Raw genomic sequence first — 72,089 nt, 5'->3', positions numbered from 1 at the left:
AAAGACGGTGCGACAACAACCAAAACACGGAGATGGTAATTGACATCACAGGCTTCGTTTAATTTCCTTCACTTTCACTTACTTTTTGTTTCTACATTCTGCTGCAACGGAGGGGATGATATCATAACGTAAACAGAATGCACTATTTCAAATTAGAAAAATCACGTACCCCTCTGTCTGAAAACGCATGGAAGTCTTCGACAAGCACCTTCTTCAAGAGGTCGACGTCTTTTACCAAAATGAATGGAGCAGCACCATTGTAGAACCTGCACAGCCACAATACATTTCTGCTTGTGCATGTTCACAATAACCAGAAAGCAACGGTTTGCTTTCTGGCCGTTGTGAAAATACACAAAAACCGTATGTAAGACGAAACAGAAATAAGTACGAATAAATAAATGCATATAAAAGCCAGTGCGAAGCAACAGACAAACCATGGTACAGCATATGATAAGAAGATGAGGAAGAAAATTGAAGAGGAAATTAATCTGTGTTAATTTATTGCATATAATTCACACAATCAAATCATGTAAGCTAAAATAACATACCATATTTAACCGTGCTTTCATTCACTATGATCCCTTAGGTATTTTTACTACAAAACTATCGAGTATGGCGTCAGCATCTACTTGGCTCCGATGCTGCGCAAGCGCGCTCGCTGCTTAAAGGATATTTGACGCTGTCGGGTGATGTGCAGTGCTAGAATTATTGAAACACTGATCTGCAGGCCGGATGAATAGTTAGAGCAGAATATTCCAGAAAAGGCTGTCCCACGAAATCACTACATCAGGATTTTGGGTCGCGAGGTTAGCATTTTTTGTATTTTCCCCGCGGCTGTTCTCGTAGTAAGCCATAAATATATGGGCAATGAACTTGACATATGTGTAAAACATTTCTATCTCATCCACGTGCGGGCTCACAGCTAGTGTCGGCCTATTATCGCGTCCGCAGTCGCGTTGCTGCCTCACATCTGTCTCTCCAACATGACGATATATATATATATTGCTTGGGCTTTGGCCGTTGAGGACCAGATGATGTACACACATGCGGTTTTCAACGACATCATGTAGTTTTATGTGTGCAAAAAAGTATGCACAAGAGGCCTTAAAAACGACGTGGGGGGGGGGGGGGCTTGAGCATTCGGTTTTACATTTTGTGTTTGCGTGTCGTTGCTTAGTCAGTGCAGCCACCTGAAAAATGGAGGATTGCATGGAACCGATACAGCAAACGAGCCTTAACTTCACGTGGGCGGTTCCGTCGGCTTCACAGGTGCCAGAAGTTGAACTTACCCAACAATATCACCATATTTTTCTGTCCAATCCGAAAAAGCAAGTGCTGCGCCCTGGAAAGTACAGAATAAAACCCTTTGTTAGCTTCGAATGTGTGAAGGAAGATGACTGGCTGCCTTACACGGTTCGTTCAGCGTGTGTAGAAATGTTGATAAATGTGACGCAATATTTGTGCCAGTAATAGTGGGCGAAATGTTGTCGAAAAGGCGGTTACCAAATAATGACAGCAGAAAATGTGAAAAATACATAAGCGAGCGGAACTGACATTGATGCTCAGACTGCCGCAATGAATTCCTGTCTTGAATAGAAGAGAGAATAATCTGACGTATATTGTTTAAGATGTGGTACTTGGCATATCTTCACATGTGAAGTTCGCCTAACTTCACATGTCAAGACGGCAACGTGAAGATGTTCATACCTTACATTTTCGCACATTTATGTATCACCTGATTATAGTGTGAATATGGTCTATTGTCGAGTAGCCTGCACGAAATCCTGCTTGGACTTTTGGTTGATTGAATTCTAATGTTGTCTTAATTCTTTTAGCTGCTATCTTCGTAACCAGTTTGTAGACAACAGACAGTAAGCTCATCTCCGTTCCACTAAAAGCATGATGATCCCTCCGTCATAGGAATCGGTATAACACGAAAGCTAACTAAACTACCGCACGGACATGTTCAAATCAGCCACTGGCGTGGGACCTGTGCCAGTGACTCAGTGACTTAAGCCAATAACGTCATTTGTCGAGAGAAGAGGAAGCGATTTTAGCTGACTTTGAGAATTTATTGTCAATCCCAGGCCGCGTGCTGCGCTTTCATGTTTGGTTCGGGTATTCTCGGGAGCCTCGACTACCGATCGGCTGCGTTTTCTAACCATGCTGAAAAAGTGTTGCAGGGCCCCTTTAACTCCTTTACACCTTGACAAGCCGTGCTCTACTTTGCCTAGCTTTGCATTACTTTGCACTCTCTCGCTAAGGCCTCGCCTTACCTTCACTGTACCTTGGATACTGACAATCGTCATCATTGCACAACCCACGATACTTTTCTCACTTGAAGAACGGCCAATGGCCCGTATTCAGGAGCCTCGTCACATATGTAGCAGCGGAGCTGACGACGTCCGACTTCAGATTGCATGGCCGGTGTGGTGATGCTACACCAAAAATGCTAGTTTTGCGCAGCGTTTGGCAAGTAGATTGCATCGGCGAGGTTGAAGTGTCTCAATGATCAAACACATTTCGTGTAGTTCTTTCCAGCGAGTAAAGTCCATCGTCACGTTAAGTCGCAAAATCATTTTCCTCCAGTATGTAAGGATTTGCAATGAAGGACGAGTACGAATTACAATACACGCGGGGATAAACCCGCGTGGTAAGCGCAAGTGCTGAGCAGGATAGTTTTAAGTCTTTCTTGGGATACTTAAACGAAGAAATTTTGGTCTGTCTTTCTGTTTGTCGGCACGCCACTCGATTCAGCCACTCGGCCAAAGTTGAACCACTTGCCCAAGGACCAGCCATCTTGAACGGCTGACTAGGTTCATACTTGTGTACATTGTCGATCAAAAAGCAAACATTACGCATATCTGAGGCGCAACATCACTAGGTAAGTATTATGTGGTGTGTTCCTTTAATAGAAAATGCATACATACGTAATTCTAAAGACTCTGGTTTCTTAAGCTGCGCTGAAAATGCGACTGCGCTGAAACTTGCCTTCCTCCGTTCCCTCTCCACGAGCTCATTGTTGTTTCGGTTTCGGTTCTGTATTGCACTGTACGAATGCCATGGGGCGCCGCTCTGGCATTCCTGTTTTACCCTGGCAACGTGTAAATACAAGAGTGTGTGGAGAGCACTCGTTGAGTGCGGACGTTTCTTCTGCTTCAGCGCTTCGCGCCAAACGGCGTGTTCGGGTTGGCTGTCGTCCCCGCCGGTCGCGTTGATCACCGCCGGTCTTCGCCTGCTGCTGCGCCGGGACTACCAGCCCGCAACACAGCACTAATGTTTCCCGACGTATTGCCAGATGGCGTCCATATCTCACGCAGCGCCTCTTCTATCGTCTTTACACGACATTTGCAGCGAAGCACGCAGATACGCCGCCAATCTTTTTTTGACCCGTCCTCGACGTGAACTCCCGTTTGCTTGCGACATGGCGCACATCAACAGGTTGGCGACTCGCTCCTGCCAATCATTAGCAATGACCATGCGAGCTCTGCATGGTCGCGGAAACGCTGTCTTCGCTGAAGCGAGCGCGAGCGTAGATTCTACTGCCCGGGCTTACTATGGCTAGAGTGTTCTAGAACCAAGGGGAGTGCTCGGAACGGCCGCACCACTAATGCATCGAAAGTGAAGCGCAAAGGGGGTAAAGCCGCTTGTGGTGCTGCGATCGGTAGACTGCTATATGGGGTCGCTCTATGTTCTCTTCCCTTCGCAGAACAATGCAGCCTGCGCAGAAGCCTCCTGAGCGCCATGACGGGGTATACAAAACTTCTGTGAGTTCTTCAAAGAATAGGTGTGCGTCTCAGTCTCGCATTCGCAAACAATCTCGGAAGCCATACAATTCTTGATGTTTCAGATGAATCCCATGTGGTAGCGCTAAAAACATTTACGTTTCCTGTGAAATTCCTTCTAATTTTTTTTACAATTCGCGTGACTTTTTGTGGCAGTACGTAGGAACAGAAGTGAGTTTAAAGAAACGACAAAAGTTATGCAAAAAAAACCATGTATAGCTGGAACTCAAACCCGGGTCTTTAGAGTAGGAAGCAGGCATTCCACCACTTCTGGGCAGCCACGCGCAGCGCTTTTAACTCCACATATTGCCGGTTACCGATCGCAGCGCCACAAGAGGTTTGGAAATGTTGGAGAAGTGGCGCTGAATTAGAAAGACGTGCTAGTGCCATAGCAATTATATGGATATTCCCGGCTCGTGTTTTCCGTCAGCGTCAGCGCCACAATCAGTTTGCTTGTGAAGCCCAAGTCAATTACATCGCCCCGCGCGTCGCATGTTTCATGTGCGGGGGGCGGGAAAACGCAAGGGTTGTTTCCCGGCACGAAGAACGCCAATTTAGTCAAATGTGTGTATGCGTGTAGAGGGGGGGGGGGAGATGAGTGGGTAACTGCGTGGCACTGGCAGAAACAGTCGTGCGCGCTTAACCTTTACAGGGATCAGCAGACGGGACACTCGTTTGTACCTGCTGTCCTCCCCTCTAGGCTTATGACGAAGTGATAGACAGCACGAAGGTTGCTTCCATCACTGCAGCGGCTGCGTACGCTTACGCCGGCGTTTTGTTGAGTTATGTCACGCTGAATTCTGAAAGAGTTTCCTGCTAGCCTCACTTTGCACAAGCATTTGTATTTTTGCTATTGCCTTGATTGCTTCGCCGGCGAGACGAATGTGTAACTTTTTGTTGCTTCTAGTAACTGTGGCGGATGAAACTGGCATCTTCTCTCGATCGTGAGCGCCGATGTTACGCAGGACTAGAAGCTACCCTGCTACCTGGCGCACCGATTGGGAAACCCTCTTCACGCACAGAGCTATTCAATTCACGAAAAACACGTCGACTCTCGTCGTACCGCGCTTGACTCAATGCCAAACAATGCAAGATACACAGTTACTGTCTGAATCTTCGCATAGCCTAGCACAGGGGTCTCAAACCCAACTCAGACATCGGGGCCGTAGTCCCGCAATTTAGTCTTGCAAGGTCCGGGATGGTGAAGAAGGTAGCAACGGGAGGGGGGGGGGGCAGTTTGTACAAATTGTCAGAACACTTTGCCGTTTGAAAGGTAAGCTTTCCCACATCTCATATACAGGTCATTTTTGTAGGAGATTTGGCGCCAGGATTCCAACCACACGACGATACCGACCTCCAATATGACCAAAAACCTGGTGGCCGATTCTGACAGAGCGTTGTTTCGCGATTATGCATCAACACATGGTGACGGCAGGGGATGCCTCACGACAACAATGCTTTACTCCTGTCATCCTGTGTAGCTCTCGAAGAAAGCTATTAAGAAAATTAAAAAACATATGCAACAAAAACAGTCAGATACGGGCCGTAGGCCGCCTTTTTGAGCCCCTGGCCTAGGTACTCATAGTACATGGTAGCTGTCGAAATTTTTCATCTCTCTCTATCGCTTGGTCTCTTGGTCCAGTTTTGAACCACTGTTTCCCCATACCGCTGCAAGCTATCAAATTAGAAATTCACATCTTTTCAACCTCCTTGCCATTCCCTGCTCCCTCTTTTGCATGCGTTAAGACGTCTCAAATTATTTGATTGCTCGAGTACATAGCTGAACTAATAACTGCTGAGTGATAGACTTTATATACTGTGCATGCTGGCGTTTGTAAAAGCCTGTGTAGTGCAGGCTGGGTCGCCGCCTTAATAACATCTCTTAAATATAATGTTCGATTTCTTATCTGGTCACGGCCGGACTGGAGATGCGCGCGGGCGTTTCTTCTTATGAAGGAACGCCCGTGCGCCTGTCCAGTCCAGCCATGTTGTGGTAAATGAGAAGTTAGCGAAGGCGTTCTTGCTAGCCGTTCCTTCACGACCAGTGAATTAAATCCTATTGAAACAAGCAACAGCGCAATTGTATGCTACGCAGATACCTTTGCTTTAATTTCGGAGATGTTACCACATATGAGGCTTGGATGGGGTCCAGGAATACCTAGACGTTTGAAGAGAGAGAACCTCCAGCGGCGCCAACTGAAAAAATGCAATTTTATATGATCAGTCAGTCATTATCCACACCGCATGGTCAAAGAGGAGGAGGAGGAGGGCGTTGTCGGTTGCTGGCGGATCTAGCCTAGCGAGATATGCAGCCGATCGCCCATCGGTTTCCTCCTGTCATTTTTTCAACGTAACGCGGTCAAAGAGGCTAGCGACGTACAAGAGTGCCAGGAAAGAAACACGCCCATAAAATAAAAAAAGAAAGAGCAGTGGTCTTGAGATATTCTTTCGCGGGTTTATTAGGACGGGAACATAAAGTGCGAGGGACGGGACGGTTAGAGCGTGAGAGAAAAGGCGCGAAAGGAACAGCCACTCTTATTGGCCATTACGGACTAGCACTAGAATAAGCCATATACGAAAAGTAAGGGCAATTTGATATATTTTACAATTGGAGAGCCACAGCAAGCCATCTATTGCCATCTATACAGAGCCATCTATTGAGTGCTTCAGAAGGCAGTGGACGTATTGCTGGGAACCAGCAGTTGTTAGCTGATATGTCCGCGGAATTCGCCACTTCCGCCAATTGCACTTTCGTCAATTGCAATGAGTCACTTCCGTTAGCTGCCGAAAGTTAAAGAGTTGTCTAGTTGATAGACGTAAAGCAATGATTGAAGGAGCAATTACGCAATGAGGTCATGACCAGTATTTTGCCACAAAAGTGCGCATTATGAAGAGCGGTGCGGTGGGCACAGCATCCAGGCTGACGAGTGTTCGACAAAGGTACCAAGAATTGCTTTTGTCCGACGATTAGATTATAATTATGTACTGATGGAGTTTAACGTCCCAAAACCACTATATGATTATGAGAGAAGCCGTAGGGGAGGACTCCGGAATTTCGACCACCTGGGCTTCTTTCATGTTCGCCTGTATCTTAGTACACGAGCATTTTCGCCTTCATCGAAAATGAGGCCGCCGCGGCAGGAATTCGATCCCGCGACCTGCGATTCTGCAGTACGATTCTGCGATTCTGCAGTACCACTAGACCACCGTGGCGGGTGTGACGACTAGCGTTCTGAACAATATGTTTGATTTTCTTCGACGCTCCAATGTTTTTTCAACGTCTATGATAGCAAAATTTTTCAGATATTGCAAATTGATTACGAGGCGGCTACTCAAAATGCTTACTAACCTAGACAGAGAGCGAAGAATCTGAAATGGACGACCGTTTTCGGATTGCTATACGTAAACTTATTTTCCTACGTAATTAAGGTCATGAGCCGCTTATATACTAAACTACTACAGAAACAAAAAAAAGAGCCAGTTATAGCAGTCTCCCTGTTCTTCTTCACTGAAACGAAAAAAAAAAAAGAAATAAGCGCTATGTGGTCAACTGCTTCAATTCCTAGGCGGCCACCCTCTAGGAACATGGATTAAAGGAGCTGGTGGTAAAGCGCTGTAAATGTTGCTGAGAACTTTAAAAAATCGCGAAAAAAAAACAAGGCAGGTCTGTCCGAATCTAAAACCACCAAAAAGTGGTTTTGCTAAGATAAATATTTTTGGACTAAAGCGATTACTTGGGCCGGTCGGTACGTGTTCATAGAAAACGAAGAAACAGCGCGAAGCGCAGGACAAAAGGACACAGACGGACCCTGCGCTGGTCCGTCTCTGTCCTTTTGTCCCGTGCTTTGCTTGTTTTTTCGTTTTCTATGAAAATATTTTTCTTGGCGACCAAATTGCCTTCACGTTCTAGATATGGCTCCTACATTCCGTCATCCTAGATGGCTGTAAGATCACCCATTTGCCAAAAAGCGTCACCGCCTGCAGTAACAACGCGTGCGATGTGATCGTTTCAATATGGTACCTTTCTGCGGGTAATACGTATTTTTGAGTGTGCGCTGCGCTGAATACAGTTATTCCCGTATGTACCATTCTTTTCGATATACCGGTGGTTGCTCAGCCCATAATTGGCAGTGGTTCCACCGTCCCGTCGTCAGTGGGCCCCAGTTTGCCACCCTAATGTAACATTTATTGCGCGGGCTGTCGTTATCACATTCGCGTCGCGCCAATGAGTCAGTGGACTGCAGACAACTGTATATTTGGACGAGTTGGTACTGCGTGAACATCATAATGGGCAAGTACAAAAAGGCGTTGCAAGTGAGCGCGGTCGTTTGTTCCTTCCTGGCTTGAGTCCTCGTTTTCTTTCGCTAGCCGGACAAAACGTTCAAGGAAAGGAAAAGTCTTTTTTTTTTAGCGGTGAAGTGATTGTTGTTTCTACAAAAGTGCCTGGATAGCTGGCACCTGGATCGCCTTATAGTTTATTCACGCACGGATAATATTCCCTCTTACCTGAAAGCTTCTTTATTTTTCCGATAGCCTATCTCGCAAAGTTATTGAGCGTAAATAGAAATGAGACGTTGAGATAAACAAAATTAGGGCAACCATTTAAAAGAAGCCACGTACGTGTTTTCTAAGCGACTTACGCTTGCGTCAAACGCACATGATAACTGTGGCATTAAACGGGGCATGAGCACAAATGATATAACGCGCACAGCAGATAGCTGTTTATCTGTTATGGTAAAAGTTTCACTAGGAAGCGAGCGGGAACGCGGTGTGGGCATCAGATATTTACATTAGATGCGGCAAGATCCTTAAATAACTTGCCCTAGAATAGAGTGAGTTGACGAGATACAGAGTAGACAACACAGTTGAAATATTGGAGATTGTTGGATGAGCTGATCCTGAGGCAGTCGATATGATTTTGAGCCATGATGACAATGACAGTGTACTCACAAGTAAAAGGACGACGCTAGCAGCAACAGCATGATGTACATGTTCTATATTGCCTCTGCCGTGGCGAGCCGACCGGTGACTGTACTAAAACTCTGAATGTCAGACGAGCATTACTGGGCTCATGGCAGCACAACTGGAGTGCGTTTCCTGCCATACGAAGCCACAGATGCTTATTTTAGGTCGCAGTTGAGATTCCTATCTTGCTGCATTAGCCTTGATGTGTTCATTTTGTGGGTCGCTATTCCCTTTTTTTGGAGTGAACATGTTAGTAGCAACGAATATCATCCGATAAGAACCGCTCGAAACGGGGTCACACATACTTTATGTAATTTTATTTATATTTCGCGAAAGCGGTGAAAATCCACATGTATATACATGTGGGTTTTCACATGGATTTTCACAAGTGAGTGTGCGATCGTACAGTAGAGTGCACAATTCGGAAGACCACAGGAGCCCGTGCCAAACTGCATCCCTGTGCCTTCTGATGGTTTCATCGACACGGTATGGTCCCTCTCGCTCTTTCACGCCGACGGCGATGTGATACCTGGCGATCCATCCCATGTTCCATTGTACTGCGTTTTAACCGAGCCAGCAAACTGGACGGTAGAAGAGGACGGGCATGCGCAGTACACACTTTCAGCGAAGTTAGTTTTGACACCGTCGTAAAGCGCAGCGATCGATTTTGGCATGTGCTCCCGTGTTCTGTAGAATTTTGCACTTCACTGTACGTATGCCTTAATCGAAGCCAATGAAATGTTACTTCTATTCGCTGGGACTTTGTCACAGGTGGCTCATTCGTAAGCGGTGGCTTCGTGAAATGAAGCTTACCCTATTGAAAATATTGATACTAAACAGCCGCCGCCGGGTGGCTGCACGAAAGAGGGGAAAGACGACGTCGCTTTTCTGGTTGTTGCTGGACTGCCGCTATCTTGTCAACCCTGCGCTGTGCATTGTAAATTGTTATAAAACAAGCTACCCGTAACAATATTGGTGGAGGTGGACGATTGCCGGACCTCCATGAAGACGCGCAGCGGTTGCAACACCGGCGACCCCTCACCGACTTCGCCTGCCGGAGCTTCGTCACCGCCGACCCCTTCAGCCCCAGCCACAACCTACGTCACGTTCTCGCCCCCCCCCCGGGATCCGGGCACTTTCTCTGAAGATGGTACTACCGACGTTGACGCCTGGCTGAACCGGTACGAGCGCGTCAGTGCTACGCACCGCTGAGATCGCACGCTCATGCTCGCTAACGTTCTTTTGTAGCGTTAGCTACACATGCCTAGCCGCAGCCGATTTCGTGTGGATCCTCATGAGCGATGGTGCGCATGCGCGAGGATCAGTGATGTCACACAGCTGGCTCACCTCTCTCCGCGCTCTCTGCCACCGAGATCTCACGCGCTCTCCGCCACTGCCGCGCGCGACTCGCCGCTGCTGGTCTGCGTGTTCGGGAGGAGTGGCGTCGTAGCCGTGGCAGACACACTGGCGCCGACGCGCGCGCAGCTATACGCCTTCGATGTGCATTCGGTGCAGTCATAGAGAAAGGGAAACTTGGTAAAAAGCGGACACTTCCATAGAGCCATGCAGCCGAATTAGAGTGGAGGGAGGGCTACCCCCTCTCCTGAAGTGCAGTGGGACACCAAGTGGTCGCTTATGATACTTCGCGAGTTTCGGTTTTGGTTCCGTGCGCGTAAAATTTTTTTAGGACATGTTGCAGCGAGTTTCCGGTCTTGGTTTAAAGCGCGCGAAAGTTTAAAAGTTCTGACGTGGTGCAGTGCGTGCTAGTGTCCCCCCCCCCCCGCTCGTATATTGCGCTCATTTGCACTGAGGCAATGTTTAGCGAGGATGTTTTTTGTTTTGTTTTGTTTTTCAGATCACGTGCATACACGCTATTGAGTAAACACGAAACATATAAGACAAGCACAAAACAATGGAGAAATGCTTTGTTTTGTAATACGGACGTTTTCAAAGACACACAGTGCAATACAAACTGAACGAAAGATATCCGAAGCAGGCCAATCAATACAGAAGGTAGCTAAAAGAAGTACATGTACCAAAACGTTTTAAAAACAATTGTTTTATGGGTCATAAACATGTGGTGCACGAAAGTAACCGAGAAATATTTGCGCTTAAGAACAAGGCAAACCTTCCAACATAAAAAAAAAAATAAGCCGTGCTCGACATTTGCACTGTTGTGCAGACACTGATACATGCGAAACGTAAAGAAAGTTGCATGAATACGTTTCCACTAGGCATGCAAGCTGAACTGAACAGTATGTGTACCTAACACACATAAAGCGACTTGGGAAAGATTGTGTACACTTGTGGTTATGTTGTTTGTCTCTCTTAGTAGAGTGCTGCACATTCTAGCTATCTGCAAGTAGGCCCTGTTTTGGTTCTTCTGTCACATTTATCAGTGACAGTGCCCCATTCGACAGACTTATCCCGATATAAAAAGGCACTACAAGTAATATCACACTCTATGCAGCACACACATGTCAGTGTGTTGACAGGCGGTTGAGGTAATATTTTTAGAACAGATGTAAGTACAATGTACATATGCAAAAGCATTGTTTGCACAAGCCAGGAGGCATAAGGTTACATATTTCCACCTGCAGAAAACACGCTTTAAAGTGCAACACTCGTTCAACATTGTTGGTTTCTGCAGATGTGCAACCATTTAGGATAAAACATTCAACATAAGATCAATAGCCACTACAGCAAAACAGACTGTAGGACAGCACGCACATTCTTGAACATAGCAGCTACACCAACACTTAGTCCATTAAAGTTTCAATGTCTGTAGTCACGTTTGTAGTCATTTACAAAAACATCTGCAATTAACACACAATAAAGGCCCCCGTTTTTGTTGAACCTGCTCTCATTCACGCAGAAGCAATCAAAAGTACATATGTATCCAAAGAATGAGGACACTTGGAATAGGCTGCATGCAAGCGCTCTGCAGCTTCGTACCGTGCAAGGATTTGACCGCAACACTTGTGGGCAATGTTCACGTACTATCTACTAAAGTCTGGGTATTGCACGCAGACACAATGTCGAGGTCTCCAAAGGCTAATTTGATGCAGGAAACCTTGTTGATAATGCTCTGTTGTACACTGGGCACTCAAAGCTATGTTCGCACTAATGCAATAGTAGAGGTGTGCGCCGCTGCGCCGCGCCGCCGCCGCCGAAGTCCCAAGAGAGATCACGCCACCGCCGCCGCCGCGCAATAATTGCGGCGCGCCGCCGTTAGTCTTTTAATTCGAATGGGGAGTCTGGAAATAAGATACAGCACTTCGCCGGAGGGGCTCTTCTCGATGTGTTCATGTAATGAACTGTCCCTTTCAGCTTCCGCTGAATAGCGGGAGCTCGGCGAGAAGCGCGGCACCTGTTTCCGGTTCTTGTTCTGAAGCGCCATCATGACATCACGAAGTTTTCAAACACTCTCGACACAAATGATACACTGTTATTCAAGTCCCGTATAACGTCCGGCACATAAACGGCCCATTTTTATTCCACCACAAGGTACACCATATAAGCGGCCCTTCAATCGCCATTAAGCGTGACAAATACTGCGATGGCGGGCTGGGCCCGCTATATGCGGCCGGAAGAGGACACAACGCTTATATGGAGCCTGGTGTTTATTGACGAGAAAATTCCTCGAGCGGACGCAACGCTTATGTATGGCCCGTTGTTTTATGCGAGAAATTGAGATCGGCGCCGCGGCGAGAAGCGAGAGGGAAACTTATAGCAACAGCGCCGAGCGAGCGTGCTCAAGGCTCGAAGTCCACGTTGACGTCGTGTAGTGTTTCCTGTGTTGGCGCCGAATGCGGCCGGTGAACTCGAGATACAACCAGCGCCTCCCTGACCTTGGCCGATCTATCTAATTACGCGCGAAGCACGTGCGCGGGAAACACAACGGCCGTGCCGCGAGCTACGTCAGTCGCCTCTGCTGCCTCGTTCGCCTCGCAACATTTTAAATGCGAAGCATTTCTTAGCGAACTTCTGCGACTTTGAGCGTATCTATCTATCTATCTATCTATCTATCTATCTATCTATCTATCTATCTATCTATCTATCTATCTATCTATCTATCTATCTATCTATCTATCTATCTATCTATCTATCTATCTATCTAGCCGCCTACGACTTTGTGCTCTCCTGGCCGTTCCGTTAATCGGATGTATACCAAAATTGGTGTGTCATAACATGGCCTTATCACGAACATAAATGACAGGTCATATCATGAAAATCATGACACGCATGTCATGAACAGCATGATTTACATTCCACGGCCTTTGGGCTCCCTGGCCGTTCCGTTAATCGGATGTATACCAAAATTGGTGTGTCGTAACATGGCCTTATCACGAACATAAATGACAGGTCACATCATGAAAATCATGACACGCATGTCATGAACAGCATGATTTACATTCCACGGCCTTTGGGCTCCCTGGCCGTTCCGTTAATCGGATGTATACCGAAATTGGTGTGTCATAACATGGCCTTATCAGGAACATAAATGACAGGTCATATCATGAAAATCATGACACGCATGTCATGATCAGCATGATTTACACTCCACGGCCTTTGGGCTCTTGCGGCCGTTCCGTTAATTTCATATATACCAAAATTGGTACGGCGTGACAAGAGTTCATGGCGAACATAATGACAGGTCCTAACATGCAAATCATGACGCGCATGGCATGTGCAGCATGATTTACATGACATGGTCTCGGGCGCTCGCGCCCGCTTAAATGGAGGGATACATACGAGAACTGGTATGACGAGACATTTCTGTATGACGAACATAACTGACACGTGGTAACATGAAAATCATGATATGCATGTCATGTATGACATGATTTACATGCCACGCTCATGGCGCACTCGCGGCCGTTTCGCTAGATTGATATACACCAAAATTGGTATTGTGCGATGTGACTTTATGAAGAACATGAATAACAGGTGGTAGCACGAAAACCATGACATCCATGACATGTATGTCATGATTTACATGCCACGCTCATGGTGCATTCGCGTCCGTTTCGCTTGCGTGATACACACCAAAATTGGTGTTACGCGGCACGACTATATGACGAACATAACTGACACGTGGTAACATGAAAATCATGACATGCAAGTCATGTACGACCTGATTTGCATGCCACGCTCATGCTGCGCTAGCGGCAGTTTCAGTAGATTGATATACACCAAAATTGGTATTGCGCGATGTGACTGTATGAAGAACATGAATGACAGTTGGTAAGATGAAAACCATGACATGCATGTCATGTATGTCATGATTTAATTGCCACGCTCATGATGCGTTCGCGGCCGCTTCGCTAGCTCGATGTACACCAAAATTGCTATTGCGCGAAGCGACTGTACGACGACGGTAAATGAGACGTGGTAACATGAAAATCATGGCATGCATGACATGCACGACATGATTTACATGTCATGCTCATGACGCACTCGTGCCGTTTCGCTTGCTTGACACACCAAAATTGGTATTGCGCGACGCGCCTGCATGACCAACGTAAATGAGAGGTGGTAACATGGAAATCATGGCATGCAGGTTGTGTATGTCATGATTTACATGCCATGCTCATGGCGCACTCGTGGCCGTTTCGCTAGATTGATATGCACCAAAATTGGTATTGCGCGATGTGACTGTATGAAGAACATGAATAACAGGTGGTAACATGAAAACTATGACATGCATGCCATGTATGTCATGACTTACATGCCACGCTCATGGTGCATTCGCGGCCGTTTCGATAGCTTGATATATACACCAAAACTGGTATTGCGCGATGTGACTGTGTGATGAACATTAGTGACAGGTGGTAACATGAAAAACCATAATAATCATGTCATGTATGGCATGATTTACATGCTCTACTCATGGTGCACTCGCGGCCATTTTGCTCCTTTGATATACACCAAAATTGGTATTGTGCGATGTGACTGTATGACGACCATAAATGAGAGGTCTTAACATGCGAATCATGTTATGCATGTCATGTACGGTATGATTTACATGCCACTGTCATGGTGCGCTTCCGGCCGTTTTGTTAACGTGATATATGCCAAAATTGGTATGGCATGACACGAGTGCGTGATGAACATAAACGACAGGTCATGCCTTTATATACCAGAATATGCGTTTCATTGGCATGGTGTACACTAGATTGTGCATGCATGCGTGCATGGCAAACATGCGATATATGGTGGACTAGATGCCATGGCATGAATGATTTCATTTGGCTCAAAAACAAACAAGGCGATGTATGCAGCTCCTTGCTGGCTGCTTCGCATTACATCGATTCCCACAGTGCGTGGGATCTGCCGACTTTTTTTGTTTAAAGTATACAAGTTCGTATTGTAGACGTGCCTTTGTTTCTGTTTACCCGTGAATACGCAAAATTATCACGCAAAGAACGCCCGCGACGTGTACAAACTCAACGTGCGAAGGAAGTTTTCACCTTTTATCGCCTCTCACGCTGCTGACTTATTCCCCCCTTCAGTTCTCTCTCCCATGCGCGTCGAGCGGTGTCCGTCTCTTTTGCGCCCGCTCTTTGCGTGGTCTCTCTGTTTTCGTTGAGAATTCGGTCCCGCGATCGTATTGGCGTGCTTCAACGTTTCGGCAGTGCCGATCAGGCCCTGCTGCTTCGACCGACGTCAAAGGCATTCAGAGAGGCGCGTGCAGTTATGGTGGCACGTGTGAGTGCAAAGTGTGTCAGTGCGACGTGAGTGTGAGTGCATGGGATTGCTCGCGTACAGCCGCCAGCCAGGGGAACCACGCGTGCCACATCAAGTTGGCTGGTGCTCCTACTGCGGGCACTGCCCCGTGAACCATGCACGACTGGGTGAGTTTATTTCGATGCTTCCAATCTTGTGTTGTGCTGTTAAAAACAAAGCACCGCTCCTAACGTATCTCTATAGATCTGTGAAAGGCGCATCGGAAGAACCTCTTGCGCGGACCTTTTCTTCGAAATGCATGAAGGTTGCAAACTGTCAGAAAGCGAAACACTGTTGCTCACTATTATGTGGTTCGCGAATGAAGAACGATATCAAGCAACATCTGCAATTGTGCACCTGAAGCGGATCTATCTCTCATATATTGCTCAATAACGGAATCAGTATTGTACGTTGTGGGTATCGCCCTTCGCTCTGGCTTTGTAGCTCGGGCGCACGCGCCCGCGCGCTCACGGTGGAACGGCGGCCTGCAGTCGAGCCCGGGATTCCGCCCAGTAAAGGTGTATTTCCTTGCTCTGCCTCTGTGTACTTTCTGAGGGCTTCAGCCGACCCTTGGCCCTGAGCCTACATTTGGCGCCCGTAACATGAGGCCGGCTGGCAGTTCTCAGAGAGGGACACCGAGGTCCTCATGTGGTAGGCCTAGTTTTTCGTCGCGAGTCTTTTTCGTTTTTCTCGTTAGCGGCTGTGGTGTGTTTCAAGAACTTGTTTGCAGCCTCGTCCTGCGTGAGTACATGTGTTTTCGGAAATTGGAAATCAGTTCTGTGGAATCCCACAAGGTGGCGGAAGGGTTAAGAAAGGGAAAAAAGGGAAAAAAAACATTTGTTTTCCATGGACACCCGCTCGACTCGCCGAGCAGCCACGAGGACCGATGCGGACTGACCTGGAGTCGTGGACGATGCGGGAGGTGATGGCGCGGCAGAAACCGGTAGTCAGCAGCCATCACCTGGCGGGACTGCTTCATCATCTCGGGATCCACCAGTGCCTCTTCTCGAGACCGTCCGGGCTTGGCTCGCGGACTTTTTTGCCTTTTTTGCTCCCGTGCGCGACGCTCTCGCACGCACGCAGCCCACGGCGGCCCTGCCAAAGTTGGATCTTCCAACGTTCACCGGGCAAGCCGCCAGGGCTTCGGTCACTGATTTTTTCGACGACCTCTCCGTTTACAGGTCCGTTCACGGCATCTCGGAGCTCCATTTGCTCCAGCAGGTTCTGCCCGTTGCCCTGACAGGTGCCGCGGAACGATGGCGACGTCTCCAGCCCCCGTTCCAATCGTGGGAGCAGTTTGTCGCGGCATTCCGAGCTGAGTTCCTGCCGGTCGACTACGACCACCGTATCTGGCGTGAACTGGATGCCCGCACGCAACATGCAGACGAGGGTCTGCGACAGTTTGTTCGGGCAATGCAGGAGCTGTTCCGTCGGGCTGATCCCACCACTCCCGAGACCGTCAAGGTTTCGCACGTTCTGCGGCACTGCCATCCCCGCTTGAGGCCATACATTTTTGGCCGTTCATTTCCCTCCCTAGAGGAACTTGCAGGCTTCGCTCGGCAGATTGCGGAGACGCTCTTTTAGGAGCAGCACTATACGCCCCCACCACCTGCCGACGTTGTTCTCGGGCCAGCCTTTGCCTGGAGGGAGACAAACACTGGGACAGTGCCGTCGCACTGTCCCCAGCCGCGAACTTTCCTGGCGGGCCCGGACAGAAAGCTCGGCTCTCTTGGCCCTACTGGCGGAAACTCTCCGCCGTGGCAGGGGTCCTGGACTTCCAGAGCTTCCCCGACTGACGATGCCCTGCCCCCAAACCGGTCCGCTCCCTCAGACCGGCAACGAAATCCTCTGAACGCCGGAGGTCCCTCTGGTGCCGCTTATAGGCCGCAGGCAGCGATAGGGTATCAGGAAGACATGAACCAGGCTGGCTCATGCTACAGATGTGGTCAGCGTGTACACTACCGAAATGAGTGTCCCATGCCGCCTTCGACCCGGCGCGTTTCCAACCAGGGAAACGGCCATGGCCCGCGGTGGTAATCGGCTCCCCCACATCGCCCAGGGCCACACCTACCGAGGGTGAGGAAACCGACCTTTTATCCGTTTGCCGCGTCGAACGTACTGGCTCTGCTGGCTCTTGTCAAATACCCTACATCAGGGTACACGCTTTGCGCACGGATATACCCGCGCTCTTGGACACCGGTGGCAGCGTCTCTCTCATTGGATATATTTTTCGCCTGTGCCAGATGCGCAACGTAAAACTTGCCAAATGCAACACGCGCTTGAGAACTGCTAACCGAGCATTAATATCGGCACGAGCTGCAGTGCGTCTCCATCTCTCCTTTGCGAGCATGACCTGTAGACAGCGTTTCATTTATTGCCCGAGACTGGCAGTAGCTATGCTACTGGGTCGAGACTTTATCGCGCGTGAGAACGTCGTTTTGGATTTAGCAAGCGGCGGCTTCCGAAATACCTGCGCAGGCAAATTGCGTCATTCGTCCCAGCGTCATTTTCCCTTCAGCACGTGCATACCTCGATCGCGTTCCTCGGCAACACTGCATTGACATCTAAGATAATCGAAACCGTCGAAAAAAGTCAATTTCAGGATACCCAGAAACGACAGCGCGTGCGCGCACTGGGGCCGTTTGCAGCCATGTTCACGGAGAAACCTGGCCACACTCCTGTCTTGCGTCACCGCATTGACACAGGCGACACGCGCCCTTGGAGCTGCAACCCCAGACCACTGAGCGTCCACAAGCGGGCACTACTGGATGTTGCCCTACAGGAGATGATTGACACCGGCGTGGTGATGCCGTCACAGAACACTTGGGTGTCTCCTATTGTTCTAGCGACGAATAAAGATGGCACTGCACGCCTGTGCGTAGACTATAGACGCTTAAGCGAGGCTACAGTTCGGGATGCATCTCCGTTTCCCTCCATTGAATCAATACTGTCAAGCCTTGGTAGCGCACGAGTGTTTACAACAATCGATTGCTCTCGCGGTTTCCTCCAAATCGAGGTGGAACCCAGCGACATCCCTAAAACCGCATTTACATGCTATAAAGGGCTTTTCGAGTTTGTCCGCATGCCATTCGGCTTGAAGAATCCCCCTAGCTCCTTTCAACGCCTCATGGACATTGTTCTCGACGACACGCGTTATAAGTTCGCAACGGCATATATGGATGATGTTGTCATCTTTTCGCGAAATTTCGAAGAACATTTAGAACATCTTTCCATCGTTCTTCAAAAGATGCAGAAAGCAGGACTCACTGTAAACCCTAAAAAGGTTCAGCCAGCGTGCCCCAGGGTTGACTTTCTTGGTTTTATCGTTGACGACGGTCACCTTCGCCTTAATGACGCAAAGCTTCGTGCCATTGCCGAATGCCCGTGCCCTCACGACGTTAAAAGTCTGCAGCGTTTTCTTGGAATGATTGCGTTTTATCGAGCTTTCATACAACGTTGTGCTGAGCTAACCGTACCGTTGAATCAACTAGTTCGGAAAGGTGTGAATTGGAGTTGGGGTGAAAATCAGAAAAATGCATTCAGAGCTCTCACCAGTGCAATTGCGGAGACCGCATCTCTAAAGCTCCCCGACTTAAGCCTTTCGTGCTGCAAACAGACGCCAGCGACTACGGTCTCGGTGCTGTATTGTTACAAGAATTTGATAATCTATTGCAGCATGATGATGATATGTGGTGTTTAATGGCGCAAGGGCCAATTGATGGCCAAAGAGCGCCAGTTCATGGGACAAAGGATGAGAACAATGGTTGCGCTAAGTAGCTGTATAGGGGCTTTAAAATTCCTCGCGCTAAAGGCGGTAAAACATATACATATATATATATATATATTAAAATCATGAGAGTGACGTGAAATATGTGTAGTGGAGTGAATGACAAGTGGTCGCAAGAATAAAACTGAAGATATGACATCAGCACGAATGCCTCGTCAATGCCCTTGAGTCCAAGGCCGCGAGGCAAGTGCTGTCTTTAATGTATTCCCCGCAGCAGCGACCTCCGCTTAGAGGCCGTGCTACGGTTCACCTTGATATATGACATGAAACTCTGTACATCGTTTAAAAAAGCAGACAGTGACTGATATGTAAAAAGCGGGTCCCTACCGACGAACATTGAAGGATGAAGTGGAAATTGCTGTCGGTAGGGTAATGAAAGTGTTTTTTTCTGATAGCATCGAGTTCCTTGCACTCGATGAGAACGTGAAGGACAGTGAGTGGCTGCCCACATCTGTCACACAAAGGTGGTTCGCCACCGGACAGAAGGTGTGTGTGTGTACTGTATGTGTGACCAATCCTAAGTCTGCAGAGTGTAACTTCTGTGTGGCGTGATTTTGATATTGGCGGCCAATTACCTAGATGCGGTTTGACAGCGTGTAGCTTATTTCGTGTATGCATATCCCATGTGGTCTGCCAAAATGCTCTGAGCTTTCTTTTCAGGAAGTGTTTTAAGTCTAGTGGGGGAATAGCTAAGGATGTATTGTGACTGTTTTCGTGGGCGGATGCTGCTAGCTGGTCCGCCAACACGTTGCCTTGAATCTCGCGGTGCCCTGGCACCCAGCACACTACGACATGTTGTTCGAGTGCGTAGATCGTGCTTAAGCGAGAATACAGCGAGACAAAGACGGGGTTTCTGTGTCTTTTCAGAGTTTTTAAAGCTTTTACCACGCTTAGAGAATCTGTGTAAATCACTGCCTTTTGTAGTTTTAATTGTTCAATGTGTTTAACGGCCGCAAGTATCGCGTAAGCTTTTGCCGTGAAGATACTTGATTCAGGGTGCAGAATACCGGAATCCGTAAAGGATGGCCCAACGGCTGCGTAAGACACAGAAGTATTGGACTTTGAGGCGTCTGTAAAGAATTCTGCACAAGTGTATTGTGTTGTAGTTCAAGGAAGTATGTACGGATATGTGCAATAGGCGCGTGTTTCGTTACTTCCATGAAAGAAAGATCGCAGTCTATAAGCTGCCACCGCCACGGCGGTAGTTGTGCAGCGGGAGCCAATAGACAGTGTTCGAAAAGTGGCACACCCGTTTCCTCAGCCAAGCCCCTCACACGGAGTGAGTAGGGCTGTCGCACGGAAGGACGGTGGTCGAAAAGGGCCGAACTAGATATATCATTAATTGTGGTGTGTGAGGGGTGTTCGTTGTCTGCGTTCACTTTGAGATAGTATAGAAACGACATGTAAGATCGCTGCAGGTGGAGCGACCACTCGTTCGATTCGACGTAGAGGCTTTCCACGGGCTGGTGCGAAAAGCACCCGTAGAAATACGAATGCCCGAGTGGTGGACAGGGTCAAGCATCTTCAACGCGCTTGTGTCGCAGACTGATATATTATCGCCCCATAATCTAGGCGCGTGCGTATAAGGCTTTTATAAAGGTCATCAGACACTTCTTGTCACTACCCCACGTAGTGCGTGACAATACCTTTAGAATATTCATGGTTTTTATGCACTTGTTCTTTATATACTTTATGTGTGATATGAAGCTTAGTTTCGTGTCTAGAATTACGCCGAGGAATTTATACTCTGTTTTCACAGGTAGCTGCTGACCATGCAGATCAATGTCTGGATCGGGATGTAGGCCTCTCTTTCTTGAGAATAATATGCAAGTACTTTTTTGCGGGTTAAGGCTAAACCCGTTCTCGTCTGCCCATTTGGTTACCTTGTTTAAACCAAGTTGCACCTGCCGCTCGCACATTGAAAGGTTGCAAGATTTATAACCGATCTGCACGTCGTCGACGTATGTGCAATAAAACATATTCCGTGGAATACACAGACGTAGGGAATTCATTTTATAATAAAGAGTGTGCAACTCAGGACACCACCTTGCGGCACTCCAGTTTCCTGGACAAATGTTCGGGACAAGACATTACCCACTCGAACACGGAACGTGCGATTGGACAAATAGCTTTCGATTATGGTCAACATTTTTCCTCGGACACCTAAGTGGGATAGGTCTCTTAATATTCCAAAGCGCCATGTGGTGTCGTAGGCCTTTTCCATATCGAGGAACACCGAAAGGAAGAACTGCTTGTGAACAAAAGCGTCCCGAATTTGTGCCTCGATACGGATAAGGTGGTCAGATGTAGATCTACCCTCTCGAAAACCGCACTGGTACGGGTCAAGTGATTTGTTTGCTTCAAGGAAATGTATAAGTCGGCGGTTTATCATCTTTTCAAAAAGTTTACACAGGCAGCTTGTTAGTGCAATGGGCCTGTAGCTCGTAACAGATGATGCGTCCTTGCCCTGTTTTAAATAGGAATAATAATGGCTTCTTTCCAGGCCGAGGGGATCTCACCGGAAAACCAAACAGCATTATATAGGGAAAGGAGGTTTTTTGTGTTTCAAATGGCAGGTGTTTCAACATTTCATACAAACACGGTCGGAGCCCGGGGCGGAATTATTGCAGCAATTAAGCGATGCTTGTAGCTCAGCTATGCAGAAAGGTTCATTGTATGCTTCGTGTTTTGCGGATTTACGCTCTAGTTCTCTTTTTCGATTCTTGTTTTGTATCGTTGGAAAGCTTCCGTGTAGTGTGACGAGCTCGACACCTGTTCGAAGTGTGCACCTAGGAAGTTCGCCTGGTCTTCCAAGCTGTCACCTTGTGTGTTTACTAGGAAAGTGAATGTGCTTGTCGGCCTGCTACCCTACTAACCATGTTCCAGACTTTAGCCTCCTGTGTATATGAGTTAATTCCCGATAAAAATTTCTGCCAACTTTGTCTTCTTGCCTGTCGGCGAGTTCTCCTGCCTTGTGACTTTATGTTTTTAAACTGTCCAGATTCTCGGCTGTCGGCGAGTCCCGAAGCAGCCTCCATGCTTTATTTTGTTTTTTGCGCGCGTTTCGACACTCGTGTTCCACCATGGCACACGTCGTTTGCCGGCAGTCCAGCTGTTTGTGGGATACACTTCATTGCGGCATCAATCAAAAAAGCTGTAAAGTAGTCTACAGCTTCATCTATGCTTAAAGCACGCATGTTAGTCCAACTTAAGAGCCATTTTACGAAACTGTTCCCAATCGGCTTTGTCAATTTGCCATTTGGGAACCTGTGGAGGACATTCATTAACTATTGGGGTGCTCAGAACTATAGGAAAATGGTCACTTCCATAGGGATTATTAATGACTTTCCATGTTAGAAGGGGCAGAAGTGATGGAGATGTGATGCTGAGGTCTATGGACGAGTAGGTATTGTTCGCAAGGCTATAGTATGTTGGCTCTTTTTTATTCAAGAGACACGTGCCGGAAGAGAAAAGGAACTGTTCAATTAGACGACCTCGCGCATCGCAGCGGGAGTCACCCCATAGACAGCTATGCGCATTAAAGTCCCCAAGTACAAGGTAAGGTTCAGGGAGCTCATCTATTAAAGACTGAAATTCATGTTTTTGCAGTTGGTAATGTGGAGGTATATAGAGAGAGCAAATGGTGACGAGTTTGTTCAAAAGAACCGCTCGAACAGCCACTGCCTCAAGGGAAGTTCGAAGTGGTAAATGTGTGCATGCTACTCCTTGATTAACTATAACCGCTACACCCCCGGATGGCGCGATGGCATCATCCCGGTCCTTCCGGAAAATAATGTAGCTGCGTAGAAAGTTCGTGTGTTTGGATTTTGAGTGTGTTTCTTGTACACACAGCACCTTTGGTGTATGTTTGTGTAAGAGTTCTTGGACATCGTCGAGATTTCTAAGCAGTCCTCTCACGTTCCATTGTATAATTTGTGCTTCCATATTGGATGTCAGGTAGTGCTGTGTGTACGAGAAGGAAGTGGGTGTTGTTTAGGTCGGGATTTAGAGCTCAAGTAGCAGGGCCGTCGTCGGGCCCCATTATCGGCTTTTTGGTTTTCTTAGCGCGCTCCAGGGAGCTACGCCGCTCTTTCGGTACCAGAGGCACCGGAGTTGTGTCCATTGCCTCGTTTGAGGCACTGGACGCCCGCGTATGCGAGCTGCTGGCTTGTTTGTCCGACCTCGCCTGGCGAGGCGTGGTCGTGAGACCCGACGACCCTGGAGTCGCCGGCATCTCTGGCTTGGCAGGTGGGGACTTCGCCTGGTGTGACGAAGTCTTGGACGCCACCGAGCCGGAGGGCGATGTGCTCTCCTTGGCCTCTACGGTGCCGGAGCTTGTAGTGGCCGCCGGTGTGGTCAGATTCAGAGTAGGCGGGGCAGCCTTCGCTGCTGCCACCATGGGGGCGGGTGGCGTTTGTCCCTCGGCACGCTGCGAGCGGTCCGGGCAAACGCGATAGGCCGTTGTGGTGCTGCCCCCCGTCGCACCACTTCGGCAAAAGACGTTCTTGCTGGAAATGACGATGAAACTCGCTGTCGTGCTTCGCGGAACGTTACGTTTTCTTTTACTTTTATCGTGAGTATTTCTTTCTCTTTCTTCCAGGCCGGGCAGGCCCTGGAGTACGCAGGTGATCACCTTCACAGTTCGCGCAGTGAGTCCCATCACCGGCGCAGTCATCAACAGAATGACCCGTCGTTCCGCATTTTGCACAGGTGAGCTGCCCTCGGCAGCTTTGAGACGCGTGACCAAATCTTTGACATTTAAAGCATCGCCGCGGGTTTGGTATGAAAGGTCGTACAGCAAGCTTGACGTAGCCGGTTTCTATGGCCTCGGGTAGTGTGCTGGAGGCAAAAGTAAGTATCAAATGCTTGGTCAGTATTTCGGTGTTGTCGCGCCTTATCTTGATCCTTTGGACTGGAGTGACATTTGAATCTTTCCATCCATCTAATAGTTCTTCCTCGCTGAGGCCAATCAGTCCTCATCGGAGACTACACCTTTGACAGTGTTCATGGTCCGGTGCGCGCTCACAGAGACGGGGATGTTTCCAAACGCGACCAGATGTGACAGATTAATGTACTGTTCCTTGTCTTTTAATTCGAGGAGTAGGTCCCCGCTTGCCATCCTTGTGGCCTTATAACCGTTCCTATGGTGTCTTTCAAGCACTTAGCAACAAGAAAAGGTGAAATGGCTCTAGCTTTTTCGGATGATTGTTCACAGTGAATTACGTGGTATTTCGGAAAAGTGTCGTTGTTTTTGGGCCAAAAGAATTCAGATGCATCGGTGCGTACCCTTTTTGGGGCACGATCGGTGGAAGAGGGGTTCAAGGGTCCCATGGAAAAAGTCGCTTGTTCGGCAACGGCGCCTACCACCCACCACGGAGCCCAACAGGGGGACGTGGCAGAACATGTGAAAAGTCTGCGCAACGCCAGCAGTACGCCGTCACTATAACCTAATATGGTCTACCCAAGGTTGGGAGCCACACACGGTTAACCCTTGCCGCCAGGAAAAATCGGAAGTCAGTCAGTCAGAAAGTCAGTCAACAAACTTTATTAAGGTCCAAAGGAACTACAAACTCGCAGTTGCGGGCCGCGCCCACGTTGGGACCGGAAGACCATGGTCCTCCGCCCGTTCGCGGGCCCTTTGGACAGCCCTTAGTTGTTCCTGGGGATCGCCGCTTTTGAGGGCTTCCTCCCAGTCCTCTTGTTTATTAAAAGGCGCATTTCGTAACGCAGAACATTGCCAGAGCATGTGTGCTAGCGAGCAATACTCTGCATTGCACTCAGGGCAGTGTGGGTCGATGTCTGGAGCAAAGTGGCTAAATCGACCTCTCGACGGGAATGATCCCGTCTGTAACATTCTGAGCGTAGAAGACTGGGGTCTAGTGAGCGTGGGGTGTGGGAGGGGGAATTTCCTGCGCCCAAGCTGATAGTGCTTAACGATTTCGTGAAAAGAAAGCAATGGGTCGGAGTCGTGCTCACAACCCGTACTGTCTAGCGCATCGGGACCATCGCGGAATGTGAGACCTCGCGCTTGGTCATGAACTAGTTCATTCGGGTTGGGTTTGCTGGGATGTACATTGTTTCCCATGTGCGCCGGGAACCATGCGATAGTATGCGAAGCATCAGGTGGCCTGTGTCTGATTATGGCCGCCGCCTCTTTCGAAAGTAAACCAGATCGAAAGGCTAGTATGGCTGATCTCGAGTCGGTATAGATGTAAGGCCGCGAGGGGTCGGTCATGGCGAGCGCGATGGCAACCTGTTCGGCCGCAGACACCGTGATGTGTCTTACCGAAGCTGCATTAATAATTCTCCCATCAGGGTCTGCTACAGCAGCTACAAATGAATCTGTGCGCCCGTACTGGGCAGCATCGACGTAAGAAACTAGTTGAAAGCTTTGATGCGTAAAATTGATGAGAGAGCGGGCTCGGGCCTTGCGCCTGGCCACGTTATATTGGGGGTGTACATTCCTAGGGAAAGGGAGAACCTGAAAGGTCTCTCTAACGGTGTGAGAGAGCATGGTGGCATTCTCGTCGATGGCCAAGGGGGCCAGACCGGCAGACTTCAATATGCGTCTGCCTGCCTTCGTAGACGAGAGGCGGACGGTTTGAGCCGTTTTTTGTGCTTCAATTACCTCCGTGAGGGTGTTGTGCACACCTAGTTCGAGAAGCCTTTCTGTGCTAGTGCTGATCGGAATTCCCAGTATGCATTTGACGCTTTTCCTGATCAGCACATCAATTTTTGCCTCCTCCGAGCGGGACCAGTTGAGCGCTGATGCGACATAATTTATGTGACTCATCAGGAATGCATGGTACAGTCTCAGGAGGTTGCTCTCACTGAGGCCACCTCTGCGGTTCGATACTCTTGTGATTAATCTGAGCATGCTCTCCGTCTTTGCCTTGAGACGGGCAACAGTTTGAATGTTGCTTCCTTTTGCATGAATTATTAGACCTAGAATCCTTACGGAGTCTACCCTGCGGATCATCTGACCAGATTTGGCATATAGGTTATGGGAATCTCGTCGAGAGGGGTAGAGTGTCTCATGCCCCTTCGATTTGGTCTATAAAGCAGGAGTTCTGATTTGGACGGTGACAAACAAAGTCCCGTTCCCTGTAAGTACTCTTCGGTGACATCCAGAGCTTCCTGAAGGGCACTCTCCACGGCTCCGTCGGACCCCCCACCGCACCAAACGGTGATGTCATCCGCGTAGAGCGCATGGTTCGTGCCCTCGACTCTCGCGAGTCTTACTGAGAGACCTCTCATCGCTATGTTGAAAAGCAGCGGTGAGACCACTGCGCCCTGTGGAGTGCCCTTAGCCCCTAACTTGAATTCTTGGGATCTTAGTTGGCCGATCTTAATGGTGGCCTTACGGTCCCTTAAGAAGGAGCTTACGTACGCGTGGAAGCGTTTTCCTAAGTTTAGATTCGAGATGGATTCCAGAATGAATCTGTGTGCGACGTTGTCGAAGGCTTTGGCGAGATCTAACGCCAAAATACCTCTGACATCCCTGGTGCTCACGTCGATTATCTGCCTTTTGATAAGCAGCATGATGTCCTGCGTCGATAGAGAGGGCCTGAAGCCGACCATGTTATACGGGAGCAGTTCCCGCTCCTCGATGTATCGCGTTACTCTGTCGTGGAGTACGTGCTCAGCCACCTTGCCCACGCAGGACGTGAGCGAGATTGGTCTGAGGTTCTCGGGCGTGACTGATTTACCTGCTTTCGGGATAAACACTACAGAGGCTGTTTTCCAGGTCTCTGGGACCCGACCAGTCTCCCACGCACCGTTGATCTCCTCAGTAAGCTTCTCGATTGATTTATCATCGAGGTTGCGCAGTAGTCTGTTGGAGATGCCATCCGGCCCGGGCGCCGAGCGCCCGTTTAGCTCCTGTAGAGCTTTTACCACTTCCGCTTTAGTGACTGGGGCGTCGAGCTCCTCCGTAGGGTCACCTCTGTACTCTGGGTAGTCCTCGTGCCCCGAAGGGCCTATGGGGAGATACCTGTCAGCTAGGCTCTGAAGTATGTCTACGTCTGATAAGCCCTCCTGCTTAAGGTCGTGTATTAAACGATCAATCGCTAGGCACTGATTGCTTTTTGATTGTGAGTCGTCTAACAGTTGCTTCAGGAGGTTCCACTTGCCTCCCGCGCGCATCTGTCCGTCTACAGCCGAGCAAACCTCGTTCCATTGCTGCCTGCTCAATTCTTGGCAATACGCTTCGATTTCACGATTTAATTGCGCTACTTTCTTACGCAGCCTCCGATTGAGCCTCTGCGTTTGCCATCTGGCGAGTAAGGAGTTTTTGGCTTCTACTAGGTGCGCCAGGTGCGCATCCATCCTATTGACTTTGAGGTCCGTTTCGACTATTTTAGTAACAGCCTGAACATCCTCTTTCAGTTTCTTTAAAAGGTCCTCGAAGGACTCGTACTCCTCCAAGTCCTCTCCCCGGCGTTTACGGAAGGCATCCCAGTCAACTACACTGAATGCCCTAAGGGGAGCTGCCTTAACATGCATAGAAATTTCTACAATAAAGTGGTCACTGCCCAGATTTTCTTGCCTATTGTGCCAACTAACTCCGGTGGTGTTCTTAACGAAGGCCAGGTCCGGTGTGGTGTCGCGCGACACTGAAGTACCGATGCGCGTGGGAAACTGTGGGTCCGTAACGAGCTCTAGAGAGCAGTTTGTAACCGCTTGAAGTAGATTTATTCCTTTAGGGGAGTGTGTAACATAACCCCACGCCGGATGCGGCGCGTTAAAGTCGCCAGCTACCACGAGTGGAGCATCCTTCGCTTTGGCCGCCGCCTTGGCTAAAATCGACAAGAATGCCTGGTGACGGTCTCTCGGAGAACTATAAATATTAAGAATGAAAACGCTGTTCTTAAGCCAGTTGTTGGGAATGATTTCGATAAGCATTACCTCAGCTCTCGTGTTGCCCAATTGCAATTTGTGCTCCTGAAAAGAGCATTTTTTTAAAACTAGAACCGCAAGACCGAGTCTGCCATCGCCGTTTGCCGAGATAGCTCGGTAACCTGGAAAGGACAAAATTTCAGATCTGGTTTCCTGTAATAAGATAACGTGTGGTTTGTTCGCCTGTGTCGCGATAAACTGTTGCAGTGGGGCCTTTCGTCTCTGAAAGCTGGCGCAGTTCCACTGCCATATGATCAGTTCTTTAGTGTGACCCGCCATTGTGAATGCTTTGAGTTGGCAAGGCCCCTAGGACGCTGCCTGAAGCTTCGCTAGTTGACGCGGGCGTGACGTCCATATTAACTGATTCGGCACACTTAGTCCGCTCGTTTTCTAAAACTTGGACTCTAAAAAGAAGAGTTTGATTGCTCTTGATCAATTCATTAAGGGACTTTTGTATACGTTCCAGCGAGCGTTGCACTGCTGCCTCCCCCGTGGCAGTCTCCTCGGCTGCCTCCTGCGAGGTGGTGGCCCTGCGTTTAGCCGGACGCGCCTGCGGTTCTTCCTCACCCGAAGAGGGCTGTTGCCTTGGCTGAAGATTGGCTTTCCGAAAAGCCTCGAAATCAGCCTTCATCTTTTCGATTTCTGCCCGGAGGCTAGCGTTTTCTTGTAAAAGCTGTGTTACTCTAGCGTCTTCCTTATGCTCTGACAATGTTACATGCGTTACCTTTTTTGGCCCCTTGTCCGTATTCTGCTTGGCTCGGTCGGCCCACGTAGGTCCTTCCTGGGTGCGCGCCCGGGATTGGGAGCGCCCCTTGGATCGTGAAGGTCCTCTGGAGTGGGAGCGTCCCTTAGAGCGAGTCCGGGGGCGTCCTCTAGAGAGGCTGCGTTGACGAGCCGATGGCGACTGCGAACGCGCGCGGCCAGTCGCACTTGACACACTGGAGTCACGTGAACGTTCTCCCTGAGACGCCTGTGACTTCTTGGCGCGCCTACGCCGGCGTCTCCTTTGCCGTACTATGTAGGGCAGCTGAAATCGCTGCTTGCAATTGCGGTCGGCGGTGAGGTGAGGACCGCCGCAAATGGTACACTCTGGCGTGCACTGATGATCGCTAGCAGGGGAGGCTAGACCGCATCCCCTGCACTTTTTCTTGCTTGGGTTCGGGCACACATCGGCGCGATGTCCCAAATCTCCACAGCTGTAACACACATCTACTTGTCTTCTGTATAGTGTGCAGGGCAGCATGCCTGAGCCACACATGACGTGGTTCGGCACTTTCATACCTTCGAAGAGCACCACCACAGTCGTAGTAGTCTTGATGCGCCTCACCTCGAGCGCCGTCGGGTTGCGTCGGTTAACAATCATTGTCCGCAGCTGGGCATCGCTGAAGTCAGCGTCGACACCGCGAACGACTCCCTTGCATGTGTTGTCCGAGGCGGCCAAGTAAGCTGCCACGTCGTACACGCCTTCCTTCAGGTGTATCTGCTGAACGGCCGCGTAGGCACACGCATTCTTTCTCATCGGCGTAGAAACGACGAGTATGTTTTGAGCGGCATTGGGGCAGACGATGTCTTCACCCACTTCATCCGGGGCTAAGGCCGCTGCCATGGCCATAGCCTGGGCCAGTCGGATCGTACAGACTTTTTTGACGTCGAGGCCTCCTCTTGGTCTGACGATGATGCGTATATGGTCCCGAGGCATTTTCGGAAGTCTTGAGGCTTTCACAAGCTGCTTCATCGCGCTCTGTGCGGCGGCCGTGCGGCGACCGCCGTTCCAGCCAGTGTGATTCTCCGTGCTGACCGTCGACTTCGGAGTCTTCGGTTGTGCCTTCTTGTTTCTGCCCACTGCCGTCGTCCAGCCGGGGCAATTTGCTTCTTCAGGGTCGATCTCAACCCCTTCCACCATTTCAACTTCGGGCATTTCGCCCCACCAAGCCGAGTAGGCCTGCGCCTACCACGGCCGCCGCGTCGACGTTCAGCGTCGCTCGCTAGAGTGAGCCGACGAACAACGCAGTTGGGAGTTCAAAGTCGCACAAATTGTCGAAAAGTTCACCTACCGACCAAAGTCCAGTATCGGCTGGTTCCTTGCGACAAACTGCGTCGAATGTTGAACAACTGTCCAGGATTTTGCCAGAAAATTCCACCAAAACCATTGAAGGAACAGGAGCCGATTCTTGCGCGTCCGCACTACTCGGCGCTCCTCGCGTCTCCTCAGCGAGGACCACAAAAAAAAATAATATGTGTGCGAATGTATGACTCAGAGCGGTAGCAAACAAATTAGAACTGCTACGTTTAGCCTATGGCATATTCAGGGGGTCAAAATTATTCCCGAGACCCTCAGCACTCTGTGCCTCATGATCGAATTGTTTCGAAATGCAAAACTCAATCATTTGATTGTAAAAACTATTTGACAGCGTGTGGCTTCGTTCGTATATTGCTCTGTTGGCGTTAGGGCTCCTGGCATCCTAGAAAGGAAAACACGACATATCTTTGAATTATTAGACTGCAGTTCAAGGGCCCTTAGAGAGCTCGAGCTGAGATCATTACACGACGCCAAAAATAAAAGCCCAACATGGTAGGACAAAGATGCAGGCGATGGTGCTATGCACCTATGATGTACAGAGAGTTGGGTGACCCATTCGAAGGTAGCCTTCGGCTGCCGCTGCGTTTAGAAGATGATGGACCTCGAGAACGCTTTTGTACCGAGCTTTGGTGTGTATTGTGCCATCTATTATAACAGGATTCTAGATATTGCAGGCAAATACCAACTAACACCTTTTTCGCACAGAAGTAAAACGGAAGGCGTCAATTCAGAAACAAGGAAACTTGTCTTTTTAATCGTCAGGAATAAAAAATTGGGGGACCCTTAAGCTTCGCCTTTAAGAGTTGAACGCGATAGCGAAATCCGGCCCCTAGTGCGCACTTCAACCACTAAGTGCATACTTATTAATGTGTATTGTTACACACACACACACGCACACACGCGCGCGAATTTTACAGGCTTTCGATCTAAAGCAAGAGTCGCATGGCCTCCAAGATATACGCCGCGCGCCGGCCCTCTCGGATGCGATGAAAAGTCGAGACATATTTCTCACAATGCCTCACAGATGGCAGCACATTATCTAGCGTTTGCTGCGTTGGCTTGATATGTTTTCCTCTAGATGGACATAGTTGTCCATTTTTAGAGCTGTTTGAAAGTTCGTGTGTGTATTTAGCGGCGATGGCTGCACTATCCCGGCGTTTTTCGACGTAGTTTGATGGCCTCGCGAATGCGCCTACCGTATGGGCTCGTTTTCGTCGTGACACCTGCCGAACAAAATGCGTCGAGACTCCTTTCACTACATGACATTTATGTAGTGTTTTTGTCAGGAGCAGCTGCAAGCAACATCGTTGGCTTTGTGGTAAGACACCTGCTTGCCACGCGAACGGCCCGGGTTCGATCCTCATTGGGACCGAAGATTTTATCGTTTATTTTATTTGCTACTTTCTCGATTTTTCGCTCACGGTTGATTTTTCGCGCACAACCAACGGTGCCGACGCCGACAGCGGAATTTCTGCGACACGAGCTCTCTAACGCTACCGCGTTAAAAGTTGATATTTCACCAACAAAAGCAATGCCGTATTATAAAATAATCAGTCATGTGGGACGAGATGGCGAAAACAACGTATGGAATGACAAGTAACAACTACGTCACATATACGTCATTACGTATCCACCTCTCGCCCGCAATGCACACATTTATACACCTGACGACGCAATAACTGATCAAAAATTGCCGAACAAGGATCATGGCTGGAGCCACATTGGAACCTCCCTCTTCAAAGATTTTTCACCACTTCGACCCTTAATATTTCCCTTAACTTCTGTCCTGTTTTGACAATGAGTCAAACACTCACACTTGTAGCTGTCATTTTGAACGTCAGTCAGCATTTAATCATTTTGAACGTTTGGAGGCATTTTAAAAAATGCACATAGAATCTCATCTGCAAGTTGTCTAAGTGACGCGTAAGCGAAGAATTTTATTGTGGATTCTTGCCTTAGCTAGAACGTTTGTTTTCGGAGGGCAGGAGTGCACCTGACTGGGTTGGTTGGTACATCATTACAACGGGAACAAACAGTGCTAGAGACAGCTAGGACGGTGATAAAGTGACAGACAGGGCGCTGAACTGAGACCAACTGATTTATTGCTGGCAAATGCAACATATACAGAAGCTTCGCGCACAAGACCAACAAAAAAAAACAGTATCTGCGCATAGACACACACGAAGTCATCACGTCACATGCGTCGACAAAACAGGCTGTCAGGTTTTCAGAAGTAACTGATTTCACAGCTATAGAGGTAAATTGAGGGAACGCTGACGCAAGCGTTACCGTGCATCATCGTGGCATCATTATGGCGTCTGTCATCTTCTTTCGAGCGTTCGCCGGCGAATCGGTGTAGCGCAAATTATCTGTCCATGTTAGCGGGGGCTATCGTATGTAACTTGGTTTTGTGTCTAAAATATGGTATGTGATGCAGCTAATGTACCGTTCAAGGGTGAATGTGCAGAAAGTGCATATATAGGGTGTTCGCAACGGTTGTCTGGAGTCCAACAGGGAAAGATGCAGTCGCACATATTTGTTTAGGCGGGCAAAAATCAGAGTGCTCTGGGTGACACATCTATTCACTAAACAGTTATCAAACAGTTAGCAAACAGGCGTGAAGCTCAAGCGTGAATGAGGTCTAAACTGCCTCGGTCGCGCTTAAATCACTGGAACGGGAACACTACCGCGACCGTCCAGACCACCGCCATATTTTGTCCAGCGTGTTGGAAGCTGCGGCGGCGCGCTGTTTGTTTTACGTGGAATAACGCGTGTTTTACGAATTGCGTGCTCTTTTGCAGCCACGAATGAAGCATATCGTTGTTTTCGAACTGCTTAGGGAAGAAATAGCGGTAGTTTCCACTTGCCTACGCACGCACGCGTATAACGCGATGAAGGAAATGCGAACTGCCCGACACTAACGCGCTCTGCTGTAGGCATTTATGTTCAAGCGCTTGTAACCCATCTGCTAATAAAACACACTAGAGACGCGCATGATGCAATCAAGCATGATTCTGACGTAGCGATAGCACGATGAAAACAAATGCGAGCAGCGGCGCACGCAAGCGTCGTGCTGTTCACATTTATTTTGATCACCTCGGTATGCATGCTAGAATACGTCATGTGCAGGAGTACGGCAATATAAAGAACTACATGTAGTGATACAACAGATGCAGAGTGACCCATCTGAGATTTATATTGCGTCAATCTTGCCACAGCTGCGCGCATACTAATGCTTTTGGCGCCGCATTTCATTTCTCTTTTTTGGAATTTTCTTGAGCAGGTCCTCATTCTTTTTTCTATAGGCAAACCTTTGGAAGTGCTTACTACATCAGGGCAGCTTTTTCGTGAAGCCAATGGAGGAGGACTGAAGTCGACACCCTAAACAACACATACATCTCTTGTATGAACTAAGCTTTCTGGAACTTGAAGTACAGGTATGGCCCACATATCTCGTTATATAGAAAAAAATATATGCAGTGAACATTGACAGAGTATTCGCTGCTCAGGGGCATGTTGCTTTGCAAAAGCACGAATATGAGCAACAGCATGCACATCAAAAAACAACGATCAAAAGCGAGCCTAATGGAAAATGATTGCAGTGCAAATTTTGTGGCAGTCAATGTCTATGACGCGCTGATAGTTATCGACCAGCCTAAAGACATCAGGATGACTGCCAGTTGGGCATGTTGTAAAGGTTCATGATGAAACAAGCGCAATATGCACGAAGACTTAGAAAGGAAGAAGTTTTACGGTAAAAACACACAAGCCAGAACTTCCGTTCCGCCCCATTATCTCAGAAAGTGGTACACGGCTACACCTAGTGTCTGGTTTTCTACAAAGCCATTTGGAGTCGCTCCGCCTTTTTGACCCGTTTTTGGTTTCAGACTCCATGGAAGTCGTAGACTACATAAAGGCAGATAATGTAAGGGTTTGTAATTCCTTCAGTATTGATGTTGTTGATCTGTACTATTCCGTTCGGCATGGTCCCTCGCTACAATGTGTAAAAGAAGGCATTACAAACAAAAATGATGAAGTGGCTTTTTGTAACGCCAGTGGGGTGTCTGTAGAAGGTTTTATGGAGATATTGGCAATGTATCGAAGTTCCACGCTAGTGGAGTGGAATGATGAAGTGTGCGTCCGGAAAGATGGAATTTGTATTGGTTCTAGTGTCACTCCGATCCTTTGCAATGTTTCGTTTTGAGCAAACTCGAGCAGCTATAGAGAAAGAGCTAGATGGCATGGGTCTGGAGCTCTTCAGATTCGTGGATGACTAACTTGTTTTGGTAAAAGAAAATCCGGGTACGAGCACGCTAGTGAATGTTTTGAAAGCGTTTAATAAAAACGGGTGTGGCCTACAGTATACCTTTGAAGTGCGAAAAGGACGACGTGTTCAGTTTCTGGACCTAGTAATTGAGGAGTTTTGTCCCTTTCACACGTGTTGAATGTATCACCCTAGATCGGAAAAGCCTTTGCTAAGCTATCAGTCGGCACATTCAAAGATAGTAAAGAAGGGGGTCGCAACTTCCTGCATCAAAGCCACCCTCACAAAATCATGCGTACATTCGATGAATGATAGTGTTTCCGCGCAGATTGAGCGCTTAAGGGGAGCCGGTTATCCAGACGAGGGTCTCCTCTTGGCTTGTGAAAAGAATCGCCGAGAAGTAAAGAAGACAATAAGCAGCACAAGAGACGGGGAGAAACAAGTTGAGGGGGGCGGTACAGAGCGGATAGTGGTCATCACTTAACTGCGTAACGTTGCACATCGGTTGAAAAAAGGTGCGTCAAGGTATGGGGTGCGAGTTGTTTATTCAGCCAAAAACAAGTTATCAAACATTTGCCCGGCAATGCAAAGGTTGGCCACAAAGAAGAGCACGGAAAAAGCAGATGGATGTGACATAAAGCATGGCAGGAGGTATGTTGAGTGCAAAAAAAAGATGTCGTGTACGAAATTTCTTTCACATGTGGAAAGGAATACATCGGCCAAAATGGTCGTTGCCTGAATGTGCGCCTTCGCGAACATGCTGCGTTTCCGCCCTGGGCCGGTTCGCTCCTCTTTAGGCGACCTGGCCACCACCGGGCTCACCCGGGGTCACCATATCGACGCCCAGCTTAGCGCGAACGTCCCGTCGACATGCTCGGCCCCGGTGCAGGACTCCCGGCCTCAGCCCGTCCTCTAGACCTGGCCTCCGAGACGCTGACTGTGCCGTTGAGGAAACTATTGAGCACCTTCTGTGTTACTGCCCGACATGCGCAAACGAGAGGCTTCGCCTCAGCACTGCACTAAATCAACTGGGCGGAAGCGCTTTCACTGTCGAGAAAATATTGGGACCATGGGGCTGCCCATCACAGTTCCGAAAGGCAACGAAAGCGTTCTCAAGGATACCGGACTGATTCGCCGTTTGTGATGTCAAACGCCGAGCTCTTACGTTGGCTGAAAGAGTGACATTTCTCTCCACCTCTCTAACTTTCCTTCCCCCTCCCCCTTTCCCCAGTGCAGGGTAGCCTACAGGGCTCAGCCCTGGTTAACCTCCCCGCCTTTCTTTTATTCTTATTCTCTCTATCTCTCTCTCTCTCTCGCGAACATGACAGTTCACTAAAGAGGGCCCCGTACCCGCGCTTAGCGATGCACTGCAAGGAGTGCACTTGCCAGCCAAAACATTGTGACACAGAAATAATCGACAAGCACAAGAAGCGAACGACAAGAGAAATAATTGAAGCGTTTCGAATTAAGAGAGGAGGCGATAAGTGCGTTAGCCAGGCGTCTGTTCTGCTAACAAATTCTGAATTTGCTTTTTTGGACGTAACATGACTCAGTGCATTTCTTTTCTTGTTTTTTGGGGGTTTAACACGGACTTACCTGTTGTATGCCATCGGTTATCATAGCGGTCTTTCTTTGATTCACGCTGTTTGTGATAATAAGGGGTTTGTGGTGACGTGCATTCATGTCATGCATATATAAGGATCTTCTTTCCGAAATATAATAATAATATCTGGGGTTTAACGTCCCAAAACCACGATATGATTATGAGAGACGCCGTAGTGGAGGGCTCCGGAAATTTCGACCACCTGGGGTTCTTTAACGTGCACCTAAATCTAAGTACACGGGCCTCAAACATTTTCGCCTCCATCGAAAATGCAGCCGCCGCGGCCGGGATTCGATCCCGCGACCTTCGGGTCAGCAGTCGAGCGCCATAACCACTAGACCACCGTGGCGGGGCTTCTTTCCGAAATAATTTTTTTTTTTTTCAGTTGCTAGTAGCGCTCCGTCCAGTGTCCTTTCTAAGTCTTCGTGCATATTTCGCTTGTTTCGTCATGATTTCTTGTTTCGCCACTTGTTTCGTCATGAAGAGGGAGGTTCGAATGTGGCTCCAGCAATATTCCTTGTTCGGCAATTTTTGATCAGTTATTGCGTCGTCAGGTATATAAGTGTGCGCATTGCGGGTGAGAGGTGGACGCCTAATGACGCATATGTGACGTAATTGTTACTTCTTATTCCATACGTTGTTTTTGGCATCTCATCCCACATGACTAATTTTTTTACAATACGGCATTGCTTTTGTTGGTGAAATATCAACTTTTTATTCCTGATGATTAAAAATACAAGATTCCTTGTTTCTGAATTGACGCCTTCCGTTTTACTTCTCTGCGAAGAAGGTGTTATTTAGGATTTGCCTTCAATATCTAGCTCGGTACAAAAGCGTTCTCGAGGTCAATCATCTTCTAAACGCAGCGTCCTGTTTTTCTGGCGTCCTGTAATGATCTCAGCTCGAGCTATCTAAGGGCCCCTGAACTGCAGTCTAATAATTCAAAGATATGTCGTGTTTTCCTTTCTAGGATGCCAGGCGCCCTAACGCCAACAGAGCAATGTACGAACGAGGCCACACGCTGTCAAATAGTTCTTACAATCAAATGATTGAGTTTTGCATTTCGAAACGACAATTCGATCATGAGGCACAGAGTGCTGAGGGTCTCGGGAATAATGTTGACCCCCAGAATATCCCATAGGCTAAACGTAGCAGTTCTAATTTGTTTGCTACCACGCTGAGTCATACAGTCGCATACACAGTCTTTTTTTTTTTTTTTGTGGTCTGCCCTCACTTGACTATATAACGTATTCAAGAAATTTGAACTCGTGTAGCTGGCACTTCCCTGTGAGTGTAGCGGCAACAGCGTGTATCCGAAAAGCACGAGGTCCAGAGAAAAGTAAGTGCACGTTGTTGCCAACATCAACAAGAAGCCAGATCTTCTCCAGAAGAACGAATCATTTGTAGCTATACCTGTGTGTCATGCTGCGCATATAAAAATTCGAAGTCTTGTCGTCCGTATAGCTCTAAGGTTTATTGGTGCGCTGTAGAGCTACAATGGCCGGTTTTCGATGGCCTCATCGCTTCCATTCATAGCGTCATTGATCTTGCAACATACGTTCAACAGAAGAGAATGAGCGCACTGCTATGCGTCACACTATTTTTACTGAGAAGCTGCGTATAACTCACCCATTCGAAACTCCGCAAACACTTCACTACTCAACAGAAAATTATCATCATCACGAACAGTTTTTACCTGCCAATTAAAAAAAATATCGAGCGGGGCCACCGAGGCTTAGCTCAAACGATGGTCGGCGAATGGGGCTAATCGGTTGACGTGGCTTCGACCGTAAGAGATAATGAGATATAACTGCGCTAACAGTTACCTTGAAAACAATTACTTACTCACCAGAAAACCCCTTGCAGGTGTGTGCTACAGAAATTGTGCGAACTGAACCACTCGTATGTATGTCCACCGACGATGAAGACGACGAAGAAGAAGCCGAACTGGTAACGAGCTACGCGGATGTGCTGGAATGGTACCGGAGCGCACGTCGCTCCATGCCGGACCCACACCCGCAGCTCACCAGAGAACAGGCGGTACTCTACAGACAGCTGCAAACGAACTCGGTGCTCACGCCTCGGTGCTCGCGAACTCGGTGCTCGCGCGCTTCATGTGCCCCGACGTCTACGAGAGTGCAAAGTGTAGTGTGTGTAACAGTGCGACCGCCACGCTAACTCACGTGTTGTGGGATTGTAAACTGAATCCAGAAGAGGCAGCGGCCTACCCAGGCAGTCTGCCAACGGACATTGCCAGTGCCGTAACGGCTCAGGACTTAGGGCAACAGCTACAGGCGGTGCAGCGGATCGAGACAGCTCTCGCTCGCCAAACGCGCAGGGACGCACCTGACGGGACCCAGGGGCGACAGCCTCGTGGAGAAGCATCGAGACGCAACTTGATGACTGCATATAGTCGGGTAGCAAGAGGGCCCTGCGTGGCAGCCTGCTACCTCCGCCGGTGCTTTAATAAAGTTCACTTCTCTCTCTCCCTCTCCACTAAATATGAGCAGTTAAAGGGCCCCTCACCAGGCCACATAGCAAATTTTAGTTAGACGCTGGAAGTTGTTGTGTGCCGAATGAAGAGCAGTATGCAGCAAGAATTTTTACAGCGAAAGCTGTTATGAGATCATTTCTCCGGCCGTTTTTGGCGCCGTAGTTGTCCGCCGCCGCCGCCGCTGCCGCCGCCGCCGCCGCCGGTGTCCGTAACCAGTATCGCTCGAAATAAGAAAAAAAAAACTAAATAAGAAAGAAATTCCAGGATGGAACGAGGTTCGAACCTGAGCCCTCTGCGTGGGAGCTCAGTATTCAACCTCTGAGCCATGCCGGTGCTTGAAACTGCTTTGCAAAAAGGTCCTATACAGGCTTCATGTCGGGAAGGAACCACATTAGCATATGCAATATAGCGTGGTAGAAGATTAAAATAAGCACCAAGCGTCGCACAACGCGAATTCTGTAACCAGGCGTCAAACAATTGCGAATTGCGCAACGAGTAGGTCGTTGAATGCTTCCAACCCATTACAAAAGGGCTCTGCCATAATTCTTCATCGTCATCAGGCGCAGAATCAACAAAGTGCTCATAATCCCTTACATGCGTTTAGCAGGTACCAACGCTCTCTGTAGAATGACGAAAAATGTCACAGTGCCTGCTGCCCTACTTCTAAAAAATTACAATTATTTATAGTGTAGTGGGTTCCTCGCAAGTGCACTTGTATTGGTTGCCAAGGAAGCCCATAAGCGCATGATCCATTACCTCGGGGTCTCAATAAAGTTCTTCGCCCCCCCCCCCCCGTCTCTCTTCAACTTCAACGTATACAGCATGACGGGAGAGGGAAATAGCGACCGGGCGTCACCCAATGCAAATTACATAACTGGTGGGCCGTTTAAAGATTCCAACCCATCACAAAGGACTGAGCCATAATTCTTCATCGTCATCAGTCGTCACGTCAACCAAGTGCACATAATGCCTTACAGACGTGTAGCTGGTGCCTCGCTTCTCCATACAATGACGAATAATGGCTTAGTGGGTGCTTCCGAACTTCACAAAAATTTTGATTTGTGGCGTAGTGGGTACCTTTCTAGTGTACTTGTATTGTAGCCCCAAGAGAGCTTAACGGGCTCTAGAAACGCCGCTCTTCCAGCTTTCGCTGTGACTGTTCTGCGGTTTCAGCGCAGGCCTGGCGTTTTTTCAAATCGGTTCATTGCGAGCTCAGAAAAACAATAATTTGTAGCGGGCGCGAAACCATGATGCGAGGAGGTGAGTTTCAAACCCTTGCCACTCGCCCCGTGTAGCCTTAGCAAGCCAAATCCCTTCCCTGCCCTTTTCACTTGACACATACGCATGAACACGTCATGCGCATGCATGGTTTGTGCGCATGACGTGCCCGAGCCAGCCCGAGCACGCGAGCGGCGTTGCACGGCCGCTACCTTTTTAGGGGCGAAGCTCCTTAAGGCGGCACCCATTCGTCCCTCGTAGTCGTAGTCGTAGTAGTCGTAGTGCGTAACAAGTCTTACGCTTTGACCTCCAAGGTGGTGCCGGTGGGAGATTTTTCCTGTGCGTTGTTGAACAATAAAAAATGCGCAGCGTGCGCGTTAACTAAAAGCCGAATTCTTCTGTCTCTCATTCCCCATTAGCAGCCATTGGCATGTTCCAGTAGGAAACGTTAGTAGAAGTAGAAGTGTAAGTGTTAGCTAAAAGCCGACTTCTTCTGTCTCTCATTCCCATTAGCAGCCATTGTTTACCTCCAAGGTAGTGCCTGGTGAGATTTCTCCTGTGCGTGATTAAACAATAAAAATTTTGTTCAAAACGCCGTTGATTGATGAAATAAACCAACGAAAGACGCCAGATATTTTGTAAAAGCAAAACGAAAGAACGCCAGATGTTTCTAAAGCAAAACGAAAAGACGCCAGCTGCTTAACGAAAGACGCCAGATGTTTCCTAAAGCAATGGTTTCCTAAACAATGAAAATTCACAGCGTACATGTAAAATTAAAGTGAGCTGCAAGTCGTCACAACTCATCGAACCTTTAGTATAAACGCGCCCGATCTCACGTCGGTGATGATGTACTGGGCAGAATTCACGGAAGATTCACGCTTTACCGATGAACGTCCGCAGCTTCGCCCGCTCATCATCATTCACTCCGTGGATATGCTGTGATTTTTTTTTATGTAGCGGCCGTGGGCGTTTTGTCGGCGTTCTCTGTGGTGTACTGCCCGCTTCTGGGGGACAGGCATGAAAGTTGAGACATTTGTACAGGCACGAGAGTGGCGGTATCATGAGCCAGTGCCATATTAACGTTTACATGGACGCGGTAGAATAAACGAGCACAATGAGTGCTCGAACGCGCCAGAACATTACTTTCGTTTCCAGGGCTGGCGTCTGCTCGATGCGCTAACCGCGGGGACACGAACGCATGGGAAAGGGAGGCACATTAGCCCCGCATCTCGCTGCAATACACGAAAAAAAAATGAAAAAGACGCACACATTCCCTTTGTGTGTCTCATTATTTCTCTCAAGTTTTATTAATCTATTCAAGCAACAAATTACACAAACTACACATGTCGTGTCAAATAATTATCACAGCGTCACGTGCTCTGTTGGCGACGTCAGAGCACAGTCGTCTACGTAGAGGAGTGACGTCACAGCATACCGTCTACGTAGGGCCATTTTCTCATGTACGTCATCCCCTCATTCTCTAAAGTCCGCGCCCGCGAGAGGAAGGGCAAGCAGCGTTCACCTTGAAATTTGACCCATTTCCGCGGCGCGTAGGTTGCAAATTTTGGCAGACGTAATCGTGAACGCCCAGTGTATGCATTGCGCTTGTTAGCGCAAAATTGTCACACCTGGTGGGGGGCCCTTTAATAAATAATTCATAGATAAATGAATTAGCGAATAAATAAGTAAATGTAAAGGGTGGCTGTCTTGGTAACAGAGTAAGGGCCGTAAAATTTGGCACTGCAGTCTCTTATTCCTTTCCTCACTAGTACGAGATCGGTGACTTGAATACCTGGCATGTCTGCTCGATGCCTCTTGTCGAAATTCTTTTTCATTCGTTTTCAGTACCTCTCCTCCTGTGATGTTTGTTGCCTCTCCTAGACGCTCTTGAGGTTTTCCAAGAGTCCCAACTCACGGTCTGCCTGCAGAATAGGGGTTTCTCCTGAGAAGCGTACTGTGGACCCCAAGCCACTTGTGTAGGATCGATTATGATGTGTACGGCTGCTTCTAAAGAGCATTTCCATCCACTAGGAAAACTATCGTACATCTTTATGTACTGTTTCACGTCCCGTATGGCACGCTCTGCAAGCACATTTGCCGCAGGATGGTATGGCGCACAGAACTTCATCGATATATTAGGGGTGCAGCTCCTCTTAGTCTAACCTTGTCATGTCTCCGTTATCCGGCGTAAACGGACCTCCCGTACAGTACGTGTTATGTATCGCCCGCTCCTCTCCTACGGTCCCCCCCCCCCTATCTTGCCTCGCGGCGCAGCGGCGCCGACGCAGGCAGCGTCGCGAGGTAGCGTCGCGGCAGCGTCTTGATTGAAAAAACCAACCGCTCGCGCTGCACAACCGTTCACTGACCACCCCGTATATATAGGCACTGGATTTTCACCTCCAAGGTAGTGCGTGTGTGCGATTTCTCCTGTGCGTGATTAAACAATGAAAATTCACAGCGTACATGTAAACTTAAAGTGAGCTGCAAGTCGTCATAACTCTCATCGAACCTTTAGTATAAACGCACCCGATCTCACGTCGGTGATGATGTACTGGGCAGAATTCACGGAAGATTCACGGTTTACCGATGAACCTCCGCAGCTTCGCCCACTCATCATCATTCCTCCGTGGATATGCTGCGATTTTTTTTTTTTTGTGATCTCGAGCCCATCTTGCTAGCTTTTCACTCTTGAACGCGAGGCCGTTATCACGTATGATTGTCCGCGTAGTCCTAAATATGTGTCTTTCGAGGAGGGTTATGACGCTATTTGTATCTTCTTTTCCTGCTCGTGCCGCGACCATCCTGGTGCATTCATCTATGGCCAGGAGAAAAGCTTACGTTTTTCTGGCTCCTTCCCTTTTCTTATTTAGTTCGGCAAAATCCAGGTGAACTGCTTCAAAAGGCACGTTCGAGTGGTGAGAGGCGTGCCAGTGAGAGGCGTGCCAGGAAGGGGGAGAGTGATGCCTTGCGGAAAGAGTGAACCAATGAGATGTGCATCAAGAGGGGCGGGAGTGAGGCTCAGCGCAGGAATCTAGCCGTTTTGCGAGAAGTAAGTCAGTGAGTGTCTCGGTGGAGTATAAAGGAGGGCGTTGGTTCTTTGTGAGTTTGAACTTTCATAATGGCCAAGGCTGCTCCCGAGGAACAAGGCGCCCGACGTGAGGGCGAGCGAGAGCTGACGCGGGGCGGGCATGTCGTCGCCGAGCCAACGGCGATGTTCGCGCAAGAGAGGCCGAAGCTAAGCGCCAACGAAGGGAAGGCTTGAAAAATATAAAATTACGATAGACTGATGAAGGAGGGGCATCAGCTTCGTCGTTTCGACAATATTCGCGAAGTGGAGCTGGCTGGATTTCTTTTTTTTTTTTTTTTGTACGGACGAGACTGCTGGTGACTACGCATAGTTCGACAGCATCCATGTGTGGTACAATATGCCACTGAATATCCCTGCCGTAAATCGGTGTTAACACTTCGTGAACAGCATTACTGGCGTGTCCCATCACTCTTCAATGCCGGTGTACAATGGCTGTCGCATATAACTTCCTATCATGTCTCCAGCATGCGATTACCTTACTCAAGCTGGTAGAAAAATTGTGGAAATAAATGTTCACGGCGTTCTCCGCGACGCCATGGTATTATTGGAGACTCTGACTAGTGTGCTTTACGCTGCACAAAAAAATCCTACCTTTCATCATTGGCCATCAGACCTTTTCAAGATGTACATAACAAGTTTTACTAAAGTACATAATACATAATTTTGTCATGCAAGTACTGCTTTAGATTGGTATCTGTGTTGCTGGTTTTCACACGGAGCCCAAATATCCTGACAAATTTTACTGGTAGTGACGTTGACAGTATACTCGGCTAACACTGTCACTATCGTCGGAAAGGGCCCTCTCATTGTATAATTAGTCTAGCATTTAACATTAACAACGTTAAAGCACTTCATCTGTAAACTGGCACCGGCCTACAAGGCTGTAATCTGAGGTAAATTAAAGAACCCCTGACATCAAAACTGCAACCTCAAGATGCGCCAATTCTTCCCCATATACGTTTACTCAGTCGGACTTTTCACGCCATTTTCTCATGTGCCGGCTTATGGCAACGCATGCTTCTTGACAATAATGGCGACCAGGAACCCTTGATGGTGAATTCAAAGAACAGTTTGCCTCCTACATGTTCCCCGGGAAAGGCGGGGGCCTATCGCAGGCCGTAGCGAGAAGCACGCCATCACTTTAATTTCACTTTTGCATCCATGGTGGAGCTTGTATTGTTTTTTTTTTGGATTCGACAAACTAAGTTGAGGGGGGGAGGCTGCTGTTTGACTTAACCCCCCTCCCCTGAAGGGGAACCCTGCACGAGGCAGCAATCACACAGCGTCGGGCTCAACAGACGGCTCCGTAGAGAACAGTGCAAGCCGCAGCTCGCCGTAGCCCCGGGTGGTCAGTTCGACAGGAGTAGTACTTTATTTTTCACGCGCTGTCTCGTTAGAACTGGACTTCGTGATTCCCATAAACCTGCCCTTTTGAATATTCTTTCGGCAATATATTTCCTGGAGGCACTTACGTCGTTTGTGAGACTTCAGTAAAGAAAATAAGTAGTTCGTGGGACTCCTGAAGCAACGTTAATATACAGCCTCCGAATAAGCATCCGCGCTATGTTAAGTATAATCGACGTCACAGCCCTGCTGATCAAAAGGAATCGTTTCTGCTCAGCTCCGGGCCCGGTTGGACCAGTACCCGAGGTGGGATGCCAAGCTGCAAGTCGCCATCAACATCCTCTTGAAGGACGTGTCCGACGTTCGACCCAGTCCATAGGCGTGCGCAGTGTTCCCCATCAGAAGGGGCAAAGGTTTGTCGCGCCCCCCCACCCTACCAAGTCATTGTATGGGGCAGATTTGCGCCCCCCCCCCCTCTTAGGTGACTAGAAGGGTCAATGTACGGGGCAGATTTCGCCCCCCCCCCTCTTAGGTGATCAGGGGGGGCGGCCGCCCCCCCCTGCCCCCCCTGTGCGCACGCCTATGACCCAGTCGACAAGACGCGGCCACGGCCGTGCGCGCCTTCAACTCGCTCTTGCAAGCCGCCTCGCTTTACGAACCAAGAGGTAAATTCCACGGAGCCTTCCAGGCCACACGCAATGATGCGACAGCTGCCGAATGACTACTGGCTGTCAGAGGTGAGTAGGGGCTGCAGAACAGATGCTTTTCGTGAAGCACGTAGTACCTTCGCTAGAATGATAGGCTATGAACCTCTCGATATGGGCAACACTGAGCAGCTAGGCATCATTTTTTTGTACTTGGATGTCGAGCCCTTGACGGCGAACAGCGTCAGAGCACTGCGTATGACGTCTGTTTTTTGAGCAGACGCCATGTAATATTTTTAACACTTAGCTCGTACCGCTTGAGGGTGTCAAACCGCGGTGGCAAAATCGTACGTAACGTCGTCTGAGTTCGTGATAGCGTTAAAGAGCTCGTTCGCAGAAATTCTGGTGTCGACGTTGTCGGTGAGCGAAAAAAAAAATCACAGCATATCCACGGGGTGAATGATGATGAGTCGGGCGAAGCTCCGAGGGAATCATCGGTAAACCGTGAAACTCTTCCGTGAAATTCGCCCAGTGCATCATATCATCATCGTCATCAGCCTGTCTACGCCCACTGCAGGGCAAAGGCCTCTCCCATGTTCCGCCAATCAACCCGGTCCTGTGCTTTTCTGCTGCCACGTTATACCTACAAACTTCTTAATCTCATCTATTCACCTAATTTTCTGTCTCCCCCTCACGCGTTTGCCGAATCCAGTCAGTTACCCTTAATGACCACCGGTTATCCTGCCCACGTGCTACGTGCCCGGCCCATATCCATTCCTTCTTGATTTCAACTATGATATCATTAACCCCCGTTTGTTCCCTGATCCACTCTGCTCTCTTCCTGTCTTAAGGTTACACCTATCATTTTCCTTTCCATCGCTCGCTGCGTTCGTCCTCAATTTCAGTTGAACCCTCTTGTAGGTCTCCAGGTTTCTGCTCCGTAGGTAAGTACCGGTAAGATGCAGCTGTTATATACCTTCCTCTTGAGAGATAGTGGGAGACTACCATTCATGATTTGATAATGCTTGCCGAATGAGCCCCATCTCATCCTTATTCTTCTAGTTATTTCATTCTAATGGTTCGGCTCCGCGGTTACTACCTGTCCTAGGTGGACGTACTCCTTTACAACTTCCAGTGTCACGCCACCTATCGCAAAGCGCTGTTCTCTGCCAAGATTGTTCCACATTACTTTAGTTTTATGCATATTAATTTTCAGATCTACTCTTCTACTTTCCGTATACAGTCAGTAATCATGAGCTGTAATTCGTCTCCCGCGTTACTCATCAATGCAATGTCATCAGCGAATGGCTGGTACTGAGATACTCTCCATTAACTCTTATCCCTAATTTCTTCCCAATCTAGGGCCCTGAAAACCTCCTGTAACACGCGGTGAATAGCAATGGAGAGATCGTGTCTCCCTGCCGTACGCCCTTCTTTATTGGGATTCTGTCCGCTTTCTTTATGAAGGACTATAGTGGCTGTGGATGCGCTGTAGATTTCTTCCATTAGTTTATGTAGGCTTCGTCGATGCCCTGATTCCGCAGTGCCTGCATGACTGCTGATGTCTCCACCGAGTCAGATGCCTTCTCGTAATCTATGAAGGCTATGTATAGGGCTTGGTTGTATTCCGCGCATTCTCTATCACCTGATTGATAGTATGAATATGGTCTATTGTTGAGAATTCCTGTACGAAATCCTGCCTGGTCCCTTGGTTGATTGAACTCTAATGTCATATTAACTCTGTTAGCAATTACTTTTGTAAATAGCTTTGTAGACAACGGACAGTAAGCTGATGGGCCTGTAATTTTTCAGGGACCTTGACGTCCCCTTTCTTAGGATCAAGATGATGTTGGCATTCTTCCAAGATTCTGGTATCCTCCCAGTCGAGAGGACACTTCGTATACAGGGTGGCCAGTTTTTTCTAACATAATCTCTCCACCGTCTTCCACTAGGTCTGATGTTACCTGATCCTCACCTGCGGCTCGTCGCGCTCTTCCTATGCCTCTCCAACGCCGACAAACACAAGATTAACATAATTATCAAGAAGCATACAAGCAAGCCCTGCACCGTCCCTCAATCTACGGAGAATCAAAAGCTCATGGAATTAGGCCTACATAACAACAATTGAGGAGTTAATTGAGGCTCAGCGCATTTTCACACTACGAGCGGCTCTCGCAAACACAGACCGGGCGGCACATCCTCCGTAACCTTGACATTGAATACGTTACGCAGACCGGACCCAAGGTCCCATTGTCCAAGGACATCCGAGAAACGTTCCTGATTCCCCCATCCCTCGCAATATGCACCCCCGTCTACAACGCAAGACGGCGCGCCGACCGTGCTAAACATCTCAGCAAGAGTTACAAGGGGGCCGCGCATGTAGCTTACGTCGACGCAGCAGAGTACCCGCAACAACCGGCCATGGCGCTCGCTGTCGTCACGGGGACAGAATCATGTAACTACCACCACCAGCTCCCTACTCACCACACAACCCGAAGAGGGCGAGAAGCTGCCATCGCTTTAGCCTACGCGACGACTACCGCCTCTTGCATTGTTAGTGAACAGCAAGACAGCTATCCGCAACTTCACCAAGGGCCTCATTTCACCGCAAGCGAACGCATACTTGCAAGCACATCCCCATCTCGTCGCCGCCAAGTTCATTAACTGGGCTCCGGGCCATTCGGGCCTTGCCGGGAACGAAGCCGCTCACGACGCTGCCCGAGAAATCGTCCACCGGGCGCGTCAACCCGTTCATCCGAGCAGCTACCCTCCCGACGAGCCGAGCAGGCTGAGGACGAAGAAATCGAATCCTGGTGCGGCCACGCGAAAGAAGAATGGTCGCGCGTATGGTGAAATTGTCATGCATTACCGTAGGGCAAGGTTGAAGTACCCACCCCGGACAAAGTCGCTAAATAAGCAACAGTCGACAACATGGCGATTATTACAGACGCGAACATTCCCTACACCCGCGCTGTACAGCGCATATACCCGGGACGTTTACACACCACAGTTGCAAAGCTTGCGGGATGGCTCGCGCCAACCTCGACCACATTATATGGCATGTCCGCAGCGACACACACCACCAACACAGCAAGAACCCTACACTTAAGATTACCACGCCCGAGCAGTGGGAGGCTATGCTGCTCAGCGCGTGCCCGGATGACCAACTCTGGGCAGTCCGGCTGGCCGAAGACGCCGCCAAGACCCAAGGTCTGGCCGCCGCCTGAGGAAGGGGGGCTCCGGTAGGGCTAGTCTCCCGGCCCCCGCCTCCCTTGACCCCAGCAAGGACAAAATAAAGTTATGTCTCTCTCTCTCTCACCTGCGGCTTTGCCTCTTTGCGTTCCCTTTAGGGCTTTCTTTACTTCTCCTGTCAATACTGGTGGGATGTCAGATTCCTCTGGGATATTACTGCTTCTTACGTTATCATCCTGACTGTCTGATTCTGTTGAACTCTTCCGCTACCTCAACTATTCTATCCATATTGGTTGTGACCTTGCCTTCCTTGTCCCTTAATGCATACATCTGATTTTTGCCTATGCACAGTTTTGTCTTCGTAGCTTTGAGGCTTCTTCCGTTCTTTAGAGCATGCTCAATTCTATTCACATTATACTTTCTTATGTCGGCTACTTTACGCCTATTGATTAACTTTGAAAGCTCCGCCAGCTCTATTTTATCTGTTGCATTTGAGGCTTTCATGGTTTGACGTTTCTTAATGAGGTTTTTCGTCTCTTGGGATAGTTTACCAGTGTCCTGTCTAACGACTGTACCCCCGACTTCCACTGCACACTCCTTAATGATATTAGTCAGATTATCATTCATTGCGTCAACGCTAAGGTCGGTTTCCTCGGTTAAAGCCGCATACCTATTAAAGAGCGTGAAACACCGCGGTGAGGTTATTATCGAACCAAAGTCGATCACACACGTCGCAACTGTGGCCAAACGAATGAGCGAGAAATTCCCGCTCGAACCGCGCGTCGGCTCTTTGAATGTGAGACCGCTGGCGCCGCTTGGTCGCCGCTTCCCGCGCACGAGCACCATCAAGGTGTGCCAGGCGCCGCGCTCGCTTCGCCGCCGCTTCTCAGGCTCGCCTTTCGGGGTCCGCTGCTCTGAGTGCACGTTGCGCCGCGGCGTCATTGGCGCGCAACGTCCCGGGATCCGCCAGGCGCCGCGCTCGCTTCGCCGCCGCTTCTCGGGCTCGCACCGCGGGATCCTGGCGACGAGCACGAGCCGCCGCGGCCCTCCGCGCCCGCCGCTCCGCTTCGTCCATGCCCACCAACGATCCGACACGTACGGCGACGATCCAGGAGACGGAGAGAAGCACTCGTTCCCCGCGCACCCAGGCAGAGCCCGCGCAGCAGCCAATCGGAGAGCGGCACTTCCACCGCCATCTAGTGGCGATTCACACAAGCGCACTATTGCACACACTTCTATTGGACCAACGCCATCTAGGGAATGAGACGGGAAATGGTGATGACGACACAGATTGTGTACAGCGCCATCTAGAATATCATCACTCAACTGCAGTTTGTATGTACTTCTATGAGACAGCGCCATCTATTATACTTTTCGGGAGATACTGTCGGTTACGCCTGACGCCAGACAAGGTTAGACTAAGAGGAGCTTCGCCCCTAAAACTAGCGTGGTCCGTGAGAGATAATTCGAGATAGATGCAAATCAATAACTAATAAAAATATTCTTTCCAAGTGAGAATCTAACCCAGGCCTTCTGCGTGGATAGCAGGTTTCTACCACGGAGCCACGTCAGTGCTTGGAACTGTTTCGTAAAAAACGCTATAAGAATGCCATGTAGTGGGAGGATTCTCTTCAACGCATTCAATATTGCATGGAAGAATCGTATAATCGCGCCACGCGTCAATACATGTGAATTCACTCAGGCAAAGAGCGGGTGGTTTAGAGCTGGCCCATTGCAAAATGTGCATCTGCGCCGGTGCGAGTGGCACACGCTTAGTAGGTACTTCGCCACTTTGCAAAAGGAAGGATTATGGCGTAGTGGGCACTTCGCAACAGTAACCGCTACACCACCGCGGTGGACTAGTATTGTTGGGGTTCGATCATTAACGGACAACGATAACAGAGCAGCGCAAATGAAGAAAAAAAAACAAAGACGGCAATAAGACAATGACCGACATACCGATTTATCGAACGCGCAACCAACTATCCTACCAATACGTCCACTGTAATCTGTCCTACTAATAGGTCCACTGTAATCTCGCACTTCGAGAAAAGCTTGTGCTGCCACGCGTAGAAATGTGTAAATGGTCAATAACAGCGCATAAAGATGAGAAACGGGTTGAAAAGAAAACAGAACAGAACAGCTGTCCTGTCTTCCTTTTTTTTTTGGGGGGGGGGGGGGGGGGGGGCGCTTTACAAGGCAGGACCAGCGCCGTTACTGTTTTCTATTTCGATTCCCGTCTCCCATAGAATAACAGAGTGGTGGGCAAGAGAGAGAGAGATAAAAGCGAAGGAAAGGCAGGGAGGTTAACCAGGTTGTACCCGCGGTTTGCTACCCTACACGAGGGGGAGGGGGAAGGGGAGGAAAAAGAATAGAGAGAGCAAGGAGGAAAGTGGGAACAAGTAATATGCGCACACACATCAATGTTCACCGCACGCACACAGAAAGTCACAACCGAGAAATATTTGACATCGGTTGCTCTGCGAGATGTTAAAAAAGGCTTGCAAGGACTGACTCCAAGGAATTCAAAACTTGCAGAGCACATTGAGCTGACGGAGTTGTCATTCCATTGAGGAGAGTTGCGCATCGTGGTCATGAGAGACCTCAACACCATAGGCGTGCGCACAGGGGGGAGCGGGGGGGGGGCGCCCCCCTAATCACCTAAGAGGGGGGGCGCAAAATCTGCCCCGTACATTGACCTGTCCAGTCACCTAAGAGGGGGGGGGGCGCAAAATCTGCCCCATACATTGACTTAGTAGGGTGGGTGGGGCGCTGCGATGAACCTTTGCCCACCCTGATGGGGATCTCTGCGCACGCCTATGCTCAACACAGCGAGGACTTGTAGGTTTTTTTTCGTGGCAATCATCCGTGGACGATGAAGCACATTTCGGGGCATTCTGCATCGGCTCTTTATGAGTGCGCAGTGATGGCAGTGAGGGCCACGCGACATCCGCCGCCGCTTTGAAAGCCTCTGCGTCTTTTCGGCTCTCCGATTGTGATGCATTGGGCGGTGGTGGTGGCGGCAGTGGTGGTAGCTGTCGTTTAAGAGAAGTCTGACGGTCTGTCGGAGTAGGGGATCGCGGTGTCCGTCCAGATTGGGTAGCAGTATCTTAGACCTTCGTCGCCGACGCGAGCGTCGTTGTCTATTTCTCACCACATCAACAGCCTCTTTGTGCGTTGAGCCGTCCCGTACCATCTGTTTCATGACGCTCCATTCTTTCTTCACTAATGGACAGTCTCTTGATGAGGTGGGCAAGTTGGTTGTGGTTCATAATGATGTAAGAGACAGCGCTAGAACGAATACAAAACACTTAGAAGAAGACAGGACGTGCGCTGTGCTCGCTTTGTGAGCACAGCGCATGTCCTCTCTCCTTCCCGTCCTCTTGTATTCGTTCTAACGCTGCATTTTACATCCGTCTCTTGTGTTTATGCGCTGTTTTTCATCATGAATTCGCACCAACTTGCCCAACTTTTCACTTTAATGTAAGTGTGAGTCAAAATGGCAACGACAAATTTTGGGGGTAGAGGCAGTCCTAGTGCTTCAAGCGCGTTCAACCACAGCCAGAGTGGACGGGCGCGCGGTGCCCGCGCGCTTCTCCAGTCCGACCGTGGTTCAACAAACATAACGCAACACCTCGTGTAAGCACTGCGATTGACCGAAGCTTGGAATAGGCGTCAATGTATTTACGGTGAGAGGCACACGGCAAAGCACCGCACTGCGATTGTGTTCGTGTCTTTTACGCGTGCGGCAGTACCGATGTACATAGGCGTGCGCAAGGTGAGGGGGGGTACAGGGGTGGCGCTAACAGGGGGGCGCAAAATCTGCCCCATACATTGACCCCCCTAGTCACCCAAGAGGGGGCGTGCGCAAATTGACATAGTAGGGTGGGGGGCGCTGCGATGAACGTTCGCCCCCCTTTGATGAGGAACCCTGCGCACGCGTATGCCAATGTGTTGGCGGAGAAAGGTGACACAACGACCAGACATCTTGGCCTGCTAAATCACAAAGAAAGGGAAACAAGGTAAGGACGCACATTGTCATGGGGTCTTGCAGTCAAGTCTACTCTTGCGCACCTCTGGCAAAGATTATATGCACCTAAAAAAAGAGAAGAACGGCAGCAGTCTGTCTACAGCCTGCTTCAGTATCAGACCAGCATGTCTTGAGCTGCTCCAATGCCAAGGCTTGCAACGTCAGGTTGCGTTTTTTAGAGCGCAGCTCTCGGGCACCCGTTCCTGCGTTGAGCGGCGTCGCCGTTGGACTCGGCGGCGTAACCGATGGAGCGAACGAGGACGAAGAGGGCGAACGCGGAGTCGGTCGATATCACGAGCCACTGGCCCCTAACCCCGCTTTCTTCCTCCGTCACGCGCGCTGCCCCCTCGGTCGGAGCTCGTGCGCATGCAGGGCTGGCACGTGCACTGCGGCTGGCTTCGTTTGTCGTAACGGGGCTGTAGGCGTTTCTCTTGGTTCTTGACGCCTGCAATGCACAGATGGGTGTGCGTACAGGCAAAAATATGGTTGATCCCTCCGTCAGAGGAATCGGAATAACACGAAAGCAAAGCGTGCCCTTACAGAAGTAACCGAATGTTTTGCTGTACCTACATTGGTTTAGAAGGATTGATTGTTGGGCGAGTTGGTAATTCATGATGATGATGATGATGTGCTGTACTTCGTCTTGTCTTACGTTTTTTTCGCGCTATTTGCTTTCATCATATACATTAATATAAGAGAGTTTGCACAATGTATATTGATGTCTGACAGCTATAGCACCGTTTAACGTGGATGCACCCACTTTGATGATTGGTGGTACACCTCCATCCCGACGACTAACGTCCATGTTAAATGATTACACAAAACCTTGTGGTAGCTGTAGTGGTTAACGGTGAAAGCGTAATCAGAGAACGTGGTCTGATAGCCAGAAGAGCGTCGCATATTGGACGCAGAACTTGGTCGCCATCTCGCGGCATGTTAAAATGTGATTGAGCACCACGGCCGGACTATAGGGAAACGCAAAGCGCATCTTGCAGCCCCCCGGCCGCAATTTTTCTCGGGGCGAGCGCATGATCGGGGAACGCGGTGTAACAACCAGGTGAGGCAGGCGCACGTCGCAGAGCTATTTTTTGGTTTGGATTATCGTAATGCTATGAGCGAAGCCGACGCTTTTACAACGCTTGGGCTAAGATCGCCACCTCGCGGTGTGTTACGGCATTCACAAAATTGAACTTCTATTGAAAACGCGCCGAATGGGACGAACGTGTAACGCGTTGTAGGTGTTAATCGCGGATGCCACAGTAATGACGAATTACTTTACTTTACTGCTCCCAGAGGGCAACACCAGCCCGCCGACCGGGAGAGTGGTAGATATAAAAGGCGTGTTTGTAAAAATTCTGGAGTCCGTGACCGTGGCGCGTGGACAGCGTGCCCGGCATCTGTTGTTGCGGTCGTGGGTTCGATGCCCGTTGACGGAACTTTTTTTCTTTGCCATCTGATCGTGTAAATTTTTCCGACGTCATTTCCTTGACGGAAATACGTCACTGAAGTCTTGGTGGACCCCGGCATAAAACACATTTTCGTGTTGAAACGCGCCGTTATCGCTGTAGCCGACCATGAGTGCGCCCAACCTTATTGTTCAGTTGTTTAGGTTAAACAATATACCTACACCGCGTTTAGTTTCCCCGGTAGGCCGAATGCCGCTAAACCTAACGACCTACGCTTTTCTTGCGTTTTTTTTCTGTACATATGGTAGAAACAGATTCAGATTCAGATTCAGATTCCTTTATTTCAGCATTCATCATGAGAACAAATGCTAGGACAGGAGCAAAAAGCCGCTATTATAGCGGCTTGACAAAGGCCCCTGCCCCTGCAGAATTTGACAGCAGAGAGTCAACTTTTCCAGACATCATCAGGAGAAAAAAAAACTGCAGTGCATGAATATACAAATTATCCATTGAAAAACATTAGAGATAAAACACTGACAAGCATTTTACAAATGTACAGCAATTCTTGTTTATAATATACACACCAAGATACACTTCTTATTTCCCACGAACAGTGCACAACTTCTCAGAACAAAATCGCAAACATATGTAACGTGGTGAAACTTTACAGATTTGTGGGCACACAAGAGTATGTAAAACGACTTTCACACACAACAAAACTGAATTATGTGCCATATCTAAGGAACAAGCCAGGAAAAAAAAAACCAAATACTGCATACATTACTAACATATAGTAGCACGGCTAAGAAAATACTGCTTCAGCATTCGACGCGAAACAATATCCACATTTACATGTTCCCCCTCAAGATTGTTAAGCAATACCGATATCCGGCACGGTAGCCTGTCCTTTCCATGACTGGTTCGTGAAAAAGGAACGGCCCAAGTTTCTCGCTCTTGAATGGAATATTTGAGGTGATGTGGTTTGCTGAGATTACAGAGATGAATAAATTCAGTGTGGCCTCGTTTTACACTTTCTTTGTATTTTCATTGCAAGGTTAAACTCGTAATGGTAATCAAATGGGAGAACATTAAACTGAGAAAATAATGTACTTGTGTGGCTGTCATAAGGAGCACACGCGACATGGCACTATGCTTTTTTTTTGTAGGAGAAATAACGTCTGAATGTTTTTCTGTGATGTTGTTCCCCATACTAAATTACAATAATTAGCATGAGAAATAAATATTGTATTATACAGCAATAGCCGTATCTTTGATGGCAGAACATCTCGAAGCCGACAGAGCGCGCCGCATGCCTTCGCCATACTTCTTGCAACGCATTCGATGTGTTTGTCCCATAATAAGTGTTGATCAAAGATCACTCCAAGTGTTTTCACGTCAGCCGAGACCTCGATTCGTTCTGATCGATAGAATATGTTTAGATTACGATTTACATGTTTTTGGATAGGTGCAAAAAGAACCGCTTTTGTTTTTTTTTTTCGAATTAATCTGTAAGGAATTTGCTTTACTCCACAAATACAGCGTAGCAAGGACGGTGTTAGCCTCTTGTGATAAATGATCAGCACTACTTGACTGGAAGAAAAGACTGGTGTCATCTGCGTATATTATGTAGCGTGGTAAGTTACTAATGTTTGCTAAGTCATTTATATAGATGTTGAACAGTATAGGTCCCAATATGCTTCCTTAGGGAACACTGGCTTCCAAATTCAGGGGGTCTGAGTATTCTCCTGAGATGCAAACGCATTGTTTCCTGTGCATTAGGTAGGACCTTAGAAGGTCCAGGGGTAATCCACAGAATCCATAATGGTCAAGTTTTTTTAGTAAAGAAATATGGTTGATCCTGTCAAAGGCTTTGGAAAAACCAATAAATACGCCTAATGTTAATTTTTTTTCTTCAAAGTCATTCAGTATTAAGTCCTTCTGTGTTAATAGAGCTAATTCAGTCGATCGGCCCTTACGAAACCCGAATTGATACGGAGATAATAGCTGATACTTTTCACAAAACGACACAACCCTTTTACAAATAATCTTCTCCAAGCCTTTTGAAATGACGGGGAGCACTGACACTGGCCGATAATTTGACATGTCATTTCGGTCGCCTGATTTGAACAGAGCAGTTACCTTTGCCTGTTGCATTTTTGCCGGGAAAACACCAGTAGACAAGCAAATATTGAATACGTGGGTGAAAGCTTGCACTAGGAAGTCTATTGCGAATTTGATGGGCTTAATCTGGAGACCATCAATGTCCCGTGCCTTACTGTTCTTTAAAGATATGAAAGCAGAGTAAACCTCGTCAGGTGTCGTAGGCTCATAAAACGCTGTGTTTACACTGGGCTCTCCCATAAAATTGAGAGCGTCCATACTGTGAGCACTAATTACTAAACTTGTAAAGTGTTCACTGAAGCGATTTGCTAATTCTACACCCTTTAGCTGCTTCCCATTCTGTGTAACCTGAAGCTCTTCATTACTTTTATCGCGATTTAGGAGTTTATTAAGTGCACGCCAAACTAGATCGCCTTTGGAATCTGTATCACTAAACAGTTTTTCCATATACGTCTTTTTTGTATCTCGGAGAAACTTAGTTACAAAATTACGATATTTTTTAAAAGCAGAAAGATCATCCGGGCTTCTTGAGTGCACAAAGTGACTGTATAATTCGTTTTTCTTACGAATTAACTTTAGACATTCATTTGTTAACCAGGGCTTGCGTAGTTTTCTTGATGTCTTTACCCTTTTTAGTTGAAAGCAACTAGTGTAGGTATTATTTATTATGCGCATGAGAGTATCGTAAGCAGTGTTAGCATCCCTACATTTAAATACGGGTGCCCAGTCGACATCTTGAAGTTTATTTCGAAAGTCATTCATTGTTCTTGGATTTATTTCTTGTATTACGAAAGATTTACATACGCGTCGTCTAGCTATGAGTGTGTTGTTTTGTTTAGAAAACATGTATATCGGCAAATGATCACCTACATCGGCAATAATGGTACCAGCGTTGATATCCTGCATTGGGCTGCTCGTAATAAATAAGTCGATAAGGGATTCAGTAAGGCATGCGATACGAGTGGGTGCTTCTATTACGTTCACACAACCAAATGAGTCAAGGAGTAATGTCAGATTCCGGGTAATTGAATTCGATTGCAGTATGTTTATATTGCAGTCACCGCCTATGTTTATCCACAATCTATTTTGGTATGCATGACATAGTAATTGTTCTAAGAAGGCGAAAAAACGTTCACTATTTCCATCAGGTGGTCGATACAAAACAGCGAAAACATAGCATCCGCATTGTACTGTAAGCGCTTCGTAGTCGGGTGTTGTTTTGCAGAGATTTGCAATCAAGTGACATGAAAGCCTTTCTGACACCATCTGCATGACACCTCGACCACGACGGTTTGGTCTATTTAGAAAGAAGTTCTGATGTCCAGGCAAGGAAATAACATCATCTTCTGAATTGTACCATGTCTCACTTATCATTATAATATCAAACTTATTCAAACTTATTATAATATCAAACTTATTCAGGAAGCAGCAAAATGCGAGTGACAAGTGGTTTACCAGGAAAGGGGCTAAGGAGGCGTGCGGCGTACGGGTCTGCGAAACGGTGCCGAAGGCGTCAGGCACCGGCCGGCAGCTTGAAAGGGAGAGCAGAGGGTTAGAAGGGGCCATGATCAGGGGGTGGGGAGTGTGCTCTGCAGAGGGTGGGGAGTGTGCACCGGGCACGAGAGTGCTCTTTCCAAAGACTAGCAGTGGACGGGATCCGGGTACAAAACCGAGGGAGCAGAAAAGAAAAGGAAAGCGGACAAAGAAAGCGAGAACCCAGGACAGAAGTTAGCGATGTCCATAACATTGGATATGGGAGGAATCTGTCCATATATATATGAAATCTTGATTGTGGAAAACCGGGGGGGGGGGCGACCCCCCCCCCCCTCTCCAATGGGTACGTGCCTCGTAGAAGGGTTGTACCTATAGACCTTATGCAAAATCTGCTGCCATCTAGCGGCCGCCGTGCGCATTTCTGCCATGTTGAAGGCTCCCCGCGCCCCGCATGTACACACATGGAGCGTACGTATCGACATGCGGCGGCTGATAGGAACGGCAATGCCGACATATTTTTGTGTGGCCGTGTTGCTCAGATTGAGTAAACCGGGATACTGAAAAAAGGTTTGCAGGAAACTAACCTCCATGTTATTAGATTGCCTTTCGGCCGATGAGAAGAGGCAGATCGTTCCGTCGCTCCGGCTATTGCTTACGACTAACGCCGTGTTTACCCTCACCGTTCTTAATAGATGCGGTATGTGACAGCATCGGCACCCATCACAGAACACTTTCTTGTCATGCCGTAACAAGTCACTTTTCGCCCCGTGTGCCTGCAGGCACAGAAAAAGCGGCTACGCGTACGAGCTTCAAAGCTGCATCGCGGATACTCGCGCATGCCTGCGTTGCTGTTGACAACATGACTTTGTTTATTACACTGCAATGACAATTACATGCTGGACAGGTAGCTCGTGCGCGTCATCGATTCTCAGCGAACGGACCGATTGGGCTGGAGCGTGTTGTTTGCAGTTCGAGATGGCGCTTGTTGGGCTGCTTTGCGCTCGTACTCCTTCACTGTGGCTATTTTTCAAGCATTTCATGCACTGTCAGTGCTACATTTAGAAGGGCGGCCCAGATTTCCTGACCGCAGCCCCCCTCCCCCCTTAATTTTTTTTATTTATACCGCAAGAACAGCACTTAGGTTCTCTCAAAAGCTGATCCCCCTTCGGAAAAATCCTGTATTCATCCCTGTATCCTTCAATTGTCTGACACTTTTCGTATACAACTGAGAAAAAATGCTGTTGCGGCAAATACATATGTTACATTCGATCGTGGGTGCGCTACCGCTGGTTACGTGCTGAAGTAGTTTCGCAAGCGTTCAGTCGGCGACACAAAACTGCCTTGCTGCAACGGGTTGAAATTGTAAGGCGCCAGTAGGCCGCGCAAACGACGATGGGAACGCGAATACTATTGGCGCATCGTGATATTTTCGAGCACATGTCGGAAGGATACTGCATATAATACCAACTAATCGGCACCTACTTCTTAACACCTACTTCTAACTAACACCTTTCATGTTTACTATGCATGTTCGTGAGATGGGTGATTTTTTTTACATTTTGATTGTTGAGTAATTCTATACATAACATACGGCGGTCGAATATGTTTTATTTCAAAAAGAAAAAGGAAGACAACGTTTTATTTAAAATTGCATTCACCAGATCGACGTAGGCTGTCCCTCATGAAATACGCTTGAAAATGGGTCAACAGCACTTTCTTACCGTCATCGCTGTGCCTAGCCGTGTCGCGCGCTAAAGCCTCTTTTCAACCACCCTACACTACATGTATTCAGATAGCTAACAAAGCTTCATTCGCTACACTGAAGACAGGCAGACAAAATTTATAGCCTAGCGCAAAGCTTCATTCACAACGACGAGAGGCTTACATGTGACTCGAAGACGAACTTGTGCCTTCTGGTTGTGAGGCAGTTCTTTACACGTGATAACTGTCAACGTAATAACTAGGAAATGCCGGTAGCGTGTACTGGCCCTTACACACTCATCTGGCGTTTTTATGCCCCGATTGCCTGCTATGAAAGCAGATACAAGCAAGAAGTTATAGCGGCAACAGCAACACGATTCGGACACAAGCCTCCAACATGGCGCCGAATCAGCATGCTTCGTCAAACGTCCGACAGATGGCAGCGATTTTGACACGCAGTAAGAGACGGTTAGAGTATTGGTGGCAGAAAAGTGGAGATAAAGTACAAAAATAAATAATTGGGGGAAAAAAGGTTATTCTGCCTTAAGAGGCAGAGAGATGGAATGTGAATTTATATTTTTTTGTTATAATAACATAGATTTAATCAATGTAGATAAGGCATTAGGACAACATGAAACAAGGAAGTTTTTTTCTTTTTTTTCTTTTTTATCCTTCGAGCCTGGTGGCAGACATGTCACCGCCCCGTTATAAAGGGAACGCTCATAGCATCCATCCATCCATCCAGTGGAGAAAAAGAACTAGGAGGCTCACCAGTAAATATACGGCTGGCAGTGCGGGCGATATGGCAACAAGGAGCATTAAGCGGAAGGTCAGAGAGGCGGAGAGGACTTATTGGATGACAGCGATGGAAAAGAAGCCGGCTCTGAGTAACTACCGAAAAGGAAAAAACGAAATAAGGAGGGAAAGGTTTTATGATAATTCAAGGGGAAGCGCTTTACTGTTTGAAGCAAGGTCGGGCTGCCTTAGAACGCGTAGTTATAAAGCGAGATTCAGTAACGAAGAAGAACATTGTACATGCTGCGGGGGAACTAAGGAAACGATGGAACATGTACTGATTGAATGTGGCGATATTCACCCAGGTATACGTGTGGGCACGAGTCTACATGAAGCCTTGGGTTTTAGGGACAACAGTGGAAAGCTGAACACGTCCGCGATAGAAATAAGTAAGAGACGGTTAGAGTATTGGTGGCAGAAAAGTAGAGATAAAGTACAAAAATAAATAATGGGGGAAAATAAGGTCATTCTGCCTTAAGAGGCAGAGAGATGGACCGTGAATTTATATTTTTTGGTATAATAACATAGATTTAATCAATGTAGATAAGGCATTAGGACAACATGAAACAAGGAAGCTTTTTTTCTTCTTTATCTTTTTTTTCGCCTTCGAGCCTGGTGGCAGACATGTCACCGCCCCGTTATAAAGGGGACGCTCATAGCATCCATCCGTCTATAGTAGAAGTGTTTATGTCCGCGAGCGGCCGACATGATATCCCTAGTAGCACATATTGTGGCTGCAATGTTATAACGACGCTGATAATGTTTTCCTGTGTTGATCAACATTGGGCACCTTCAGGAAATGTTGACGGAACGTTAAAGTAGCGGTGTTGCTGGAATATGACACCCAAGTATTAAACCAACGTTGCACGAATGTGACGGATTTCGTGTACACCGTACATAGTTCTTAGTAATGTCCTAGGTTTCACACCTTTTCGTCAATAGAAGTTACCCAATCGTCAAGAACTTTCGTAAGCAGGTCGTAATACAAAAGAGTTGTTGCAGCACAAATATGCGGAGATAAAGATGTCAAAGAGTCACTTCAGCATACTCACAGCGTTTACATCCTCCAAATGACTGATAGCGCGCACCACTCTATACCGGATAATTTTCCAGCTGTGGAGCGGAGGCCACTTTACGGGCAGGAGTCACCGGAGCGCCGATACCTGAGCAGGTGTATCACTGCGCGAAGCATACCGGCTTCGGTTATTTGCACTCGCGCTTTTAGGGCGAAGCACCTTACGGTATCGGCGTGTTGGCGTGCATCGTGCATCATCGTCTGCTGTCGGGATGGTCCATTTGCTGAGCGCAAGAGAGGGCGCCACCACTTCAGCGCTCGCCGTGTGGCGAAAGAGAGCGAACGGCGCGCGTTGACTATGGAAACGCTCTTTCTACGATTAACGCTGAACAGCTCGCAAGGAACGAGAACGCGCCCTCGCCCGCGAGAGACAACGCCGACACAGGCAGCGTCTGCTAGCGAGTTTCTTGATTGAGAAAACCGACTGCTCGCGCTGCACAACCGTTCATCGGCCACCGCATATATATAGGCACTACATCTTGACCTGCAATGTAGTGCTGGTGGGAGATATCTCTTGTGCGTTGTTGAACAATAAAGATTCGCAGCGTGCACGTTAAAGGGACCGACAACTGATTTTTCTCGACCCATTTTTTTACGGCGCGACGGTAAGATCTCCCTTCGCAGTGTTTGCAGCTGCAGTAGTTAATCCCAAAAGCACGTAGTTATTTTACAAGCAGTAGTTTTCGATCTGAAAGGCTCTAAACACGGACGCACCTTTCCTCCAGCAACGCTGAGAATTGATAGCGATGCCGCCAGCCCTTCTCGCAATTTGTAAAAGATATCACTGTTCTGCTTTTACAGGAGTTCCTGTAACTATGCTTAACTACCTTTATTTATAGCTTTCCAACTATTTTTGAAAATAACAAACTGTTACAATGAGATGATGTGGCATTATACACCTTCCCTGTATTTGTGCCGCGTAGTGCGCATGAGTCCAAGTTTGCCTACACCTGTGTCATGGGTGGCTTGTCCCGGCGTCGTTACTCTCTCGATGCACGAGCCAAGCCAAGTCATCGAAAACGTCATTACGCGTATGCGCGGCCGCACCGCGAGTAGCAGCGTGCGTCATTTCTGAGACGAAGTGTAGGTAGCGAAACTATGTCGATCCGAAATCTTAGCGACCTGAAAACTGCGTGCACGGTTGCATGAGCACGCTGAAAAGTTGCTCAAGACGCGCTGACGAGCATGGGATCATTACGTCACGCGAAGGCACTGCCACTTTAATGCATACTACTACTAATGCCAGAGGCGCCACAGGTCATTTTTCGCGACTTTCAATTAAGAAATAAAAATATAAATCCACCTCTCACGAAAAAAAAAACAGGGTTGGTTTGAGTCAATGCCACGGACAATCTTTCCATCAGTGGAATCATCTCATTTCATGTTCTGGGCAGTTGTCGGTCCCTTTAAGGTGAAATAAAGGAATAATAATCGGAAACCTTAGCACAATTTTTCATTGCGCACTTCCCTCAAAATACATCTGTCCTCACAGTCACGTTCGTATTTGTGACATCACGGCGTCGATGTCTCGCAGTGCGCATTCGCTTAGATTATGAATGCTACAGCCTATAAATATAACAAATTAGAGTGTCCCTTATGCATTCACTTAAGACGACTCGAAGGCAAACGTTGTCTTCTTTTTCTTCTCAGTCGATGTATTGATCCTGCCCCGCCACCCTTTGATAGCTTTCTGCACCTAATGTGGTTGTGCACTGCCTTCAAGATCGGATGCACCCCACCTGGTTTTGCATTGCCTCCGTGATCGGACCACTTTTGACCAAGCTACGATGTCATGTGATGATGCCATCATGTGACGTCACAATGACGTCATATTGGCGGCGTAAATTACGGCGATCTGTGACGTCATTGTGACGTCATCACGTGATGATTTTACTATTTGATATGTATGCCGAAACACACAAGGACACAGTGGAAATAGAGAGGGAACAGGCTACTCTTTCCGGAATAGGAAAAAGGTAGCGGAAATAAAGATAGGAGGAAAGAAAACAGGAAAATAAGCAAATGACGGAAGCTCCGACAGAAATAAGTAGGAGAAAGAGAAAATAAACATATACTCAGAGAGAGAGAGAAAACCTTTATTTATGCAGGCCTCAAGGATCGTCCTCCTTGGTTGGAGCCCTTAGTTCAGGGCCCCATTGGCTTGCGCCACACTACGTGTCCGCTGAGCATGCTGCGCTTGCTGAGTATAGTTTTTTTTTTATCTGAAAAACCTATACTCAGCAAGCGCAGCGTGCGCCCTAACTGGGCAATCACCCAGGTGGACGTCCTCCACCCATCCACCCAGGAGATGGGCGTCCTCCATTGACAAAGACACCCCAAAGCGTCTTAATGGGTGACGATATCACTGCATCTACTCTCCTTTTAGTGCGATGACCATTATATGGACACTATCGGCGGGTTTTTGCCGTCGTAGCTGTCATGTTTCGTGTATGTATATGTGTATGAATATATATATATATATATATATATATATATATATATATATATATATATATATATATATATATATATAAAAGCCACGAATAAAAAAATTCAGAAGAAATACTTTCGAAGTGCGCAACCATGGATTCGAGCCTGCGACCCCTCACTCCGCAGCGCGCGGCGTTAGAGAACATAGCTATGCATCCCACATCCTCCAGCATATTCTAACGGCGAGCTATTTATATGCACCATTTACCGCCGGCAGTACGCAGAGCAGGGAGGTCCTTCAGCGTGCTCCCTACCACCCGCGAGACGGCGCGAAAGGCGCGCTTTAAAGGTTGTCGTTCCGCTACAAGTTGAGATACGCGCCTCCGACTTGTACTTTGACATACAGGGCGTGGTCGCCCGTGCTGGCTCGCTTATCTCTTGAGGGGGTAAGTTTGTACGTCTTGTGCTTTCACCGCAAAGTTTGCGTTGAAGCCCGCAGGTCACTTTGCTTGCTCCAGCGGCCGCGTTTGCGAAGCTACTAGCTAGAAGTGCCAAAGTAGGGGCTCGTTGAAGTAACAAATGTGATAGTGTTTCTTGAGGCGTGCATTCGAGACGAAGAAAATTGAGATTAAGCGCAATACCTTCCAAAGCTTCACCAGTTTTCGTCCCACGTGGCGCCATGAGAAAGCCGGGGCAAGCGTTTTCAGTCTTTATTCTTTATACGTTGGCTCACGGAACTTGGCATTTAACGGCCAGTAATTTAGTTTTTTTCCTTGCCGCTAGAAGTTGCGGCGGAGCTTCGTTGCGGATGTGTTTTTGCCTGTCTTTGATGCAGCGCCGACTGGAGCACCGGTGAATAGATTACTTTCACGCGTGGTTGTTGAACGCGAATCGGCAAGTGAAGCTATACGAGCGCGGAAATGAGCGGGAAAATCGCCCGCAGTTCGTGTTGTGGTGCGCCGAGTGCTCGCGTTGTTTTGATATACTGCTTGATTTGTTTGAGCTCATGAGATATACGAAACTGATGTGACGGCTGTCGAGGTAGCTGTGGAGAGAGTGTGGCGTGCGTTTGTGTCGGCAGCATGTCGGCGGCAGTGTCGGAAGTGGTAGCTCTCGGCTCTGCTCAATTTTTCTTTGTCGTACGGAAGTAATCGCTGGGCTGCACACAAGCCAATCGAGCAGGCATGTTCTCAGTGCGACAACAGCAATATTAACACTACGACGTTAATCGGGCCCGCTTCGCCTGCGGATATCCGCGATGGACGTAAAAAGATTGACAACAGCTGATGACATGTACTGATGCTAAAACAAGCGTACGTTTGATTGCACTGCATTGCGCGTTTGCGCAACGGAATAATCGACGATAATATACGATTTTAAAAAATACATATCAGGTCAGGTAAGACTGTTTATATTATTATAATGGGGTTAAAATAACGCGAAGAGGAGGATGCCGTCTAAACAAGAAAAGATAATTCATTCGCAAACCATGAGACGCTACTTTCTTATTCTCTCATCGTCCTATCATCTGTATTCATAACGGCCCCTTACAATACTAGGCCAGTGATCAGGTACCCTTCTTTGAGTATGACACAAAAAGCTCTTAGATAAAACCCATTCGCTCTAGTCCAGCAATGCTACGCCTTATACATTCGAGTTGAATTTTTTTTTCGTTCACTGTGAAAAATCGTACAACCAGAATAACTGGTCGCACTTAGAGTTAGCGCACAATTGGGACCATTTGCTTCCAATATAACTGGATATGGTTTCCAACTGGGACCAGCTGCTTCCAGTTCAACTGGTCATGGTTCCCGTTGGTGGCCAGTTGAGTTGTAACTGGGACCAGCTGCTAACTGGAACCAGTTGCAACTGGAATCAACTGGAACCAGTTGAGTTGTAACTGGGACCAGCTGCTAACGGGAACCAGTTGCAACTGAAATCAACTGGGATCAGTTGGCCTGCAACTGGGACCATTTGATCCCAGTTAATACCACTTGAAACCAGTTGGATTCCCAGTTACACATTTTCACCTGGGAGGTGTTGAAAATTAAACAATCAAGACCGAACAGTGCGCTCAGTGCTTTGACTGAATGCCAAATACAAAGGCGAGTCACTGAACATGCACAGACGTAGGTTTTCAGTTTCTCCATTACTTCAGAAACTGTACGCCCGGGAATCATAAAACCTAATATGTGGGTTCAAGTTTTGATATAGTCGCTCGTCAAGTGAAGTTTATTATTTCTTCGCGTGAAGCAAATAATCCAATGGGCACGTTATGTTTATATATGCCTGCCGTACCTCATTTTTATGCCACATTCAGATTCATATTCGGCATAGGTTACGATGAGGAGAAGGGCAAAGGAAGTTACTCAACGGAGTCTAGAGCCAATGCACCGTTTTCAAATGAATGGCTAAATCAGAGAGCAATGGTTCATTATTTGATGATGTTAGGGATTTTTGCGCTTTTGTTTTATGATCAGAGCAATCAATTCGAAATTCTATCCACATCAGCAATATAATGCTGCCCATAGGTCGGCAAAAATATTGGAGCTCACTCAAGAAATATATTTTGCGCTTGGGGCTCACTCGGACTCAGACTCACCAATATTTTCTTCAACCGGACTCACTCGGACTCAGACTCACTAAAATTTTCCTCAACTGGACTCACTCGGACTCACACTCGGTAAAATATGGCTCACTCGGACTCACTCACACTCAGACTCACAGCCCGATTTGTGTCTGAGTCAGCCTGAGTGAGTCGACTCATGAGTGAGTTTGCCGACCTATGCTGCAGTGCCGCATCTCTTGCATTAGGGATTCATCTGCAGAGGCTATGCTAGTCAGACCAACAATTTCTATGAAAGTTGAATCAGACGACGTCTGAAGGTAAGGCTAACTCATCGAAGTAGCAGCATGCTATAGCCTTCTTACACCTAGACATGAGTTTCACGCCCGTTCAGAGAAATTTAGCCGTGCCCCATTTGTGTGCTTGTTGTGGTTGCATGCGTTGAAAGTGTTTTCTGTAATAAAGTTGAACTTTTTCTCTCTGTTGCATCCATTTGCATGTGTGACCACCAGCTCTGTGCAATGAGGAAACTCATGAAACACAAAATAAGTTATTTCACGTCTAAAAAACACCTTGAACGGCTAGCTGAAAGGGCAAATAGATGTCTTGGTCAAAACATTCTGTATAGCCATAGACGGTTATCCGACAGTCGTTTAGCTCTTTTCCGAGCCGTGTTTCTGCTTTCCTATTTTCCCTGCTCGGATTTGCATTTGTGACATTACTAATATGCGTGTTTTTCCAAATAAACCTCAGGTACAATTCAGAGCTTATCCGTGTGGCCTCTACTCGCGCGCTCGTTTCTTTTTCCGCGCTGTAACGTTCTTGCAGGATACGTTGTCTGTTTTACTGAAAATTGGAACAGCGGCTTGTAAAGGCGTTATTCTTCCAGCTTACTTTGATATGCGCTTCAGCCGCACAAATGCAACGAATGCAGGCCCTGAAAGAATGAAATGAGATAATGTAGGCCCACGGTATTGTATACATGAGCAGCGCCAGCTAGCTAACACTGCTTTTTTTTTTCAGTTCGTTAGTTTGCTTTTGAATTTGGATGCCACGCACGCATAACCGGGAGACGATCATAATTTGGTTTTCTCGCGGAGACGACGTGCAGGGGGTGTTCTAGTGATCGCGCTCGCTTGCTGTCGATATCGGCTTCGAGGCAGAGGCCGAAAATTCTCGCTCTGATAGCAAATGCTTTAAAATCACCCTTCTGCTGTTTTTCGGAGAGCTTCTTTCTGTTCATGTAACACGAGCTAAAATCATCGCACCGATGTGTTTTAACATTCGTGCGGAATGTCTCCGCTCACAGCTAAACCGAGTGCTAGTTTCTTTGACACGAACGCCAAAATACTATTCTGAAAAATCTTTCTCCGGCGCTTCTGGTACTGCGGTAGATGAGTTGCTGTTGGCGCCGCTTGATCGTGCTGACACTGCGCAAGCGTCTTGTTCAGTTTGGAGACCACCGCGCAAGTCTAATTTCACGTCACATAACACATGGATGGACAATGTCATTTCAAGATGTCATTTCAAGATGCGACGCTGTAAGTACCTGAGTTGCACATGCGCGCACAGGAAAGAGACAAAAAATCCAGACACAGGCGGACATCACGCAAGCTAAGTTATTTCAGATGTAAGTGTAAAGCATGTTATCATGTGGCAGAAAAAAACGTCTGCATGATGGAACGCTGCATAAAGCTCTTTTTAAATTAGCATGGCCCATTTACACGGCTTTCGAAAGAAACTATTATTTTATTGAACGTTCATTTCAGTGTTCTCGATCTTCTTATCACCATTTTTCAAAGTTTTCTACAGCACCGGTGCGCGAAAGTGGCCCGACATTACGCGCCTCCGTTGATTTCTACGGCGCGCCCGCGGGAGCGCCGGCGAAAAATGGTGCCGTGCGCAGCGCGCGCCGGCGGCGTGCGAGGAGAATCGAGGAGGAAACTCGCGCGCGGAGGAGAGTGTCGTTAAGGTACAGTGTACTAGTACACTGTAGTTAAGGGGCTTTAACAGGAATGCCAGAGCGGCGCCCCCTGTCATTCGTACAATGCAATACTGAACCGAAACCGAAACACAACAGGAGCTTGTGCAGAGGACACGGAGGAAGACAAGTTTCAGTGCAGTCGCATTTTCAGCGCACCTTAAGAAACTAGGGTTGTAACATTGTAGGGCGAGTAGGGCCAGAAGGACCGTCACGACGAAAACCTGCCTCCTCAGTCGTATTCGCCTGGAACGTTGGTGTGGCTTCGCGTTCCCTCCTCCGCTCCTGGCCTTTCCACAAAGCTACTGCCTAAGTACGAAGGCCCCTACCGCGTCCTACGTCAAGCATCCCCAGTTAACTATATGATTGAGCCTGTTCAATCAGACAACACTCGACGTCCCGTGGTAGTCCTCAAATGGTACAATCGTCCTCGCACATTTCTCGATGTCCTTGGTACGTATTGAGTACGACACGAGCTGGTTTGGCCCGGAAACGTCTTTGCGAGTGCTTTCTGAGGACAACAAGTTGTCCTGAAAAGGTTCTTCCAGATACCTTTTGGGGATGACAAAAGCAATATCGAGAGCGCGCTAGCAAGTTGTCCTGAAAAGGTTCTTCCAGGGACCTTTTGGGGATGACAAATGCAATGCATGCACTCAGCGCTTACATATGATTCCTCGCGTCCTTTTCACACTAAGTAGATGCATATCATATGTGAAAATTTTCTCAGCACGTTTGTTTCACACAGACATTGCATATTTTCGCCTCGTTGCTTCTCTTTTGGTTGAAAAGCTTCAAATTACGCGTTTCGCTTTCTGAAACACAAGTAATTAATAATCTTGGGTATCGAAGCTGATATTGCGAAATGTTCATTTAAAATAGTGTGTTCCTAAACGTGGCAGCCAGATATTAGTGAATATCCGCCGCTGAAGAGCGTAATAACAAACTAGCCGCTGGCAACCAGTGACCATGCGTTACATGCGTTGCCGTTCTCTGGATAGTCAAGTGCCAAACCAGCCAAGCCATTCCAAGTCAACTGACTGTCAAGATGGGATCTTGCAATGAAGGTTAGTGCAATGCAAACCGCATCTTTGTTGTTTGTGTGTACAGTACAGTTTAGTGCACAGTTAACAAAAGTAAGATGTCTGAAAGTGCAAATTGTAGACGTCGACGGGAGGTCAATCGCCGTGTTGATGGGTGCTTGACGTTACTCAACGCTCTGACTGGCGCTCCAATGAATGGATCGGCACCAGTCGAACAAATCGCGGTGAATTGTGCTTCGGAGAGTCTCAACGTGAATAACGGGGAATCGAGGTCTGCGTCTGACACATGGCCCGACCTCGGGCAAGTGAACTCGATGCCCGTGTCGAGTGCACTGGTGGGCTGTCAGAGCGGAGCCTCTAACACTAATGAATGCACTGTGCACGATACACGTGGTGACGAGGACATTGTGCCAGACTTTCGAGGAAGTTTACAAGCATGGGCCATTGAGTCGCAGTCGTCGCATGCTGCGGTGACATCACATGAGAGTGTCATGAAATGTAGCATTGTTCTACACGGGACAGCATCTGGTTCCTTTTGCATGTATTAATCCTTTCATTAAAATCGTAACTGCCTTTATTTGGCGTCTTTTTTTTTTTTTTTGCAGGAGTAGTCCGGTACAGTAAAACATCTTTGCAAATTTGTGTTGAATGCCTTAATATTGCTTTTTTTTTTCAGACACTGCCTCTGACTATATACTTGGACTCGGATGCCTGAGAAAGCGGTCCTCATAACCAGTCGGGACTAATTACTGTTTAAATAAATGAATTTCAATCAACAAGCTTTGTTTGTATTTTTTGTCATAGTCAAGCACTTATTGTCACCTCTCCGTTTATTGACGCAGTATACATACACAAGACCTCACAGAGGTGTTTTTCCTTTAATGTATGTAAATACCTTGAAAAGAATAAATCATATGTAGTAATACAAATTATCACAGCCTACGGTACCGAACCGGCTGCACAATGGTTGTTCTGAAAACATACTAAAAAAGTCCTGAAGTGTTGTTTTGAGGACGTCCTGAGGTTGTTATGAGTACGGACAACAGGACTGGATTAGTGCCATTCTAGTACCTTAACAGGACGTCCTGAGGATATCATAATGTCCTCAAGGTGGCATACTGAGGATGTCCTGAGGTTGTTATTGCGTTGTCTGGTACGGACCACCGTCGTCGCGGCCGCGAGACTGTTCACGTCGATCGACTGAAGCCGCATTATGACCCACCAGTTGTACCTGTTCCTTAGGTCGCCAGGATGGCTCCTTTTCCGCGGGGGAGTGATTTGTAACATGGTAGGGCGCAGACAAGAACGCCTGCGAAAGAAGAAGACGAAGACGGTTGTTGTTGGGGCTCGCGCTTGCTCGGCTTGGACCGCTGATTGCTTCAGCTGTGGCAATCTTAATAAACGCGTTACTGTCTCAACGTTAAACGCATACCATCAAGGTCTTTAAAATTGCGTATCTATGTATTTTCTGTTAAAGGAACACACCGCCTAATACTTACCTAGTGATGTTGCGCCTCAGATATGCGTAATGTTTGCTTTTTGGTCAACAATGTACACGTATGAACCTAGTCAGCCGTTCACGATGGCTGGCCCTTGGGCAAGTGGTTCAACTTTGGCCGAGTGGCTGAATCGAGGGACGTGCCGACAAACAGAAAGACAGACAGAAGGACAGACAGAAAGACAGACAAAAATTTCTGCGTTTAAGTTCCCCAAGAAAGACTATCGTCTTTAAAAACGTCTTGACAAGATCAAACTAAGAACTTTTTAGACATTTTCAGAATTTTGTTGTACTACCTTCAGAAATATAAAACAGGCTATATATAACTCAGCATGTTTGGTCGGCAGCCTGACGGCTACCATAGGAATTTATATAATGCAGAAATTGAAAGGAGCTCGCGTGAGAGCTCTTTCCCGTTTTTCTCATACATCCTCTGTCCGTGCAGGTGACCAAACAATCAAGCAGCGCATCACTAACATACCTGTCCATCCACCCATGCCCTCAATGTGGCATTTATAAATTTCCGACGTTTAGTTTACTGGCGTCTTTTGTGAACCGAATAAAGTTGCCTCACTCACTCGCTCATACTACAGCGCCATGTGCCGGGAAAATTAATGCCTGCTTCGACACACCACATATATCCAATTTTCATATAGAACACATCAGTTTACTAGTGAACAAATGATAAATCTGAACATGCAGATGATTAACACGTAATTCATAAATGACGCTTAAAGTATGGCGCACAAATAATCATGCTTATTAGCAGCAATAAATTATTCCATGATCTTGTAAAAGCGGCTTTATTAATTAATGAAGCGCAACCGAAGGTGGCAAAAAATACTACAGAAGGTGACCGCACAAGGTGAAGCTGACTGCTGCTGCAGCAACATAAATTCAAGTTCTGCATGAATGCACTCCAGGTCCGTCAAAGGGCGCTGGCTTCCACATTAGCTGGCGCTGTCACAGGCCCGATCGCTTGTACAAACAGCAGTAAAGAAAAGCCGCACTCAAGAAAAAGCAAGTGTAAAGAAGAAGAGTGGCCTCAGCGGCATTACTCTGCGCCTGAGCGGCATCACCATCGGCATGAGCTCGTGGTTGCTGCGCTTGGCCGAACGCTGCTGACCGCTGCTTGTTCTTGCCATATTCTTTGCCAATAAACCTCTTAGCAAGTGGCAGAAAAAGGCGCCATCCTGGCGGCTTAGGGTGAGGACACAACGATTGGGTCGTAGTACGGCTTAATACGAGAGACGTGGACCAGTTCGCGGCCCCGATAGCGTAGATCTGTCGATGGTGTGATGGGCTCCACGAGGTAATTGACGGAGGACGTTTGCTCTACAACGCGGTATGGTCCGAGGTATTTGGCAACGAGTTTTGCGGAGCGGCCGGGTGCGGTAGCGGGTACCCGAAGCCATACCAAAGAGTTGCAAATCATACTATGTATGATTTGCAACAAATAACAGAGCATCAACTGATTCTGAAGAGAGAATTCCAATTACAGATAAGATAAAATGCTGTCATGTATTTATAAACGACAACTAATCACAACTGCACTCAGAGAAATATATATATATATATATATATATATATATATATATATATATATATATATATATATATATATATATATATATATATATATATATATATATATATATATATATATATATATCAATTATTTTTGGGGTGTTGTCTGCGGCATTCGTTTAAGTAAAAGAGACGGCTACCGCTCTTTAGACATGCCGTTTTAGCGTTTTTGGCGCTTCTCCACAAAACATCCAAGGAATCATGGAGGTAGTCGTTGTGCGCTCGCACTTTCTAGACAAAATGGTTAAAAAACGTCTGGAAGTAGACGTTATGA

The sequence above is a fragment of the Rhipicephalus sanguineus genome, chromosome 7, assembly GCF_013339695.2.
Source record: "Rhipicephalus sanguineus isolate Rsan-2018 chromosome 7, BIME_Rsan_1.4, whole genome shotgun sequence".
Taxonomy (NCBI): domain Eukaryota; kingdom Metazoa; phylum Arthropoda; class Arachnida; order Ixodida; family Ixodidae; genus Rhipicephalus; species Rhipicephalus sanguineus.
Note: the sequence above shows the minus strand (reverse complement) of the source record.